Genomic DNA, 72,089 nt, shown 5'->3' on the forward strand with positions numbered 1-72,089 from the left:
CACATTTCCCTTATTACTTTGACTTGAAGTGGATTTTTCTTCTTATTTATCAGATAGTTTTCAAATTGCGCTACAATTATCATTAGTTTCTAAGCAATTATAAATGAACTTAGGAAACACAATGCACATGGCAGCTTAAAATGTGAAGAGGAATTTTTTAAGTCTGCAAAATAACAGAAACAAAAACAAAACCTCTGGATAAGAGAGAATTTTAAAACTGTAAACAATTAAGAAATGCCAGAGGAAAAGATCGACATATTTAGCTCATGCATAAAATGGATTATGTATGTCAGTGTCCAATATAAATTTAAAAGACAAACAAGAAACTAGAAAAATTTTAATCATAAAACAAAGAAAACTATGAAAGTTAATATTCTTAACATCATTTAAAAACACACACAAATTGATAAAACTGAAAGACATTAAATTAAAGGGAAAAATACAGTATCTTAACAAAACAATAAATACAAATAGTTAATATAAATATGAAAAAACAGTCAGCATATTAACAATCAAACATGCAAATAAAATTAATACAATACCATTGTTGTATCAGACTATTAAAGGCTAAGTACTTAAGCCTTATTACTGTCAGGCGCCACATGACGACGTTTCTGTCGACAGCGAATCACATATACTATGGTGGTCCCACATGGCTATGCCATCTAGGTTTGTGTAATACACTCCACGATGTTTGCACAATGACAAAATCACCTAACGACACGGTTCTCAGAATGTATCCCCTTTGTTAAGTGATGCACACCTGTACTAACACTGAGAATGCTACAAAAATGTCAGTTTTACTCTCCTGGTGTTATTGTGAAATGGTGGAATGGCATCAGTCACATCTTCAGCATGTCTTCCCAGATAACAATCTTTCCCTCCTTGTCTACAAATGCCTGAACGCTTCCAGCGCAAAGCACCCCATTCATAAGTGTGGAGACGGGGAACCGTGCTGTGCTTCTGGAACACAGCGAAAGCCATGGCCAATCAGAATGTTTCTCTCATAAATGTAGACTGAGAAACAGCAAGGTAACCTCTTTGTCTGGCTAAAAGCTTAGGGCTTGCTCTGGAGATCTGTGAGGCGGCCATAGATGGAGGATCAACCTAGGCTGTTGTAGAGAGTGAAAGTGAGAAAGTGAGAGAGACAGAGACAAGGAGATAGGGGAGTCAGAGAGAGGGGGCATGTGGTTTTCCATCTCGTATTTAGTCGCTTCTTATGGCCTGACTTCCTTCAATCCTATGAGTTCCAAGAAACCCCTCCGTCTCCTAATATAAACAACTATTTTTTCTCAACTTGTTCCTTATAGTTGAAACCAAATCATAATGAAACAAATTATTTGAAAAAGCAATTGGGAAGGTAAGCCATAGACTGGGAGAAAATATTTGCAAAAGATATCTGATAATGGATTGTTATCCAAAATATACAAAGTACTGTTAAAACTCAACCATAAGAAAACTAACAACCCAATTTAAAAATGGGCAAATGATATGAACAGACACCTCTCTAAAGAAGGCATACACATAGCAAACAAGCATATGACAAGATGCCCAACATAACAAATTAAAACAACAATGAGATGCCACTGCACACATACTAGAATGGCTAAAATCCAAAATGCTGACAGCATCAAATGCCGGTCGGAATGTGGAACAAGTCTCGGGCAATGCTGACGTGAATGCAAAATGGCACAGCCATTTGGAAGACAGTTTGGCAGTTTCTTACAAAACTAAACATACTCTCACCATATGATCCAGCAATCATGCACCTTGGCGTTTACCCCAAGGAGTTGAAAACATGTCTACACAAAACCCTGCACATGGATGTTTATAGCAATCTTATTGATAATTGCCAAAACTTGGAAACAAGAAGATGTCCTTCAGTAGGTGAATGAATTAATACACAGTGGTACATCCAGACAATGGAATATTATTCAGAGCTAAAAAGAAAGGAACTCTCAAGCCATAAAGAGATAGAGAGGAAGCTTAAATACATATTACTAAGTGAAAGGAGCCAACCTGAAAAGGCTACATACAGTAAGATTCCAACTATACGATATTCTGGAAAAGGCAAAACTATAGAGACAGTAAAAAGAGCAGTGGTCGCAGGAGTTAGGAGGGAGGGAAGAATGAATAGGCAAAGCACAGAGGATTTTTAGGACAGTGAAACTCTTCTGTAGGACACGATGTATACAAGTCGTTATACATTTGTCAAAACCTGTAGAATGTTCAAGGGTGAACTCATAAACTGTGGACTTTGGGTGATAATGATGTATCATTGTAGGCTCATCAACTGTAACACATGAGCCACTGTGGTGGACAGTGACAGCGGGGAGGACTGTGGCTGTGGCAGGGTGGCAGGAGGGTGTACATGGGAACTCTCAGTACTCTCTGCTTTATTTTTCTGTTCACCTATAACTGCTATTAAAAAAGGCCTTTTGCTTTTTAAAACTATTTGGGAATGTTTTCAAGAATTTTAAAGATCTCATAAGGCAAACTCAATAATCTCACTTCTAAGAATCTATCCTAAGGGGAGATATTCAAAACAATCCTGTGGATAAATTGTAAAAATGCATGGTGTAAAAAAACCCATTTTGGACAAAAAGGTTAACTGCATTGTTATTTATAAAAAAGAAAAGCAAAAAGCAATACAAACACCCAAAAATAAAGAAATAGTTAAATTGTAATAGAGCTATATAATTCAATATTGTGAAAAATTAAAACTGTTTACAAAAAGTTGATTTTAAAAACTGATAAATGAATAGTTTACAGTACTAAGTGAGAAGACTATATATAACAGGGTCATATATATCCTGGCCTTACACAATTTTAACTGTAAAATTTTCGTTTACATTTCACAACGCACATATTTAAAAATTTTAAAACCATTATTAAGGAAATTATATCTAAGATTGCAGTTTTAGATAGCATGGCAAACTCCTGGGAAAGTTTTCTGTTGTTCAAGGCAAGTTTTACAGCATTGCTCACGATCTATGACTTGGCTGATACACTTTACCAGCACATTCCAGTGACTCCAAGTAACAATAGCAAAATTCTTAGGGGCAATTTTTAAGTGCTATTGTCTCTAAATATCATTTAGCTTCATGTTTAAGAAATTCAATGCCAGTAAACTTTTTATTTAATTTTCCTAGCAAATTCTCTTTATAAACACATTGAAAGGCCACTTTTTTGTATATAAGTCTGAAAATTACAAGAATTCTCCAAAAGTGAAATAAATACTTTCGATTGCGTATAACCTTCTGCTCTCATTAGAGAAGACTAATAGATCTTCAAACATGTAGAATTCAGAATGGAAAATAAGTCATTTTTAGAATAAATACTTTTCAGGCAATATCTAATGATTTCAACAACCTTATAAAATCTTTTTCTACAAAATATCAACTGGTTACAAAGAAAGTGTTCAAGTTTTTGAAAATTTATTCTCATCAATATTTTTAACATTAAATTTATCACAAAGCGCCGATTCCAAGTTATCTTGAAACATTCTATCACATAAAATTTCAAAATATCTACTGAAGCAGGCCCTTGCTTATGTCAGTAATATCTGTGGCTGTCAGGCTATTTCTGTTTGCTATGTTACCCCTAGGACACATTCTGAAGACAGTATTGCATTCGTTCACTTATATGTAGAAATCCTGATCACTGTAAAATCATGATACTGATATTTACCTTTGAATCAATTGCTGGTAGTATATTATCTTTTTCATCCTCACATATTGTCAATGTATTTCGGTGGAAGATTTGCACTCAGTGCAGGCTCTGGAGTGGAACGGCTAAGATCAGAGGCTCTGGCACAGTCGAGTTTAGTGAGGATGGCACGGAACTCACAGGGCTGGTCTGAGATTGCTGACACAACCGGAGGAAGCGCCTAGAACAGTGTCGACGTCTAGAGAGAGCTGACTAAATAATGTTCATTCTCGATGAGTAAACTGAAATCAACGTAGAAGTTCACAGTTTCTTAAGATTATGTAGTGAGTACTTGTTTGACATTATTTTGCAGATTTAATGAGAAGTTCCCGGAAGAAATCTCATATATATAAATTTGTCATTGTGTTAGTAGCAGAAAGACACCTAGTACTTTTCAATCCATCGTAGCATGATTTCTTTGGGGGACACTTTAGTGAAGTTCTTCATTCCTTCCTAAAACACCTGAATTACTGAAGTTGTCACATAAAGTTTCAGATTTCTCCTTTCCCCTCAGTCTGTACAAGAACCAGCTTTCCTCTTGGGCATGAATTACGTTTGGTTGAGAGGAAGAAGGTTCAGATTGATACGGCAATACCCCTGGGAACAGATGATTAACATGTATAAAGGGATTTCCCTGCAGTATAAGCGCCAGCACGCGCCCGCCCGCGCCCCAGAGCCTCCCTGATGTATGTATGCAGGAGTGAGATTTGAAACGGCCCTTGGAGACGATAATAGAATAACGCCCTGATTTGGGGAGCAGCAGTTCTCCTCATTTTTCTACTCTCTTGTGGGAATGAGTTGCCAACCTTTTACTTCGGCTGATAGCTTTATGCCTCTGAATTCCGAGTCTTCAGCAGCTCTGCCCCTGATCATGCATCACAGCGCTGCCGAGTGCCTACCGGTCTCCAACCACGCCACCAACGTGATGTCCACAGGTACCGACTCCGCTCGCGGTCCGCGCGAGGCCGGGCCTCAAGACTGCAGAATGGAGGCTTGGAAGCTTGTTAGTTTAGAATCTCTTTGCTCCTTTTATTTTCTCCTTCATTTTAAATATGTTTTGAGTTAAATATTAAGGATGTTTGAAAAGCCAAAATGCCTAAGAAATTTTTCAGGAAGTGTTAGTAAGTGTAGTAATTTAAATTACTGTTGGTTTTATTATAATGATCTGTTTTCTACATAAGTAAACAGTGACTTTGGCTCTTTTTAATCTTAAAACTATTTTAATGGAAATTTTTATAGATAAGGAACAAAACTAAAGAGTCTAAAATAATTTAAGGTTTAAAAGGCGTTACTTCTTTATCTTAAAGATTTATTTGGTTTTTAGATTACATTTGCTACCATGTCTAAAAAAGCCATATAAACACAACTAAATGATTCCCAATACCAACAACAATGGATTTCAAAGAATAAATTAATTAAATAATTTTAACAATCGTAACTTTTTAGCATAATTCAAAGCTCGAAAATCAACGTTGGAAGCAGTACATAACATTTAGAGCCCACTGAGTTAAATTTTCTCAAGATTGAGTTCTGAAGAGACTTCAATCTCTAACCAAGTTTTATTTTTTTCTTATGTAACTTTCTTAAATAAAAATTAAACTTGGGAATTTAAATATATTGTCTTAAATACAACCAATCAAATAAGTATGCTTGCTAATGCATCCCTTCTCTATACAGGAACAAATAAAGCGTTTTAAAGCGGATTTATAAATGGACACAGTCTTGAATTGAGTAAATTTCTTTCGCTAAATAACAATATACCATTCACTTTCTACTTGTTTTAAAAACAATTTAAATATGAACTAAATCTTATACGTTTAAAAATCAAAATTTGAGTTGATACATTTATATTCTGAGTTAGAGGATGTGAGCTTTATCTTTTATTATGCAGTTTCCAAACATATATATAAATTTGACATTAATCTTCAACTGACTTTTAAAGAATCTAGAGATTTTGTACCTGGACTTTGGTAAAATCACTAATGGGAAGATTTTTTTTCATCTACCAAAGATTCTTATAATTTAATTAAAAAGATAATAATGAAAATATCCTCAAACATATTTTTTGGAAGATATAAAGTTTTTTTTACCAAAAAAAGTGCTATAAATACATTTAAACAATTATCACTTAGCTAACTGTATATTTTAAATAAAAGATCTCTCTACAGATTGGGGATGAGGAGAACAATACATTACTTGTTTAATCTACTGTGCATGAATAGTATTTGGCCAGAATGAAAATAACATTTAGAATTGAGGTTATGATTTAACAAGTTTAGGCTCAAAATCCTACTTATTTATTTAAAAATAAATTAATAATGCATTTAGTAAATCAACCTACCCTTTATACAACTTCCCCCAAATCAGAGAAACAAAAAGTATTTAAACCTTGGAAGTAAAACAATTAATAATCAGTTAAAATGACCTAAATATGTTTTAAATGATAATAGCATTGATTTTATAATTTTTCCATCAAACTATAATCATATACATCTAATTGCCTAAGGAATTAGAAATACTGGTTATAATGGGAAAAGCACTTGGGTATTAAATGTGCTTCAAGTTTTTTTAATTTTGGAATGCACAGTAAGATTTTTATGTGTCACATTCTAATGTAAAATAGCTCCAGTTCATCCTACATGTCAGTTGTTCCATAAAAATTCGTGCAGATATTTTTAAATATTAAAGATTGATCTATAGTTAGAGAAAATTCTGGAGAGACTTCATCTTTATTCACTAGATTATATCTCAGTATTTTCAGAGGATCCTAATTCTACACTTTATATCTTTTCTTTTTATTCAAGAAGATATAAGTATGTTATATTCCTAAAAATTCACCATTATATTCAGGACATGAAGGAAAAATGAGAAAATAAAACACATAAGGAAACATTGGCTGGTGATTTTATTACCAATAGTCTATGCTTTTGGTCAACTTGGTGAGTCATGTTTAAAGCTTGATGAAAGCTTAGTAATTCAAATTTACTTTCAAAATACACATTGATTCCACAAGGCATAGAACTATTCAAGAATGAGCTTATATTAATATAATAGATTCAATCTTTATAGACCATAAGCCTCTCAATAATGAGTGAATTTATTTTTTGACCAGCTTTATCATTAGAATTGTTGAATTGATTGCATGCATTCAGAAAACCTACAACCTCATAGTTTCGACCTCAACATAAATACATTGTCACAAGTTTTTCATAAACCTCTGAATTTAGTGGAACTTTTGTGATTGTATCGAATAGGAGGCTAGTTGCTCTGCCATTTCTCCTTTGATGGAAGAAATTTGTTAGGAAAATAAAAGTAAAGCATGTTCAATAGTAGATTTCTCTGTTCATTCTTCCAGAAAGACCACTCTATAATACTATGTTATACAAGAATTTTAAGAGGCTATTCTTTAGTAGGTTTGTTGCAATGTTTATATTAGATGGAATCTACAATAATTCAGAAACTTTCGATTAGCCAAGGTCCAAACTGGTCAGTCAGCTGTTCATAGAGCACAGGATAATTAATGAAGGCTATAGTTCACTTTGATGATTTACGATCTCATTACTTGAGACAAATTGACCCCTAGTTTCAACTTACTCATCAGAGAATTTCCCCAAATAAGAAACGTTATTGGCATATAACTTGAAGAATTGCATAAATGTGTATTCTTGAAATGAAACGAATGTGTCTTGAATCCTCATACATTTTCTTACCAGTCCCGTCTATTTTGTCTTTGATCCAAACTCCTAAATGTTTGTGCACGTATTTCTCGGTGACAACGTTGGGAAACACAGCAACAGGACTTCATTACTCTGTTCCTTCCTGTCACTATGGAAACCAGTCATCAACCTATGGCGTGATGGCAGGTAAGAAAAATTGTCTTTACATATGAAATTGAATTTGGGAACACTTCGATGGATTTCCTGGTTCTGAGGGAATCTTGACCAGAGTGTATTGTGAAATTCTAATCTCCTAACCTAGGAAATTGCTGGTAAAACCACCACTTATTGAAATGTTCCCTGCTCTGTGATGCCTTCAGAGACCATGGCGGTTACGCCCGCTTGTTCCTATTCCACACACTCCTCAGCCGTTGCGCTTCTCAACTCCTGTGCTTTGTCTTGTACGATTTTCATTCTAATTCACTACTGTCAAACTGCTGATGGTTACTTGTTGAGGCTATTGGTGGGCTTGCCTCCAGTAATAATAAGGTAGCCACTAGCCTCATGTAGCTGTTTAAATTTAAATGTAAATTAGCTAAAATAAGGTCAAATTTAAAATTTAGTTCCTCAGTGGCACTGGCCACATTTTAAGCGCTCATGTGGCTACCAAAGCAGACAGCACGGCTTTATAGAACATGTCCCTCAACCAACGTTTCTTCTGGACATTTGGTCCATAAAGATTCGCAAGTCATTGAAGGGTAAGGGTGGTTTGTAGTGGCTTTAGTGATGGTTGTTTGAGGCTGTGGCAGCCCTCTGTGAGCTGCCTCTGAGTCTCAAATGAGATTGAAATAGGTGAACTTACATCTGTTTCTCCTTTGGATAAGTAGAGCGTCATGAAATCAGGATGAACTTCTTATTCATTTACGTGTGTCTGAAGGCATCAATAGCACGTTTCTTAAGAAGAAAATTCGGCTGAAGAGATCCACTCATCACAAAATTTCTGACTTAATTTTAGGATCTGGCCAGAGAAAGGGTTTTAATGGTTTAATAAAGCGCACAATTTTGTTCTGAACAGATTGTCTTTTTTAGATATTCTTTGATCTTTTATATTTATTACTGTAGCAGGGAGAAAAATATTATGGCTCAGTGAGAACATGAGTGCATCTGTGTGCGTGTGCGCATGTGTGTGTGTGCATGCTTGTGTGATGCAGGAGCGAAACTTTGCATAAAGGAATCACATATTAGGGCAATCTTTTCTTGTGTTTTGTCATCATCTAGAGTAAGTAATAAAACAATCGAATATGGACATACGCCTATAAATTTGAATAAAATTGAACAAAGAATTTAGCTCACCAAACTTTAATTTCTGAAATTTTTTTCAGTTTAAGACTAAATAAAACTTTAAAATAAAATATTCCAGAGTAAATTAGCTTCTCTTACATTCTATCAAGCGGTAGTCTGAATAAGCTCATATCCTCACCTTTATGGTAAAAGGAAAACTGATGTTCTTAATGATCACCTGTAAGTCCTGACATCTCTTTTTAATAATTAAGAAATAAGGAAAGCTGTATTTTTTCCCTCCCCTTTGAAAACTGATCATTCATGATTCATAGAGTTCGTAATCGGCATTCACAGTTATGAGAACAGCCCCTCCTGATGATGAACTACTTTCATTGTAAAGTAGTAAAATGATGTGCATTTGGCCACTGGAGGTGCAGGCAGAATCCTTTGTGTGGCGCTGCCCCATTTTGACTGTGGAAGAGGAATGACAAGCACATGGCCGCGTGCTGCTCTCTCTTGAAGGAGCAGCCTTGCTATTCGCTCACAGTGACTCCCATGAGCCCGGGTGCAGCTTTAGACAGCTGCTCAATGCAGCAAGAGGCAGCCATGGAGAGAAGTTAGCACCAAGACGGAATCAGCGACAGACCAGTCTTTAAGATGGGTTTGGCACCACCTCCCTCCCCCCAGATCAAGGCCCACAGCTGCTGGCCTAGTGAGTTCGCAACTGGCTTGAGAATTCTGACATCCTTCCAGCTTCCAGGATGGCCGTGAACAGGCCCAGGTTCCCCCGGGGAGTCCACGGGCACCTCAGATTGTGCTTCCTCCAATAAGCACTCCGCAAACCCTCTTCCTCATCGCAGTTAAAAAGGAGAGGTCCCCGGAAAAGCCCCTTAAAATTACTCAAAGCCTGGGTTAGCGACATCAGGAGCAAAGTGGTTATCCTAAGATTTGGAGGGATAACTGTCGTCTTAGAAAGTAAATTGAATATACTTTGTCACTGAAAGAAAAACCCACCATGGAAAGCATAGAGATTATATTTGAATATTTTTGAGAGGGATATCATTAAAATGTGATATGCTTTACACTCTGTTAGAATGTCACCATTTTGACATATATTAAGTATTAGCATTTGCATCATGGAAGATTAAATCTCAGAGAATGTGAATTCTCCTGCTTTCATCCCCAGAGAAGGTAGACAAATTGAGTTATAAAACACATGAATTAAGAAATAAGAGAGCAAAGGTACAAAATACACAAGAGAAACCTGGTTATGTCATTTGAATTTTCTGAGATATCTCAAGGCGTTCATCAAATCAGCCACTTCCACACAACCCAGGGAAGCGTCTTAGCAGCATCAACAAAGACAGGCTCATTGTCACGTCTGCCATAGAAAAGAGAAGCAACACAAAGAACTATGTTCTGAAGGATGTGACATTGCTTTATTTTATGTGGTTATTCTATTACTCATACTCTGATGCTTACATTTGTTTGAGCATTTCATTAACTTAATAACGCTCTGGAAGGGAAGGGCTCCAGCTAAAGTCTTGTTAAGGTTGGTGGGGGGACTTTAATCCTCAGATGAGCCCACTGTGCCTCATAGTCCAGGTGGGGGCATACCAAAGAGAAGGACTAATTGGGAGCAATGAATTAGCCACACCATGAACTAACTATGAACTTGGTTCAAGCCACTTAACGTCTCTGAGTTTCAATCTCTTTATATCCAAGTGGAGGTGGGTACCACAGCTCTATAAAGTTGTGGCAAATTTGTCCCAGCTCAACCTGGCTTCCTCCCTGATCTTCTCTTTACTATACAGCTGCAGCTAAATTCCTTCTGCCCCTTCACTCATGAGAATTTAGATAATTCAACAGTCTGCAGTATGGGTAACAGGAAACAGGGAATTAGAAATGCCATTCATAATCTCTTCTAGATAAACACAAACAAAACAAAAACCTCTTGACACTCTGAGTCCTGGATATCTGAGACTATTTCTGTCCTCCAGTGTCTAAAGCGGGGTGAGGCTTAGGAGCAAGCTCGACGGGCTGTCCACCCTTCCACCATCCTGTGGAACCTGAGCAAATGAGCCCACGGCCATGACTGTTGAACCCAGCAAGTTAGATGGTATGGTGGCCACCCAAGATGTGGTAGAAGAGTCCTTATTCAAAACTTAATTTTAAGAAGAAAGCAAAATAGCTGATGTTTGCAGGTTAACCAAGAAGATGAAGGTCTGTTCTCTTTTATGAGAAGCGGACAGTAAGAGAAAAGACTATTCTGGCTGAGAGGACACTCTCCAGCTGGGCTAACGCAAACGGCTACAGAAACCAGGCTGACAGTTGACGCACAGGCCTGCTTTGGAGTCCATCTCTTTATCCTTAAGTTGTCTTCCTTTTTCTTTCTTTTCTTTTCATCTCTTTTATTTATTCTTTTTCCCTAACTTGTTCTGCTTGTGCCGACTCTGAAGGAAGGAGTAATTCTGACGATCCTTTGCCTCTGGATCATGAAAGCCCTTTCAGCAGCATTAACGTGATATATTTTCCCTGAGTTTTATAATCTCTGTCTCACCTACTCCACTCAGTCAAGGTCGCAGGAAAGCAGCCACAGGCAATTCGTACACAAGTGGGCATGGCTGTGTTCCAAATAAAGTTACTTTACCACACCAGGCAGAAGACCCCTGTTGTACATGGATAGGGTTTACCAGTGCACAAAGGAGAAAAGATCAAGATTCAAATCTATGATGAGCTTCACATGGTCGTGCACGAGGGAGAAGAAAAGGGAGATGTTCCGACACTTGTTCCTGTGCATATCTACAGCGGGGCGGTGGACTTTACTGTGTTCCTCTGTTTCCCTGTTCCGTTCAGGCTTCAAGCCAGTAACCTCAGAGATGTTGTCGGTTAGTATCTGGCAGAGCCACGTGCTGCGGAAGAGCAATTTGCCCCACGCCGTGGTTGACTGAGCCAGGGCCCTGCAAGGCAAGCTGGACGTCTGCCTCCCGACTGCCTGCTGTAAAAGATGTTCCTCTGTTCCTCTCCCGCTCTGCCACGCAGAGATACATACCGAGCAATTCAGAAAGGCTGTGGTGGATTACTCTGCCATGCAAAAATACACTGTGGGTTGTAAAAAAAAGTGTGCCAAACTTCAAGCTCCTTAGGCATAAGCTTGTCTAAGCTATAGACAATTTTGGTTTATCAATGTTTTGGAAATTGTTTAGGAGGCTTCTGCTGCACATGACTCACCACATCTTTTATCTTCCTCCCTTCTTTCCCCCTTTTTTAATAATCCGGGCTTTAGAAAGATTTAGAAAATATCTTCCCATATTAACCATACCAGTCACTCTCCACTCACCTCCAAATCCAGGACCATGTGATGGAAACTGCAGCTTGTCTGGCTGGGCTGTGACTGTCCTTGTCCATTTCTGTCTAAAGTTAGTTCCGGGGAAACTGTCCCCGCCGTAACTGTGGATACTTGCACTTAATGAAAAATGAAAACGCATCACATGTCATGTATTTTCCTCTTTGTCTCTGGATGCCAAACCTTTGAACATGGTATATTCTGTGTGCTGTTCATGGGCTTATGTTCAAATTCATTTTCTAAATATTTATTTATCCAGAGTATTTATAATGTGTAAACTACCTTTAAAATTTTCCAAAACTAGGGATGGCACACTTCTAATACTTCAATAAATAATGATATTTTTGTCTGAAAGCATGTGTTTAATGTAGCCACACGTGTTTAATCTGCAGGAAAAGCCTTTAAAGGAAAGTCAGTTTCCTTGAGTACACCCCGCCTGGGAATGAACGAGGCGGTGGTTTCGATGTGGTTTGTCGCCGCGCTCGTTGAACTTCACTTCTAGTTTCCACCATATGGTTAATTCGTTGTGGCACCCGAGGAAAGTTATGTAACTTTTCACTTAAATGTCCTAAATTTTAAACTATGGGTAAAAAATACATATCCTTGCTACCGAACTTGTTTATGTAAAGGTCAGAAGATGACAAATGTGCAATGAACACAGTGCAAAGTATCATATGGAGGATTCATAGCAGTGCCTGGTTATGATCGGCAAGAAAAGTCGAAAATCATGGTCAAGATCGCGAACGGATTCGGCCCTCATGGGATGCTCACGTGAAAGATATGCAACGAATTACTTACATGAAATAAAAATAATTAGACAGAGGTTAAATGAGTTGTCTAAAGTCTCTTAAACTACAGTAAATGTGCAAAATCAAATAGCAGTCTGATTTTCTTCTCTGTTTTTATTGTTTCTCAGACTATTTCATCATTAAGTGCATTAAGTGATGTTTGATATTCTTGAATGATGAAAGAAGTGATTTTACCATATCTATAAGAACCAACTCTGAAAGCATAAGTGAAAGAAAAGTCTTGAGCTAAACATTAAGCAGATACTGAAATCAACGTAATCAGTTTTCTTTTTACATATATTAGTCTTTTCTTTTATTTCAACTAGCAGAAGTCTAAAATTAATAGCAAGCTAAAAAATGAACACCAAAAGCAATAAACATCTTCAAAAATGAGCTTGCAATAAGTTGAAAATTGATAAAATTGCTCTTTTAATATTTTGTGTGGTCTGACCAATATACCACACACTAAAGTAAAAAGTGGATGATTGACTGACTTTTACAAAGGAAAACAGTAATTTTGGTTTGCAGAAGTAGCATGAATTCTCTAACAGGAATAGTTTCTCTTTAAATATATTTTTGGCTGTGAGCCTACCAAATTTATTTTATGTCATTTTGTTTAATCTTTCACTTGCATGTTTATTTTGCTTCACAAAAATAATATATATAGTTTGTCGGATAAGGGTACACTTTATAATTACATATTCTCATATAAATAATAGAAGCCAACAATTTGCTGACTTATGCTATTGTTTGCTCATTACATATTGATATATAATGTAAGATTTATACATTTTGGCAAAATACATTATTACTAATGTCTTTGATTTGTGAATGTATTTATGGAGAAATTATAAGTAGCATAAACTCTTGATGTTTTTTCAGCAAGTTTCCAAGAATGATTACTGTGCATATGTAGTAATTTATTTTTAGTTTAAATATTTATTTATACTCATAAGAAAAATGATTAATTAATCAATATTTCATTTATATCAAAATGTCTTGGTTATACATGTGTCATTTAATATCAGTTAAAGTGAAATCTCTATCAATAAACATTTTAATGTATTGATGAAGAAAACAGAAACAAAATGGGGGGGAATCTGGCTTATGTACCATCCTCTCACCTCACTCCCCAACTGAGATATACTCTTCTTTCCTAATGAAGAATGAAATCTGGAAGCAATTTAAAAAGATTAGATCTTTTAGCTTTTTTGTGATTTATCATTTAACCCACTTCATCAAACTCAATGCTTCATCAACTGTGAGTGCTGACGTATCATATCGAGAATTGAACACTTCTTTGCCATTTATTTTTAAATTATTTTTGCTGAGACAGATTGGCCCTGAGCTGACATCTGTGCCAGTTTTCCTGTATTTTGTGTATGGGTCCCCATCAGAGCATGGCTGATGAGAGGTGTAGGTTCTGAACCTGTGAACCTGGGCTGCCGAAGTGGATCGCGCCAAACTTAACCACTACACCACGGGGCTGGCCCTCTATGCCATTTATTTTTGCTTCTAAAAAAACTTATCAGAAAAGATTCCATTATATCGTATAGTTTTTAAGAAATCTTCTTGATGACTTTTTAATAGAACTTTTAAAGTTACCTTTTGTTAATGTCTGTTCATTCTTTCAATCTATTTAACCATATTAACCTGTTTTATGTTCTCATAATTCTCTTTTACCTGCCTTTGTTAAATTAAAAAAAGATATGATTATTTCCCAGTGCAATTAAGTATGTACTGATAAAACAGTGAGGCCTTTTAATATTGTAAAATCAATTTCCCGATCATAAGAAAACTTCCCAGCATAATACTTAGCCCTGCGCCTTGATTGTAACAAACATCACAGATTATTTGTTCAATGATCAAAACATACATTCTGGTTAGAGTTGAACCTCAGATTCCCGAGAATAGGTGTCTTTTAAGAGGAAAAACTTACACTTCTAAGAGATTTTTTTAATTTCTATTTTAATTATTTGCAATTCCCAGCTTGTTTCCTTTGGCATTATCTTTGTTTTTGCTGCTCTGGGGAAGGTGAAAAATAAGTAATCGCATTTATACTAAGCTACTCTGACTTCTGCTTCAGAAGACTGAATGTCTGGTAACCTTTAAGAATCGAGACTGGCTGTAGCTGAAAAATGGGCTCTATTGGGCAAAACCCCCTCTTGGTTAGAAATGGGAGACAATTAAATGGCCTTTTCCTTGTCTTTGCTTCTTCACAGGTAGCTTAACCCCTTGTCTTTATAAGTTTCCTGACCACACCTTGGGGCATGGCTTTCCTCCCATGCACCAGCCTCTCCTGGCAGAGGACCCCGCAGCTGCTGACTTCAAGCAGGAACTCAGGCGGAAAAGTAAATTGGTTGAAGAGCCCATAGACATGGATTCTCCTGAAATCCGAGAACTTGAAAAGTTTGCCAATGAATTTAAAGTGAGAAGAATTAAGTTAGGTATGTGCTTTTTAAGATTGCTCTTATGGGGTACACAGCTTGGTCTGTGAATCTTTACTCTGTGACTGTTCACTCTCTTATTCTCTGCTCAGAATCCAAGCCAGTTCTCATTCTACGTTTCTACTGTGGACTTAAGTTAGTCCAATTATGAATATCTGCAAAACTTTCATTTCCTTGTAAGTTCTTAACAGCCTGAATACATAGATTTTTAAATTAATGGCACTCTTTTTCAACTTACCCACCTCAAGATAAGTTTTGAAATGCCCATTTTAATCTACATTTTATTTGAACTTTTGAATAGATGATAGATTCGTATGGTTCAAAAGCATAAAAGAGCACCAGGGCAATGTATCCCTTTTGCTTGTCTTTCCTGTTGATCAGTGTTGCTAGTTTCCTGTGTATCCTTCCAAAGATATCTTATGCATACCCGAAGAAATATATCTCTTTCTTCACACAGATTTTTTTTTATTTAACTATTTATTTTGGAGAGCTTTTAGAGTATTAGGTTTTAGAGAGCTTTTTTGTTTTTTTAAAAGAGATCTGTCAAATTCCATTGTATAAATGTACTACAATTTATTTAACCAGTCCTCTACTGATGGTAAATTTAGGGGGTCTCCAATCTTATGCCACAAAGCCACAATGATTAACTGCTTAGATGTCATTTTGCAGCTATATAAATATCTGAATAGGAAAAGTGTTAAAAGCAAAATTGCTTGATTAAAGAGTCTGTGTATTTGTAATTTAGATAGATGTTGTCAAATGGGTCTGCATAGAAGTTGTACCAAATTTTACTGCCACCATGAGTCTCTTTTGCTGCCCCTCACAACATAATCTCCATGAAGGCAGGAGTGTTTTGTTTTTCATTTATTTATTCATTTTTGTTTTCTCCTTAATGCTATATCTTCAGCACTTAGAATAGTGACTGGTACATAGACTAAATAAATAGCTGTTGAAGGAAAAATGTGCTTTTAATCTTTTGGATCTTTGAAAATCAGATAGGTCAAAGTGGTACCTCCTGGTAGTTTCGTTTTCAATTTCTCTTACGAGTCACGTTTGAAATGTGTCCTTTCCGTGTTTGGCTGTCATTTGCAGTTCCTTTTCTGTGAACTGTCTGTTCGGGTAGCCTTTGCTCATTTTCTATTGAAAGGTGTTTTTAACACAAAATAACTATGACAATTAACTTTGATTTAAATTCATGAAATAGCGTATTCTTTTTAATGGATTGATAACGTTAGTTCAAACCTCTGCACTTGTGGAATGAACCCCAGGTAATTTTGTAATGATACTTATTGATAGGCACCATGTGGAATCACGTTGTACATACAGGCATCTAGCCTTAGGCCCTGAATTAATATGGAGTCACAATAAACACAGAAGTAGGCATTTCTATAACATTCATTTTCAGTTTGCTATTTCTCTTGCTGTGAATATTTCAAATTCTATATTGATGGTTTACATCAGCTTGTACTCTAAAAACGTTTGCGACAATCAATGAATATCTTTTGCCTGGAGATAGAAGCATCAACAAATAATATAATGAATGTGTTCAGAGGTATACCTAAAATGTGTGAGCATACTCTCATAATAAACATGCTTTTAGGGAAAGTAAGAACAATTCTCAGTTTTATTTGGTACCTTTCAAAAATATAGTTGAATTTTTCATTCTTACAGTTAAGATAAAAATATTTATGATCTATCATCATATATTTTATGCGTTATATTTAATACACGATAGATTTTTGAGCATATATCATCAGATATTTTTAATAAGAATGATAAATAGGGCAAGAATTTTTAAGTGTTTATAAGGTGTTTATGACTTATCTGTCCAATATGACTAAATGTTATGAATGGCAGATGTTCCTATCTGAATTTTTTGACTTCTAGAAAAAAAATAATTTAACTGGAAGGAATACGTTTTGAAGTACAGGACAGTTTACACTGAATCTTACTAAACAACTTTAAATTGCCAACAAATATATTTCTTAAAAGCAGTATTCAATAGCTGACAAAGGAAGATGCACAGATTTGTGCAATGATGGACCACAATGAACGCTTCATGAAAAGCGGAAGCTGACGGTCTTTGTTGTCCTTTCCCAGGATACACCCAAACGAACGTCGGGGAAGCGCTGGCGGCCGTGCACGGCTCTGAGTTCAGCCAAACAACGATCTGCCGATTTGAAAACCTGCAGCTCAGCTTTAAAAATGCGTGCAAACTGAAAGCAATCCTATCCAAATGGCTGGAGGAGGCTGAGCAAGTAGGAGGTAGCCAAGCGCTATTTCTGAGGGCTGTGTGATGTTTTAACCTAAAAGATGATGGCTTCAACTGGGAGGAGGACACTACAGTGAGAGCTTTGGGGTTTGGTTTTGGTTTGGTTTTCTCTCTGAGATCAAAGATAAATATCTCATTTTAGCACACTATAAAAAAGGAAGGCCAATGCAAGCATAGAAATCAATTTACGGAGAAGGTGAACAGAGAGAATAAGATATCGAAGGAGAGCCTTCTTGGTGATGTGGCATGGGTGTGAAGTGGGGAGATGATTTTTTTTTTTAAATACATCCCGATTTTTTTGCCTCTGTGCTACACTGTAGTAATTGCACATGAATTACTCTTGTAACCTAAGTTTAGTGTAACCAGAGCATTTCATACACCACTCTTCCTAGTGAAATAACATAAACTAGATGAGTAATTTAATGTGATAAAGTTATCTAGCCCTACTAATGTCAAGGCTGGATAAAGAGTAGGTCTGAGAGCATTTAGAGCAAGTGTTCCAATAAAAGTAATGTAAGGATACAATTTATAGACAACTGTCTTTGCAAAGTTAATATTTATTTCTGCGTTAACATTTTTCTCTGGGGCTTGTAATATAAAATGACGTAGACTGCAAAAATTTGAAACAAAAACGTGTAGTAATTTTATTTTAGATTGTTTTATAAAGAAAACTTGAAATCCAAATCTAACAGTTTAAAAAAAACTGCCTACTTTGTTTTTGTAATTATCCCTCTTTTCTCCATTGCAGCTTTGTACAACGAAAAAGTGGGAGTAAACGAAAGGAAAAGGAAACGGAGAACAACGATAAGGTACTAGAGCAAGGAACATAATTTACAGATGGAATGAGCATGGGTGCACCATGACGTGTAAATGTAAGGTGAACAGTCCATTGACAAAACAGGTGAAAAAGCATCATTTAATAACTTAATCGTGAGAAATGGAGGGCTAGTAATTTTAAACATTTAATGTAAAGTATGTACCGTTTGATTCAAGAATACTTCTGCTCCGCACAGTTTGGGATAAAGCAGAGCCTGAGCAGCCACTTCTGAGAAGAGCGACTGTTTCCGCTCTTCTGTTAGATACAAGTCTCGTTAGATACAAGTCTTGCTCTGGCAACATGGTGTCCATGTTATGAAGAATAACACCACTAGTGATCAGTACTTCAGTCCCTGCACGTCCAAGGGGACCCTTTGCATTTCAAACCGGAGAGACTGTTCGTTGGTCTTTTTGTAATTTCTGTGAGGCTCACAGAGGAAACGCGAAAATATTGGAGGTTTTGTTTTGGTCGGTTAGTTGTTCACTAACTATATCGTCTATTGTAAACACCCTACTTGATTTCTGGGGACATTTAGAAATGCCTGCAGAAGCGTTCCATTCCTTCTCAGAATGTCAGTGCCCTCTTGTGGCACAAAGTGGATAAACACAAGGCCTGGTTTCCCCTACTTGTTCCTGTGACTCTGGAAACAGTACCCTGCGCAAGACAAGCATCGAAATGTTCCATAGATTCTACGTTTATCTTTGTTGAAGAGCTTTGAAAGTGTTTTGAGTCTTTAAGTTTCTTTTTCATGTTAACGTTTAGGAAATTCAACCTAACTTAATTTTGATCTGCCAAAAACATCACTCAAAACATATTCTTACTCTTTATTCCCCCTCTCGCCCCACCTCCCAGTATTGCTGCTAAAGACGCTCTGGAGAGACACTTTGGAGAACAGAATAAACCTTCCTCTCAGGAGATCATGCGGATGGCTGAAGAACTGAATCTGGAGAAAGAAGTAGTAAGAGTTTGGTTTTGCAACCGAAGGCAAAGAGAAAAACGGGTGAAAACAAGTCTGAACCAGAGTTTATTCACTATTTCTAAGGAGCATCTTGAATGCAGATAAGATCTCCTATTGTGTAATAGCCAACTGATTCATTTTCATTCCTTTCTCTTCTCCAACAAAAATAGAAATTAGTTATTTGGTTGCCTTCAAAACTCATTTTATATCAATAACTTTCGCAGAAGACTTGCTTTTCTACTTTAATACAATTTAAATTATGTTGATGAATTATTTTCTTTAAAATAATTATTCTCAGAAGCCACATTGTACGTTTTAAGCCAAAGTTACTAATAGGAATAAAACAATGATTGTCTCTCTCTCTCCACACACACATGTGAGTGTGCACATGGGTCTTTTAGTTTAAAGGTTCATTCCTCAAAGGCTGTATATTAGCTTTTTAATATTTCAGTCACTAACGTCACCTAGTTAACAAATATCACCAGAGAAGATCCAATTAGAAAATTCCTTCACCAGGGTCCTACTTACCATCAGCTCTAATGGTTTGTTTGAACTAAAACTTTTGCACTTAAGAGCCAGAGGTACCTTAGAATTGTATTATTGCATTTAGGAATAGATCTTAATCAGAAGTGACACCTTTGAAGCTAATATTTAGGGCATAGCGCCTAGAGTGTTTCAAAAGAGGCTTTTCTGATGTTTAGCTATAGAAAATATCCGTTATGAATTCTTGAGCCCCACACTGCTCTGCTGTCAGCTCTGACAGAGCCAGGAATTGTCTGGCTAGTTTGTTGATGCTTCTCCAGTGTCTGGAAAGCAGTTGCTCATACAGGGCATGCAGCATTTGTTAAATGAATGAAGGCGTGTGGCCTCAAACTTGAAGGGTGCCTAATTTAATTACGCAATTTATTTTTGAAACCTCACAACCCAGAAAGTCATCTAGGATCCTATGAAAAAAGACTATCACTTTTGGTTGAATTGGTTAGAATATGAGTTATTATTAACAGGAAAGTCTCATATATTGAGCTTTTCAATTCAGGGAATCGTATCTCAAGGGAGAGATCTAATTTATAAGAATGCACTTCTTGGAAACTCGCAGGTAGAAGCAAACCGTAATGTGATATCAATATCAAAAACCGGCCTTATCTTGCACTTTGAATGTAAATCTGCTGGCAATGTTTATCTAACTTATTTTATACACCAAAAATGGGAACAATTAGACCAAATTTTATTGTTGATTTAGAATGTTCACTAAATAAATTATACTGTCTAGTCGCCTGCTTTTTGTGATATTAATAAAGACTAAGCATTATACAGGCCACAGTCTCCGTAGATCATACATGTTTGTGCACACATAATCACCATTAACTGGATGGCTAGAAACTGACATATTAACAAAAAAAACAGTTTTCAGTGGCCTGATCATCCATGCTTAAGCACACGTGTAACACCCAGGAGGTGTTAAATACAATATACTTATAATGGCTTTTCTTATTCAAGAGTAAATTCCAAATTATTCAGCAATGTGGGTGTATAAGTGCCTTCTCTGGATAATTCCCCTGCTTAACACACACATTAACTGGGGAAGTGATTCTCTAGTTTGCAAGAGGCAGGGTAGGATGCACACACCCATCTACACACAAAAATACACACATGCACATCTTCGAAACTTGCAAATAGAAGGAAAATGTAATGCAATATAAATCTAGAATAGTGACTTTGTTGCACTTTAAATATGAATCTGCTGGGGATGTTTAACCTGCCTTACTTTCTGTAACAAAAACAGCCATGTATATATCACATCACCACCACAAATTTATGTTTAGACCAAAATATTATCAGACATTCATCCATTAAGGTCATTCTTTTCAAGTTTAGATACAACTAGCATTGGGAACCCATGTTTCTCCCTAAAAGGAATTATTTTGAATCAATACTTACACTTGACATAGCAGTTCTTTAGTTATTGCTATTTTTTATTCACAAATTAGTTGCAAATGCACTGGTATTTACTATTAACTCATTTGTATTAATGAGTCTTGAGACTATTTTCTAACTACATTGAGATTAATATTTCAATAGATATTGACCTTTCTAAAAACAGAAAATGGTTAATGTTTAGAATTTTAAACAAATGACAAATGTAACTTACTGTGCCGTGTCTATGTTCATACTTTTGGGAATAAACATCAAAAGGTGACTTTAGCCATACAGCCGTCCATCGTGATGGTCTTGTGAGCTCCTCTGTGATCAATCTTCAGGAATTCAGTAGAGTTGTCCATTAAAATGGAAAGACCTGTTGTCGCTTACACCAACTGGCACATTTAATTTTACCTGGTAGAGGTGGTTGAGAAACTACTTCATAGTTTACCTTTCCATCTCTAATGGTGGTAAGAGTCATCTAAAGAAATATTTTCAGTGTTTGGGGATGGGAGGTGTACATATGTGTGTGGTATTTTTTTTGTGAGGAAGATTGGTCCTGAGCTAACATCCATTGCCAATCTTCCACTTTTTTTGTTTGAGGAAGATTGTTGTTGAACTAACATCTGTGCCAATCTTCCTCTATTTTATGTAGGATGCTGCCACAGTGTGGCTTGATGAATGGTGTTAGGTCCACGCCCAGAATCTGAACCTGCAAACCCTGGGCCACCAAAGTGGAACGCACCAACCCAACCACCACACCACTGGGCCGCTCCCATGTTTCCAGTTCCTGGGAGGATGGCGGGGAGTGGGGGTGAAATGTGTGATGTCCAACAGTAGGGTACCTGAAGTCAGCCTTCACAATCCTCAGGCTTCCCCTAAGACAGATTTAATCCAGTTGTCTCTGGAAGGAACTAAGATTCAAAGAATGGTCTTAAATCCCTTCATGAGACTCGCTTATAAGAGGGGAAATTGGAAAGCTGATCTGTTTGTCTGTAGCTGCAAACACCTATTTGTGCAGAGTAATGGCATCAAGGGAGACGGTCACCACAGGTCTCTTTTCAGACCTGGACACAGTTTTAACATAGAAGTGTATGAAGAGAAGTACATATTTAAATTACACACACAGAGATCAGATTCAAGCGTGGCTACTGGGCTAGTAAGGAATGTACATGTGGCTGAGGGGGGAGTGCAGGCTTCTCCTAAAGGCATTTAAATGCAAATGATAAAATACACATCACTGTGCAGTCAAATAGTGCAAGGCTCACAGGCTGCCAGATTCCCCGCTCCGGTCTACAGGGTCAGGCTTGAGGCCGCCCACTAGCCCCGGCCCTAACTAGGCCCTCTCTTCAGAGCAGAGCACAGTCTGCACCGCATCAGCACCTGACAGATGGCCACTTTGTGTTTTCTAAGACCAGGTGTTATCACTGCTAGCATCGACATCTTTGTACCACATTCTGCTTCTCTGAAGCCTCTTCCATCCGCAACTTTTACATCCAGTACAGAATACGATGTTGGGCTGCATCCTTTTCGGTAACAGAGAAATTGCTTTATTCTTCTGCTTTCTATTGGCAACCTCTTGTTTGAATATAGTTGCTACAGAAATCCTTTTGCCAAAAACGGGAAGTTAGGGAAAGCAAGTTTAAAAAAACCCAATATTTTCATTAAACTCAATGTGTAAGAATCCTTGTTTCCTAATCTTAACGGTCCAAAAGGAAGTCTTATTTTTAGCAAAGGACAGCATAACATTACAAATTTATAGTGATTGTGAAAACTGCCACCACAGCATTTTATAAATGTAGCCAAATCAGAATGACTCCTCTCTCCTCTGGGTCCCAAAGTCCTCTGTGGCATCCGCGTTCGACTGAAATGAAAGAAATCACTAAGACTTATCTGTTCAAAAATATTTAAAAATGTTTATCCCATGGAAGTTCTAGGAGAAGAATTATCGGATCAGTTTCACGTGAAACCACCAAGTCATAGGCTTACTCCATTCACAAACATCAGTCCTGTACCAATTACTAGTTTATTTATTTATCTTTGCTGAGGAAGATTCGTCCTGAGCGAACACCTGTGCCAGTCATCCTCTATTTTGTGTGGGTCACAGCCGCAGCATGGCCACTGACACGTGGTGCAGGTGCGTGCCAGGAACCGAGCCTGGGCTGCTGAAGTGGAGCATGCTGAACTTAACCACCAGGCCACGGGCCGGCCCAAGAAATTACTAATTTTTAAAGGACAATTTTTGTTAAAATGTAAGTAGCAGAGTTACCTAATTTCCCTTCCAAGAAAATAATAAAAATAATTCTTTTGAAAAATTTCTAGATATGCATAAACATTTTAACTTTAGCAGAAGTCAAAAATAGAGTCAAAGAGATAAGGAAAAGAAAAGCATAACAGCAATAACTCTTTATTGAATTTTTTTTAACAAAATAATTTTTAAAACCAAAAGCCCCCACATGTAAACAAGAAAGTAAACAAAGTTAGCTGGCATTATTATGTACATCCAAGAATCAAAACAAGTTCTGGGTTAACATTCCATAATCCAGTAAAATGTTTTGACCCATCAATGTCCAGGGTAACTGTGTTTAAGAGTATCAGTAATGGAACCTCATCTTTGAACATTATAAAATGGTTTATGGATTACAAACTATATAGTTTAACTTCTCCTTCCCACCAATCCATTTGTCACATGTACATGTGGATTTACACTGAAATGGATTTGCATTGTCAATATTAGTCCAAAATGCCCACCATCCTAAATTAACCCGGTTACACCTATCTGATCTCCTCTGGAGTGTTTATGCTGGGATGTCCTAGAACCCATATATTACAGCATCATTTTTCAAAACTAACCTAACTCTAAATCCTATCTCTAACTAATCTGCCACTTCGTTTCTTCTCACTTTCTATACATACATTAAATACCATAGCAACTTTACCTTAAAAAATACTAACACATTAATACACATTTAAGCAGTAATTTCTGACACAGTTGATTTTCATTTACCAAAAAAAATGCTAACTTTTATTTTAAAACTTAGGTCTCAAGTATTGTTATGGTAGTGTTACTCAGTTGAGAATGATGGCTTCAATTTAGAGTGTTCAATGTGCACATTAACACAGCTCAAAATTAAATGGAGATTAAAATTATAGCACATATAGAGAAATTCCCTCAGTTCTTAGAAGAAAGACCAAAATATATTGTTTTATTACTATCAAATGTTATCAATTCAGTGTTTTTACTAATTATATCCAACTTACTCTTATAAGCTTTACAAAAGAGAGCCTGGATAATTTTTGTCAGAGCACTCAATTTTAGTTTAAAATTTAATTCTTTTCTGTCAGTTAAAATAATTCAAAGATGTGGACAATATGCTTGTGCTGTTTAAGGCAGGTGCCAAGTACATTTTGGAAGGAAATAAACTTACCAGCTAGAATGTTCCCCCAAAGGAAAAAAAAAGAAGAAAAGCTGGTGACAGTTTTCATGTTAAGACAGATGTTTAAGTAGCACTCTTCCTCAAGATCATTTAAAATTAATTTGGCAGCTGAACCACCTATGGTCATAACACATATCGCTTACAAAGGACAAGCAACAGATACAGAATTAATGATACACTTTTAATATTTTTACAAGTCTCTTTAAAGTTGGTGCCTAGCGGCTTTAACAAGATTTTGTATTCACTGTAAAAAGATTTAGAACATAAACTACACGAAGTAATGAATATAATTTCTCTATGCCATGCAGAAAAGAAGTCAACCTTTACACATCATCACTCCTAAATAATTCTAATTAACATCCAAACTGTTCTCATTTTTGGATCATTGTCATTCTTTGGCAAAAGATTCAAAATAGCCATGGGTTAGGAAACGACTGTCTATTCATGGTCTTCATTTTTACAAAATAAATGTGTTTTGTCAAAGGAATTTGCACTGTGCCTGGTTTATACTAAATTATACGTAAGCAAAATACTGTGGCTCTTTTGACTAATCTACTCCTAAAGCTTTGAGCTGCCGTTCAATCTCTTCATCGGAGATTGTGGCCTTCGACGTCGAGGCGGACGGTAGGCTTCGGGCAGCTGATGGAGCTTTGGCCATCTACAGTACAGAGAGGGGAAGAGAAAAATGCGCACTATTAAACATTTGGCCTAGGACATAAAAGATGAGCTGCAAAGAGGTTTCCTTTACCTTTCAAAAAATATAAAAACACGCACCTCACAGTAAAGGACAACTTAAAGTGACAAAAGTGGTAGAAACTATTTTCAACTGAGCAAAAAAGACGTTTATACCTTTCCAGAGATTTCAATTCCAATTTCATCGAGAACTTGATTCACAATATCTTGGCTTTCTTCCTCCTCATCAGAACCATCGAAGATGTCATCAAGTGTGTCATTGACTTGGGGCACAGGGAGAAACACAGCAGTTACTCTCAAACAGACTTCAGGTCACATCTGCATTTTTAGCAGGCAGCCCGACTACGTGTACACATTTTGCACATGACACAAGGGTAAACTCAGGTGAACCAACAAACTACAAAAGTCACTCAAATGTCAGTGAAGTTCAATGTCAAACACATTTTTGAGGCACTAAATCTGGAATAATTTTCATTTCAACACAAATTATCCTATAATAAAACAAGTCAGCTCTAGATTTTTAGAAAATTCTCTCTTTAATAAACAAGAACTCTATGATATTCACAGCTCCAGGCTTCAAGTTTTTAAATAGGCTTCCACAAACTGCATCCATGGAGCTGGTGGCTGTAAAGCAGAGCCTGGAAGAACATACAGAATCAACACCCTGGACGCGGCTGGGAGACAACTTATCCTTTGTGCACTGTATTGCAGCTTCCTTACTTTACACTCAAGATGCAGGGAGAACATTCTAACAAAGTCTAGGGTTCAATATTTTACTAAACTTGTCCCAAGAATGATGTCCAATTTAACCCTGCAATGATTATTACTGCTACAGCCCTCCCTCCCTCCCTCCCTCCTTCCTTCTTCCCAAAATGTGTAGAGAAAGCCTTCTGGATACAAGGCAGCATTTTTGGAGCTGTGGGAGGAATTTCTGAAGGCCTGGAATTGTGTCTTATTTGTCTTTGAAACTAAGTGCTTGGCCCACAGTAGCAAGAGAACTGATGGATACATGGAGACGATGAAGACCTTAGGTAGTTTACAATTAAGTAGACAAGAAAAAAATTAACAGATTGTGTAAATGAAAAGATAAATGATTATAAAGCTTCACAGGGAAGAGATTACATCCAACATGTGAGGTAGCCCTTGAAGGACGCACAGGATTTGACCAAACAGAGGCAGAAGGAAGAGAATGAGCAAAGACATGGTGAAAGGCAACAGGGCCACATACAAGGAAGACTAAGTTCTGTGTGGTCATTATTTAAGGTGTGTGGATGGAAAATGGCTGGGAGGGAAAGCATTAGGCAGGTGGCCTGTGATCATTCTCCTGATTGCTGGGGGACGCCCCCAAAGCAAGAAAGACAGGTAACTCACTCTGATCTCCTCATAAGCACGCTACTAATCGTGCTCCTGATAAACAGATCAATATTTGCCAGCGAAAGAGTCCTAGTCTATGGGATGCTCTCAGCAGGATGTCCTTGGTTTAGGACTGCCATAGCAAACGAACCTACAATCTATGCGTTTATGAGCCATGACTCCCTAGAAAATGTTACCTTAGGTAGATGTAGAAATCTACATCTGAGGTAGAAATTTAAGGTGTTTCATAACCTAAAGGCCCCCTTCCACATGAGAGGATGAGCAAATCTCATTGGACACATTGTCTGTTAATCTGGATCAAAGAGCTGTTTCTGATAAGGGAAGAAAAGTTTGGGGGAGTCATTTGGGATGTCCCAGCCCTCTCTCTGTTTTGCATGTACATCTTAACTGCTTGTAGCTTTGACATTATTAATAAAACTTGGTCTCTGGTTTGTATGAGCATGATTTGACAATGTGATTTTTTGTGTGAGCTTGATAGTATAAAATAAATATAGAAAAGACAAGAGCTTAAGAACAAAAAAATGGAATAGCATCTCTGAAGAAATAAAGTGAATGTTGAGCCTTCGATTAGAGTCTCATTCTGCCATTTGGCACCTACACAACTTCTGGGGAAAGAAAACAGATGTTAGTTCAGGGACGATCTTCCTCAAGCAGAAAGAGGAAGATTGGCAAGAGATGTCAGCTCAGGGACAATTTTCCTCACCAAAAAAAAACAAACTTCAGAGAACATTTTAGGTCATGAGTACATGCTTATGTTATACTATTATGCTTTTTAAAAGCAGCATGAGGCTCAAAATTGTACATGTAATACGATCTAACTATTTTAAGATAAGGGAAAATAGAGGAAAGAAACATACAACATTAACAGTAATTATACCTGAGTGGTGTGATGATAGATTTTTTTAATATGCTTTGTTCCTTTCTATTCTCCATATTCCACCACAGCATGCAATCAGTTTACACTCAAAAAGAAGAAAACTAAATATTAAATAACTTTGGGAGGGAAAAACAAACAAGAATGAAAGAGCTCCACTATGTCTCTACCTCCAATACAAAGAGATCTTCCACAGAACAAAAGAATCAACACAACTCTGAAACTGCCTAATCCATCCCAGCAAGACTCATTGTACTCACAAGCTGGTGTGGGTCCACTACTCAATAAAGTACAACTGCTGGGGCCAACAGGGCAGAGAAATACAGCATAATATATTTTACATTTTTCCTCCAATTAAACATAAATAGAATTTTAAATACATTGCCAGTTTAAAAACACACTGGAGTTACAATATAGACTCTCTGTCTAGAAGGCTGACATACCATTTCTTTTTTCAACATTTGTGCTTTCACGGATGAGGATATGAGGTTGCTGGTAAATAAACTTGGCTAATTCAAAGATGAGAAAGTTGTAAATATCATTACAAGCTACTAAACTTACTCATTTCCTCAGTCATCTCCATTTTCATGTTCTCCTTCTGGAAATTCTGCATTGTCTGTAACGTCTTTTGCGGGTCCACCTTCTTGTTAACTGCCTGCATTGTCTTGAAACATATGAAAGATTCATGTTAGCTAGAGACTACGCGAGTTTTACTATGGCATCAGTCCAAAGGGAGCATATCAAATAGAGACGGGCTTTTAAAGACATACATCCTGCCATAAGCAAACTAAGAGTGCTAAGTATTCTGGGAGGAAAAGACATACTCGTTTGGAAACCATCTGCTTAACATCTATATAATAAAGACCTGTGTGAAAAACCTCATCTGAACAGTAGGCAAAAAATTATGCAATAAAAAACAGTGCCAACATAAAACCCACTGCTATTCAAATGGAAAAACTACATCTGCCTATTATGTGGCAAGACTGTCTAAATTAAAAGGAATTTTAATTTAATTTTTACAAAATTTTTCATTAAACATTTAATGTCTAAACTAAAAAGGATACCCTAGCATACACACTTACAAAAACGTGAAAAGAATTGTCTTACATTTTATATTCACAACTTATTTCATTATAAGAGATTAATGCTATCTAGTATGGCCAAAACATTTTATATATATAAAATAAATAAATGTATTATAAAAGTTCAGTAGTAAAAGACACTATACAATATAAAACATATGGGTTTCAAAGCTATGAAGCAAACACAGTCTTTTCTCAGATAACCCGTATGCAATGCTGTAACCAGTCTTTTCAGTATGACACTACACTCCCCCCAATCCCCACGAGCTCACACATACCTCTCTCTCCAGTGGATTTCCATTGCCCTTAGCATTAAAAGCCAAATTCCATAATTGGCCCATGAGACCAAACATCAACTGAACTCTGCTTAACAAGCTGGTCTCATTTTGCACCACTGCACTCTAGCCACACTGCCCTTTCATTTCCTTCAATGTGCCATGCTTTCTCCGGTACCAGGACCTTTGCATATGCTGGCCCTCACCTGGAATGCTCTTCTCCATTTGCTTTCACTATCAGCACTTCAGATTTCAGTTTATATAACACTTTCTTAGGGAAGCGGAGTCCCTGACACTCCAGATTAGATCAGGTACCCCTATTATTATTGTCCTACTCACTATAGATGAAATTTCGTATTTATTGGTGTAAATTATATCACTTTACTTGCAACTTATATTATTACTGTAAATAAGGCTAACAACAATGATGATGACAATGATAATAAAAGAACAGTTAGTGCCTCCATAACCTCACTGCATGTCAGACACTGTTCTAAGCACTTTATATATAATAAAGTTAAATGACATTTAAATCTGACCAATCTTCATGTGGTAGATACTACCATTTTCCCTATATTACAAATGGAGAATGAAGGCACAGAAACATGAAATAACTTGTCAAAGGTCACACAGCTACTAAGTGGAGTGAGATGTGAACCCAAGTGGTCTGGCTCCAGAACTTACTTTCCTAATCAGTGCAGACCACTCCCTCTCAAACGGGCTGCTTTTTAAATAGACTATAATCTACTACAGGTTAAGCCCTTGCCTGGTTTTGCTTTCCACTTCATCCCCATCACTTATAGTTCCTACCTTTAGGATCTAAACAAATATTTGCTGAATTAACACAGTTCTAAGAAATTTAAGTGAAAATTCCAATTCAGCTATCTCTATATGGAGGACCACATTAGGCCTTTTCCTAGCCGACAACTTGCAGAAAACTGCAAAATGAGTAGTCTCCTCTCTCAGCAGAACTGAAAGGTTATCCAACCCAGGTGTGTGATCAAAACACAAGATCTTTTCCCCAAATTAGATAAAGGTTTATTTCTGTCCATATGTAAAACAAAAAAGGAAAACAAAAGGTTTTTCCCTTAACTATGTATTTTCCACTCAGATCCATTAAGGCTAAGCTAACTGACAGAATAAAACTTATATTGAAACTGTCTCTGTTTTTTTAAAGAACATAACATGTCACTCTTCTTACTGTACCTAAGATGGACAAATTCTATTTTCCCGTGACCTATGGTCTAAGAAACAAGTAGAACTGCTCTCACTGTTTTGGACTCCCTCTCCGTGAATCTGCCCACTCCCTGGCTTATCTGCACCCTCCATCAGCTCCTGCAGTGCTCCCGCAGTGCTCCTGCAGTGCTCCTGCTCATTCGGGCTCAGGCGCAGAGCAGCCAAGAGTTCATGTCACCCCACGTACACATGTCCAGCTGAGATCAAGCGAGGCCACACTCTGCCTTCTTGCCTCGGCTCCCATACTGTAAACAAGCGTCCTTCCCATGGTCTATTTAGTGCCACGTTTTTGTGCCTTTATTGGTGATTTTGCTAGTGAAAACGGCCCCGGGGCATGGCACTAAAGTGTTGTCTAGTGTCCTGAGTGCAAGAAGGCTGTGATGCGCTCATGAAGAAAACACACCTGTTAGATGAGCTCTGCTCAGGCAGAAGTCACAGTCTGCTGACCATGAGTTCAATGTTAACACATCACCGGCATATATTAAATACGGAGTCTTTCAACAGAAATGCACATAAAACAAAGTTAGGGACAGATCAGTCAACAAATGTTGTGAGCAGAGGCTCAGAGGAACCTAAGCCCGACCCTGCATCTCCCCTGGGAGCAATGGTTCGATATTCACTGACAGCATTCTCAACTTGACAGAACATTAACTACTGCAAACAACCAGAACTGACCGTATACACCATCTTCCTAAAATAAACCTTGTACTTTCTCTGCTCTGTGGCTTTGTTTCCTTTTGCTCTTCACGTTCATACTCCTCTTTCCCTATGTTTAACACTTAGTGATATTTTTAACACCTAGGTCTTCTGCCAAGTCTCTCAGATCATTCTACTCGAAGATCCGTGCAGTTCACCAAGGCTCGCACAGCCTCACGTGTGTGGGGAGCTTCCCTTTCAGACATATCTTAAGCTACCCCCCGCCCAAGGAAATTATACGAACTACGAGAGGAGAGCCTTCGTCTCAAACTGCTTACAGTTCATGGTACTTCATATACATCAAGGAGCTCATTTGATATTAAAAGATCAAAAGACTTAGAGTTTTTTAAACTCTATAGTAAAAACATTTAATTCTTATATAAAGACTAAGCGAAACATAGTTCCTAATAAAATTAACTGATAAATTCTTCTCACAGTATTCATGTGTCCTTCTGATATATATATGAAAATGAATCAAAAGGAAATAATTACTCAAAAGTAATCAAAACTTAGAGCTTAATGAAATACGAAGCTCAAAAATCTTCTGAAAGTTTAAGGAAAAAAGCAAACACTGTTTTAGCTCAAATTAAATAATTCAGATGCTACATGTGACCCTGGAACAATCAAAATGTCCTAAAACAGTAAATTTTATATTAAAAGAAATCAATAAAGAATCTAGAAGTAGTTATCTGAATTATCTAGTAGTATAACTCATTTTACTAAATATTACACAGATTCTGTATCACCTATATTTAGGAGGTGCTTTTAAATCCACCTTGAACACTGACATTTGAACATCTTAGATAAAATTATAAATCCAGGGAAATCAAGGCTCCCACTTACTTTTGCTGTAGTAGACATTGCTCCGGCCATCTTCATCTGGGAATTCATCACTTTTGTTTGTGTGGACATAGAAGTGACTTTTGAACTTACAGCAAAAGTTCTTGTTTTCTGTTTCCGTAGATGTACAAGCTGTTTGGCTAAAACTCTGCAAGCTTCTTTATTACCAATCTTGGCCATTTTCTTAATTTCTAATTCCTAAGAAAGGAAATAAAAACAGGGAAATAAAATCATTGAGAGGTAGTCCTCAATAACTTATTTCAGAGGAACGGATCGAACATACCTAGTAAATCCTTTCTCCCGATCACGATAGAGGAAGAGTGTGACATAAAGTCAGAGAGAAAAACGGTAACTGGAGAGGGCAATTTCTCCCACGTGTACACAGGAAAGAGAGAACCAGGAACTTTATCCACAAATACAAAGCAAATCTACAAAACAGCACTCACATAAAGCCCGGAAGAAAATAAAAAAACTCGACCCAAAAGTAGGTAGAAAGAAGGGAAAAACAAAGAGTTGGTGGGACATAAAAATGGAGCACAGAGGTGGATTTAAAGCTAATAATCTGGGCAATCATATTAGGTGAAAAGGTCCACTTTATACCTCAATGAAAGGCAGGTAGTCAGACTGGAGAAGAACATAAACTCAAGAAACTATTCTATCTCCAGAAACGAAGCTAAGCAAAAGGACAGAAAATATATTCTGCATAAATACTTATTAAAATCTGGAAAGCTGGAGTGGCTACATTAACATCAGATTAAAAAACTTGAGAACAGAAATATTATCAGAAATAAACAGGGGCATTTCATAATAATAAAGGCATCAATACACGAAGATGCTGAAACAATCCTGAATGTGTATGCACCTGGTAACAGTGCATCAAAACATACGAATCACAACAGAGAGAACTCAAAGGAAAAACAGATAAATTCACAATTAGCATGAGTGCTATCAACTCCTCTCTCAAGTATACTGCTATAATTGTTAGAACAAGTAGACATGAAATCTATGACACAGATTGACAAAAAACATAATCACCAACTTGACCTAACCAACACTTATAAAAAAACTCCATCACTAACAGCAGAATACTCATTCTTTACAAGTGCATACCAAAAAATAACCAAAAAACACACCAAAATATACCATATTCTGTATCAGAAAACAAGGCTCAATAAATTTAAGACGACTGAAATTATACAAAGCATGTTCTCTAATCACAACGAAATTAAACTAGAAATCAGTAAAGGAAGGAAAATCACGACTAAACAGAAATTAAACAACATAGTTCTAAATAAGTCATGGGTTAAAGAAAAAAAATTCCCAGGAGAAATCAGATAATATTTGGAACTTAATAAAATGAAAAGGTAACATATCAAAATGTGTGGGCTGCAGTTAAAACAGTTCTTAGAGGGAAATTTATAGCATTAAAGCTTGTATTTAAAAAATGAGCATCTCATAAGCTTCAAATAAAGTAGAAAAAAGAAAAGCACATAAAACCCAAAGTAAACAAAAGGAAGAAAATAATACAAACAAGAAATCTATAAAGTAGGAAAGAAAAAACAATACAAAAAGTTAATGAAATCAAAAGCTGGTTTTTTACAAGAGATTGATCAAACTGATAAACCATCAGCCAGACAGATGAGGGAAAAAACCCAGACAGACAGACAGATAGAACACACAAACTAAAAATACTGAGAATGCCAAGTGTGGCATCATTTCATATCCTAAAGGTTTTTAAAGAAGAATAAGGGAATATTATGAACAATAACAGGTCATTATATTTTAAAACTTAGTAGAAATGGAAAAATTACTTGGCAGATGCTAACCACCAAAGCTCACTCAACAAGGCAGATAACCTGATCCATTTACATGCATTTTTTTTAGTGAACTTGTAGTTTAAAAACCTATCCACAAAGAAAACTTCACTCCCAATGGCTTTACAGATGAATCCTATGAAAAAAAAATACATAAACCCATCCAGTAAAGGAAAGAGTAAGGGACACTTGCCAAATCATGCTTTAAGGTCAGCATTACTTGACATTAAAACCAAATAAAGACCCCACACAAAAAGATAACTACAAATCAATATGTTTCACGAACAGAGATGCAAATATTCTTAACAAAATTTCAGCATATTAAAACAAAAATATAAAAAAAAATACATCATTACCAACAGAGTGTATCCCAGGAGCAAAAGCTTGATTCAACTTTGGAAAATCAATGTAATTTACTACATTAACAGACTAAAGAAGAAAAGCTACATGATCATCTTAATAGATGCAAAAATAAGTATTTGACAAAATTTATTCCTGATAAAAACTCTCAGAAAACTAGATAAAAAGGAACTTCCTCAACCTGAGAAAGAGCATCTACAAAAAGCTACAGTTAATATCATACTTAACAGTAAAAGACTGAATCTTTTCCCCAAAGATCAGTAAAAAGATGAAGATGTCTGCTATCACCACTTCTATTTAACATTAGATGTTCTAGCCAGTGAAATAAGGTAAGAAAAAGAAAAAAAAGGCATCAAGATTGGAAAGAAAGATGAAAAGTTTTATTTATTCACAGATGACATGAATGTTGATGTAGAAATCTAACAGAATCTACAAAAAGGCTACTAGAATAAGTGAGTTTAAGAAGATTACAGGATTCAAGATCAATATACAAAAATGCAATATATTTCTATATACCAGCAAGAAAAATATCAGAAGTCAAATTTGTTTTTAAAATATCATCTAGCATCAAAACATAAAATAGTCAGGGATAAATGTGACCAAAAAAAAAGTGCAGGACCTATATACGATTACAAGAATAAACACTGCTGAGAAAAAATTAAAGATCTAAATAAATGGAGACACAGTGTGTTCATGGATTGTCAGACTTAATATTAAGATGTCAATTCTTCCCAAATTGGTTTAGATAGTCAATGTCATCACAATCAAAATCTGATCCTTTTTGTAAAAATTGACAAGTTTATTATAAAGTTCATAAAGAAATGCAGAGTACCTAAAATAGCCAAAACAACTTTGAAAAAAGGAAGTACAAGGTTGAAGGGTTAGCACCATATAACTTTAAGACTTACGATAAAGTTATGGTAATAAAAACAGTGTGGTAATGGCTTAAGAACAGTCATATAGTCCAAAGGAAGAGCTGGGGGAAAATGTCACCAACAAATGATGTTGGAACAACTGAATTTCCATATGTAGAAAGTGAACCTCTATCTCCAACTGGCAATACAGTGAAATAATTCAATATGATTCACAGTCCTAAATGTGAGAACTAAAACTATAATATTTCTAGAAGAAAAAATAAGAGAAGATATTAGTGACTTTGGGTTAGGTAAGGATTTCTTAGATATGACACTAAGAGTACTAATCATAGAAGAAAATCATAAATTACACTTGATCAAAGTAAAACTCTATTCCAAAGACACTACCAGGAAAATAAAAGACAAAACCAAGAACTGGAGAGAATATTTGCAAAACATACATTTAGTAAAGTACTTGTATCTAAAATATATAAAGAACTCTTAGAAATAAATAAAAAGAAAATAACGATGAAAAATGAGTAAAATATTTCAATAGACACTGGCAAAGCAGATATCTAAGTGGCAAAGAGGCACATGAAAAGATGCTGAATGATTTAGCAATTAGGAAAACACAATTTTAAAATGACAAGCTACTACACACCCACTAGAACGGCTAAAAGGTTTAAAAAGACTGTCAACTCCGAATATTGGTCAGGATGTGGAACAACTTTACTTTCATATATAGCTGGTGAGAAAAGAAAACTAACAGCCACTTGGCAAAATTGTTTAGCAGTTTCATATACAGTTAAAAACACATTCACCCTTTGACCTAGAAATCCCACTTCTGGGAATATAACCAAGAGAAATGAAAACAGATGTTTACACAAAGACTTCAATTGAATGTTTATAGCAACTTTATTCAAAATAGCCAAAACCTAGAAATAGCCCAAATGTCCAATGGCTGGTAAATAAACAAACTGTGGAACATCCATACGATGGAGTAACATTCATTAATAAAAAGGAATTAATACTGATACACGTAACAACACTGACTAATCTCTAATTGTGATGAATGAAAGTACCCCTATAAAAAGAGTTCATATTACGAGATTCCATTTATATAAAATTCTAGAAAATGTAAACTAATCTACAGTGACAGACCAGTGTTTGCCTAACTGGGGAGGGGGGATTATGAAGGGAATAAGGAAACCTTTCCAGATGATGGGTGTGCTCATTACCACGACTGCAGAAACGGTTTCTCGACTGTAAAGTAGTAATGTGGCAGGCTAGCCCACCTAGGTTTGTGAGCTTATACGTACGTCAAAATCTATCAAACTGTATACTTTAAATATGTACAGTTTATTGCATATCAATTATACCTCAATCACGCTTTTCTTCAAAAGACTGTAGGCAACATACATTTAAAAACAGAGCATAAAAATATTTAAAGATGAGCAAGATAGTCTATTAAAAAAAGCACATTCATATCACAGACACAACTGTTAAAATATCAAGTAAGCCAACTACGAGTCAACATCATTATGTTCTGGAACTCAGCCTTGTTTTCCAGGACTATTTCACCTTTGTTGTTAACTGAGAAGAAGGTGGCTCTGCTTTGAACAATATTTCTGTCTAGGCATTCATCACTTCCAGAAACTGAAGGATAATCTGATTTTATAACCAGCAGAATACACAGAATCCTGATAAAGTCGGCAGAATGACACAATAAACAAAGGTAAGCAGGAAATGCAGAAAGCGTTAAATGCCATGTCCTAGTAAAGTAAATCACTTACCACCTGCCATGTGTCTTTTTCCCAGTTAGTTAATTATTCCAACATTAATTTCCAAATCTGTACGAAAAGTTAAACTGAAATGTAATGTTCTACTTACCAGCTGTTTTTCCTGTTTCTCTAAAGCTGCTCGATCTCTGATTATAGCTCTCTGTGTCCCTCGTAACTCTCGATTCTGCTCCTTTATTACATCTAAGAGAACCACAAAAGAAACCTAAATGTATGGATTGTAAAATTTTCTTCAATATCATTTAAAATATTGGACTCAGAAACCTCAACAGAAGAAAACCCCCTACATTTACCAGAAGTTAACATTTTTTCTTTCAATTCAATATACTAAAAAATTAATCAAACATTAAAACTTGGATTATAAATATTGATTATATAAAGAATTACAGAAGACGAGAGCAAATATGCCATAGTCTGAGGTTTAGCCAAAAGTATATAAATCACAATAAAATATTCCCTTAGAGAATTGATAGTATACAATGTTTTATGTGGCACATATATATGTCTCACACACACACACACACACACACACACACACACACACCCCTCTTCATCTCTCCTTACTCCAGTATTATGTGAAATTCCAGGAAGGAAGACAGATCATGTGTTCATTCAATCTTTTTTTCCCTCTACTAAGCCATCATAGCAGAATGAAGCAGCAGACCTCCCAGTGAAGCAGATGTGGGTTTGAATCCCACCTCGGCCACTGGATCATTATCTGATGGTATCTTGGAAGAGTTACTTAACACTCTAAACCTCAGGTTTCTTCTTCATAAAATAGGGTTGTTGTGAAGGAGTAAATACCCTCCACAATGCCCTGATATCCTGTTAAATGTCCACTCTATCCTAATATCTAATTTATCTCAATTCATTTGGATCCATCAGTCCTACCTTTTGAAGAGTTAAAGTATTAGTCTAGGTCTGATGGACTGTAACTTGGGTTAGTTGTCACTAAATAATGATTTCTTCAAAACATCACAGACATGGAGGCCGGCCTGGTAGTGCAGCGGTTAAGCTTGCACGTTCCGCTTCGGCACTGCAGGGTTTGCTGGTTCAGATCCTGGGTGTGGACCTACACACCACTTGTCAAGCCATGCTGTGGCAGGCGTCCCACATATAAAGTACAGGAAGATGGGCACAGATGTTAGCTCAGGGCTAATCTTCCTCAAAATAAAAAAATCACAGACATGAATGGTAATTCTTGCCAAAACTGATCTCTCATTGTCAAGTGCTTTATATCTGACACAAATGAGTGCTTTACATATATTATACAATATAATTTTCATAATAATGTTATGGAGTGGATTTTTCAATTATTTTACATATAAGAAAATAGAGTGCCGGGAAGTTTCAGTAACTTGCCCAAGGTCACAAGGTAGTAAGCAGTAATGCCAGATTTAGATCCAAGCATTCTGTCTCCTGAATCTTAAGCATTTCGCTAGATTATTATTTTTTTTTACTAAGGGGTGATTTAAAAAAACAGCAGCAACAGAAAGAATAATCTCTTCACCAAATGGCACTGGGACAAGGGGACATACACATAAAAAGAAGGAAACTGGACCCCTACCTCACACTGCATTATAAAAATTAACTCAAAACAGATTAATGACCCAAATATAAGAGCTAAAATCATAAAATTTTTAGAAGACCACATAAGTAAATCTGCATGACCTGGGATTTGGCAATAAATTCTTAGATATGACACTAAAAGCAAGAGCAACTAAAGAGAAGAATAGATAAATTGGACCGTGAAAATTAACAACTGTGCATCAAAGGACATTATCAAGTGAAAAGAAGACAACCTACAGAATGGGAGAAAATATATGCAAATTATATATATGATAAGAGTCTAGTATCCAAAACATATAAAGAACTCTTAAAACTCAAAAACAGAAACATGTAACCCAATTAAAAAATGGGTGAAGGACTTGAACAGACATTTCTCCCAAGAAAATACAGTCATGTGCTACATAACGACATTTTGGTCAACGACAGACTGCACATACAATGGTGGTCCCACAAGATTAGCACCATATAGTCTAGGTGTGTAGCAGGCTATACCATGCAGATCTGTGCAAATACACTCTATGATGTTTGCACTTTAATGAAATTGCCTAACATCGCGTTTCTCAAAACGTAGCCCCATTGTTAATCCACACATGACTGCATATAAATGGCTGATAAACACATGGAAAAGATACTCAACATAGTCATTAGGGAAAGGAGATATCACTTCACATCCACCAGAATGGCTACAATCAAAAACAAAAAAGGAAAACAAGTGTCAATGAGAATGTGGAGATTGGTACCCTGTATATTGCTGGCAGTAATGTAAATCGTTTCGGTCGCTGTGGATAACAGTGTGGTGGTTCCTCAAAAAGTTAAACATAAAATTACCCTGTGACCCAGCAATCCCACTCCTAGGTCTACACCCAAAAGGACTAAAACAGACTCAAACAAATACATCTACACAAAAGTTCACAGCAGCACTATGTACAATAGCCATAAGGTAGAAACCACCCAAATGTCTATGAACAAACATAAACAAATTGTGATATATACATATAATGGAAAGAAATGAAATACTGAGACATACTACAACATAGATAAACCTCAAAAATATTATGCTAAGTGAAAGAAGCCAGACACACGGTCACATTTTATGATTACATTCATATGAAATATCCAGAATAGGTAAATCCGTTAAGACAGAAAGCAGACTGGTAGTTGCCAGGGGTGGAGGAGTGGGGGGAGCGAATGGTGAGTCACTGCTTAATGGGTACAGGGTTTTACTTTGAGGTGATGAAAATGTTTGGATCTAGACATGTTGGTTATACACCATTGTGAATGTAGTAACGCCACAGAACTGTTCACTTTAAAATGGTTAATGTTATGTGAAATTTCACCTCAATTAAAACAACAAAGCCAGTATCCATTACCCATTTAGTGACAGAGCACCACAACTTTATACATTTCTGTGTATAATGTAAATTTACTCAGAATAAAAATAACTAATTATACTGAGAAACAGGCGCTATACTAAGTGTTATACAACAACTCCAAAAGGTAAATAATATTATCTCATTTTTTTCAGAGGAAGGAACTGATATTTGGCAAAGTAATCTGCCCAAGAGGAAAATAGTGCTAGGATTCATATCTAGGTGGGCTGATTCCAAGGCCTCTGATTTTAACTATTACATTATGTTCTAAAGCTTTTCAGGCAAACAAGAAAAAAGGGGAAGGAGATGTTCCATAGACAAATATATTTGGGAAATGTAGAAGTTGAAAAAATTAAACATTTCTTTGCTTCAAGGCTTCTAAGAACATTTAATATATGAATATGCACTGTCAACCCTTAAGGGGAGAATATATCATGGATTATTTCCCAAGGATCCCTTTTAAGAAATCTCCATTAACATTTTCTAGATACTAATGTTTCCTGGGGCACTGATTGGGATCCTATTAGTCTGCCAGGGCTGCCATAACAAATACCACAGACTGGGGCTTAAACCACAGAAATGCCTGTTCTCACAGTTGTGGAGCCTAGAACTCCAAGACTTAAGTGTTGGCAGGGTTGACTTCTCCCGGGTCTCTCTCATTGCCTTGCAGACCGCCACCTTCTTGCTGTGTCCTCACATGGCCTTTGCTCTCTGTGTGCACATCCCTGGTCTCTCTTCTTCTTACAAGGACACCAGTCCTACCGGATTAGAGCCACGCTCTCATGACCTCATTTAACCTCAACCACCTCTTTAAAGACCCTATCTCCAATTACAGCCACATTAGGGGGCAGGGCTTTAACACATGAATTTGGGGGGAACTCAATTCAGTCCACAACACATGGTATCTTTCCTGACATCTACAGACGGACACTAAACAAACAGCAGAGCTTTCATTATCCTACCTTTCAAAGCAATCATCACCCTCTTCATCATCTATCCTCAAACACTTCCAATTTTTTTCTTTTGGACTAAGTTTCGTGTCTTGCTAAAGCCAATGGATTGGTGTGAAAACATTCACCACTTACCTACTATTTCAATAGAAAATATGTTCTAAATTTAAAACTAAGAAATTACAAATGAACTTTTGGAGTATAAACCCTTTATGTACTAAAAACACCCTAACTCAACTAGCATAAAATGAAGTCGTTTTCAGACAGCGATGAAGGTCCTCTAAAGCTGCAAGAGCACTGAGCTGAAGGAGAAGCCACCACATGGGTAAGACAAACTGTGGCCAGATAACTGACACAGGTGCACAGCAACTGCTGAAGGCCTTGACTCACAAGATCTGGAATTCTATCAATGTACATCTTTCCTTACTAAGGTGGTACAATGAAAAATACGTATTGGGTCTTTGTCCTGAGTCCCCGGCACAGAGCTCCTAAAAGCCTTGGAATTTCCTGAGTGGCAGAAGTGTCTTTTGATTCAGGGAGGGGAACCTCTAGATGGCTTCAGGATGGGGCTGGTTCCCAGAAGGACCAAACACTTAGAGGGAGCGAGACCAAATGACTAGAAGGTGGGAACTTTCAGCTTCATCCCTGGACCTCAGAGGAGGGTAGGGAGGCTGGAGACTGGGTGATAACAACTCTTGACAAAGAGATCAGGAGAGCTGCCAGGCGGGTGGCCACCCAGAGGCTGGGAAGGCGGTGTTCCCAGAGCGGGCCAGGGAGCTCTGTGCCACGCACCCCAATACCTTGCTTTCATTTGGCTCTTCCTGAGCTGTATCCTCAAAATAAACTGGTAATAGTAAGTAAGGCATTTTCCTGAGTTCTAAGAGTTGTTCGACAAATTATCAAACCTGAGGAGGAAGTTGTGGGGACCCCAGAATGTACAGCTTGTCTGTTAGAAGTCCTGGTGACAACCTGGGACTGGTGACTGGCATCTGAAGTGAGGACAGTCCTGTGGCACTGGGCCCTTCACCTGCAAGGTCTGCGCTAACTCCACACAGTTATCGTTAGGACGATGGAATTGCTGGAGACATCCAGGTGGTACCGGAGAATCAGAGCAGAAAGCAGATACAGTGGTCTTTGTTGAAAAACAAGTAGTAGGACATGAAATTTTAACAAAACAAAATTTAATCAAAATAGTTTTATTTCACTTTTCTTAATTTCATGTAATTATATGTACCATGTCACTGTATATTAGAGAAGGAAAAATAAAGAAAATTAACTACTGCATATTCCACAGCCTCATAATTGTTAATAGACCTATTAATATTTAAACAGTTCTAAGCTATAAACTGAGAGTATCTATTGTTACATACTAAAACACAGTCATAACACTTTAAAACATATTATGCTAAGTAGGAAAAGATAGTAAAATATTTTTTCATATGAGATGATAGGCATATCCCATAAAACAAACAAATTACTCTTCAATTTTTTTTAAACAATTCCCATACTAAACCCACATTTAATGATTTGGTCTTCCAGGTAATTCAAAACAAATAACATGAGAATGGTTCTGAGAGACTTTTAATGTTTTTAAGGCCAAGTTTATTTTCCATTATATTTATTTCTTAGTAGGTCTGATTTCTTCCCAAGATTATAAACTCTTTAAGAGCAAGGAATACATGTATTTTATTTATCTATTTGGTATTTCCAGCTTACTTTATGCCAACAACTATCCCAATATAGTACATTTAGCAGTGATCTATAGGAGTACAAACATATACACTGAAATGTAAAAGGATATACTTATGGGCATAATTAACACACTTCTTTAAAAGTATAATAAAATCTATTGGTTATAAAAAAAGATGGTTGATAATTTAACAGTAAAATCTGAACTGATAAATATCTTTCTACAATGGAAAAACGGAGCCTTAAAATAATCAGATATTTCCCTTGTAATTTTCTGCTTTCCCCTGTTTCTTATTCTGAATTAAGACAATGACAGAAATATGTACAGGGTATTGCTCACATTTACGAGAGGTCGAGCGCTTGGCTCCTGTCCATCTTCTGTTTCCCTTCCACCCTCTGCTTCATTCTCTAGGCAAAAAAGGCATGCCCTGAACTTTTATACTCCAGCATTTCATCTACCTTCTGGGGTCATTGTGAAGCACTTCCTAATAGGTGGTAACAGAAACTTTCGAACTGTGAAAATGTCAAAGGTACTTTGATGTGCCTACAGCATGCTCTCTCTGTTACCCTCCAGTGAGGTAAAAGGGTCTGGAGGCTGCCCCACCCACCTCTCCTCACCCATACTCAGCACAACATTTGAGAGAAGAGAAGGCCTGCTCCCCCCTGGGCATTAAAAGCCTGTCTCAAGCCTCTTAGGCTCTTCTTACTGAACAAAATCACACCTGCGTGCATAACAGTGATCCGATCACAGATTTATTTATTCATTTTTAATTTTTTTTAAAGATTTTATTTTTTTCCTTTTTCTCCCCAAAGGCCCCAGGTACATAGTTTTGTATTCTTCGTTGTGGGTCCCTCTAGTTGTGGCATGTGGGATGCAGCTTCAGCGTGGCTTGACAAGCAGTGCCATGTCCGCGCCCAGGATTCGAACCAACGAAACAGCGGGCCGCCTGCAGCGGAGCGCACGAACTTAGCGACTTGGCCACGGGGCCAGCCCCCGATCACAGATTTAAATTTGGGACTTAAGAAGATACAGACAGGGACTGGCCCAGTGGTGCAGCAGTTAAGTGCACATGTTCCACTTCGGCGGCCTGGGGTTCACCGGTTTGGATCCCAGGTGTGGACATGGCACCGCGTGGCAAGCCATGCTGTGGCAGGCATCCCACACAAAAAGTACAGGAAGACGGGCACGATCTTAGCCCAGGGCCAGTCTTCCTCAGTGAAAAGAGGAGGATTGGCAGCAGATGTTACCTCAGGGCTAATCTTCCCCCAAAAAATAAATAAGGCACTGGTCGAGTGGGATAAGAACCGGTATTAGATAAAGCCTAATCATGACTGTGAAGAGAAGAGCCCCGCGTGTGGGTTCGGCTAAAGCAGGGGGGTGGAGCTCACCCAGGAAGAATAAAGCAGAAAGAGGTCACAGCCCTGTGAGGAGGCACCATCTTCTTGGGTAGATCAGGAGAAAAAACTGCTACAAACTCAAAGGTTAAGGGGTAAGAAAGAAACATTAAAGGTGAATACCTAGAAAATGCTGGCTCTGGGAACCAAATTTACTCAGGGTCAGAAGGCAAACGACAAGGAGGAGGAATGAGAATTTGCTAAGTAAAGCACATCTGTTTCTCAGGCTTTGGAAATGGTCTATCAGAAATCAGGGAGGGACAGGATCAGCTTGATTAACCAGTTTTGATACATGGTAAGGAAAACATTAAAACAAAAACAAACAAGAAAGAACAGAAAGTGAAAGAGAAAGGGGAGTGAAGGATCACGCTGACATTTTTACTCAACATGTGGCTCAGGCAGCCAAGGACCAAGGCAAGAACTAGGATGAAGCCGAAACCCTCACCAGGATTTGCCTGGAAGGAACAGGCAGCATACTAAAGAGCAAACAGGAGCCCTATGGCAGCACAAAAGGAAGTAAAAAGGAATGCTTTTTTATCCCTACCAGTACAGCCTCAAAAAATCACTCAAGCCCTCAGGAATTCATTGAAATGAATTCATTATTATTAAAGTATCAGTGTTTTCAAGAGCTGAAGGAAAGTTTGGGGATGGGCCACCTGTCAGCAGATTCTTGGTTCTTACTTGTTCCTCAAAGATACAGGCTTTGGTGCCACCATCAGTAACACCTTCAGTTCAGAAAACCGTCAAGACTTTCACAGCTTAGATAAGCAAGGGAGTGAGACGGAAAGCTCCTCTGAAGGACAGACTCACAGACACACAGACAGGAAAGTAGGAAATGGCAGCATGAAAGGAAATACCAATCTCTGGTGTCATGCTAGGGATGGAGAAATGCAGGGGGAAGAAATTTTCCTACAGAGATATCTGTCCTAAAAGTATAGAGAACCTTTGCTCAGAAAAACACTCAGAAGAGAGCAATGAGCTCCTGAACCCCACATTCAATGATTTGTCTTTGGTGTGCCAAGAATGAAGGGGCCAAAGAGAAAGTAACATTTGAGTTTGTAACTATTCAGAATCCTAAGCACTAAGAGAACACACGGCATCCTAGGAAAGATCCGGGTACTGTAGGCAGCACCAGGAGAATGTTGTACTTTATTCAGAAAAAAGCGAAAATGTTTCTGGAGGGGATTTGGTTTATATAGATGGTGGATTTTAATCCCTCTTAAGATAATGGAAATGTAGCATCACAACTTACCTCTCAACAGGAGATTTAACCCAATTTAGTCAAAACCTCACAGATTCTGAACTCTGGACAATTAAGCATACATGGATACTACACCAATGAAGCAAAACTCAAGAAGCTTTGTTCCTCTTCGGTCAGCAGCATTCCTCAAGTTATCTCTAAACTTGTACTAAGATTCAAGGTGGGTGGTGATAATATGTAGACTGCAGTAAGCTCTAAATACTGGAAACACTACTTTGGGTTAGTAAATACTATTATTTTGGAATTTAGTCTCTAAATTATAAAGTACTGCAAAGATATTTCCATGTATGATGAAGACTCTGCAATTTACAAACATGGAATACAGGAAAAACTTAGAATAAGCATAATCCACCTTTGGAAGTTGTTCCAGTGAATGCAATTTAGGAAGCAGATGCTAAAAACAAACAAACAAACACAAGGAGTGAGGTATTTAACATAGTTTGAGGTGGCATCAAAGAAGAATCCTAGAGAGGTAAAAAAACTGAGATCGTTCAGGTTAGCCAGAGGAAGAGAAAAAGAGAATTCTATGCATAAGGGCATCATGAGCAAAAACACATTACAGTGAGAAAGAGTATGGTAAATACGAATGAATATGAGAACAGTGCTGCTGCACAGTAAAATGTCCAGAGACACGGCCAGAAAGAAGGACGAGGCCCAGACCCAGGAGGGCCATATGTGCCTTATTAAAGAGCCCCAACCTGATCCTATTGGTACTAGAGATTCAATAAAGGGGTTTACACTGAAGAGCAGCATAGTAAGACTTGGGTTTCAGGTCTATCAATCACACAGGCGACCATGTAGATGAACGAAAGAAAAGCAGAAAAGCGATGTAGTAAAGCACAAGACAAATGGGATCTGAACTAGAGCAAGGACTTGAAGGCAAGCAGAGGAAGATCACGTGTCAAATACTTAAGAGACAAAAGGAGCAGGACTTGGTACTGAATTGAAGGTAGAGGGCAAAAGCAAGAACTGCCAACCCTGGACGAGGAGAACTCAGGAAAGGAACTCACTCAGAGGAAATGCTGATGAATTCTGTTTGGGATCTCTTTAATGTGAGGTACCTTGGGACATTTACGTAGAGGCATTCGGCAAACTATTGAGTACACTGGTCTGAAACTCAAACAAATATATCTGGAGATACAAATGTGGGATCCATCAGCACTCAGGTTATAACTAAAATAATGAGAATTTGGATAAGATCATGCAAGGAGAGAATGTACAGTTAGAATAGTGGGGGCCAAGATGGAACCAAGAAGAACACTAACATTTAAAGGGTAGGTTAAAAAAAAAGACAAAAAACAAAGGAAGAGACAAAGGGAGAAAGGGAGGGAGGGAGAGTGGGAGTAAGGAAAAAAGAAGAGAATAACCTGAAAGGAGAAAGAACAAGAGTGGTCAGAGGAACTTGAGGAAAATTAAGAGTGTTATATCAGGGAAGCTAAAAGAGAGTTCCAAGGAAGAAATTATTACCAGGATCAAATGCAAACACATAGGTCCCAGAGATGATCACTAAAAAACGGCCATTGGATTTGACAATCTAGAAGTCACTGATGATCTCAGCAAGACCTCATCACATGAGATGTAAAGCCAAGTGCTACAGAATGGGTGCATCCGAGAAGCAAAGTGGAGACACGAGACAGCACCACTCCTTCAAGAGGTTTAGAAGAAGAGCAAAAAGAGACTAGACAATATTTCCTAAGAAGTGCTGAGTCAAGGGAGAGTCAGGAAAAGGAGGATTGTTTCCAGTTCTGCCACCAGGAGAAAGTGAAGTTCTACCACTAAGTCAGAGAAGAGTCTGGTTCACAGACAAAAGGTTAACATTACACGGTACCCACCGAAAGTTGAGAATCTCACGTGCTTAGCGAGAACAGCAAAACTGAACCAATGCATAGGCTCTCTAATACGAAAAAAAGAACAATGATAATACCCAAAGGGAGGAGGTCCTGGCTCTGCCACTTAGTGGCTGTGTGATCTTGGGCAAGTTACTGCCTCTCAATTTCCTCATCTGTAAAGTGCATGTAATAAGAGTACTAACCTCACAGGTTTGGGAGAATGAAACAAGATACTGCATACAAAATGCTAACACAGGGCTGGCTTAGAGTAGGACCTCAAATATACCTATACTAAGGATAACAGAAAAAAATTATACAGTGCTTAAAGAATTTCACTTTTTAAGAGGCATATTTAGTTGTGCATTTATGACAAGCACTCATGGCATCCTGATTTACAAAAGTTCATAACTAGCTTCAATAAATAGGTCACCATTAGTGAACTTAGGGGAAAAAACACTGCGGATGAACACATTACCCTATATATATGTATACATCTTCTAAATCAGTAAAAAGAAAACCAAGTACTCAACTGCAATTTCAAATTCAAAAGAATCTTTCTCTTCTATGGCATTGAGGTACAGTTCTCATTAATTTTCTGTAACAAAGTATACACTGCAGAGACTTGTTCATCTTTGTGTCAAAAATGAATTAAACATAACTCTGAATAGTAATCAGTGCTGTAATGTTGTCTCCCTTTTTAATTTACATGTGCCGTAGTCTTTAATGATATAGTATGCAACTCTTCCAGCCAATCCAAAGAGACAAAAAGATTCAATTATTCTCCAGATCTGTAAGCAGTTACATACTTCCCTTATATATCAGAATTTCATTACTGCTGAAACAGATAAAAAGACAGCATACAGTAAAAGATCTTATGATCAATAATCAACCAGTCCAAGGATCTGTCAGAAATGCATAAAAATACATTACACTGCATAATATATAGCCTCATTACTGCTAAGAAGAATGCTGTCACCTTTTAAACAAAACACCTTCTTTTTAATAAAACAGAGTAAAAACATCAGTAAAGCTCTATGTCAAACTAATGAAAGTATAGATCTGTAACAGATGTCATTAAGTGATTTGAATTGACATGACAATTTCAGAAAACATCAGGTACCCAGTTGGGTGGTTATAATAAATGTACATGGTAGCCAAATTTACATTCAGAAATTTCATACCCAGATCTTTAAATTAGTAGCACAGTTCCTAGCAAAAGTCCTTAAAACTTTTTTTTCACAAATAAGTCTATATAGCAAAAAAAAAAAAAAGGTAATTTCTTGGATGAATTAACCCAACTGCAAATGAGCATACAGTTAAACGCCCTGCCTGCACATCCTCATTGTCTTTTTTTCTTATTTTGCTCTATACCTCAAGTCCAACAGTCACTAGATTGCCAAAAGCGCCAGGAAGTACAGCCATGAGAGTGTAAAACCGACAATTATGTCTCTGAAAATATCTGACAGATGATAAGCAATTTAAGCTAGATGCTTGCCTTAAACGCTAAAAATTTTTTAATTTAATTTGTAATAACACAGTAAGAAAGATGCAACCCTTTTCTTCTGTTCAGTAACTTCTATCTAAAACTGAAACCAAAAAATAAACCTTTCTTTTCCCCCAGAGTACCATGCAATAACTGAAAATCACAATATTAGCACTGAAACACTGAAAAAATAAAGTGCCACATTAAAGATTAAACAGCATTCTCAGGAAAAAACACACATAAAACCCATTTCACATAATTGCATCACATCCTAAACCAACTCGGTAGTTATTCTAGGTATTGTAAATGGCTAATAAAATCAATAAATTAAAAGAAAAATTTTTCACCCACTCAGGGTAAGCAAAAATGTGTTAGGCTGTGTGATAAATTAGCAGTAATACGACATTATGTGCTCAGGTGAAGGGGACAGCGGTAAAGATGATGTTTTTGTTATCCTCCCCAAAATAATTCTGCTGGCTCTGAGAGAGTCAACAGGAAGGAAGGAAGGAAGGAGTTGGCCAGGTCTGGACTGAAGAGCTCCCTGTGGTACCAACCACCGGCTCGCCACCACTGCTCCTCCTGCGGCTGTCAGACCCTCACAAAGAAGCGATTCTTTGGTTGAACCAGCAGCAACCTAGACTCAACATGCCATGGGAAACACGATTTTTAAATAACTTGAATGAATCCGATTCCTGGTAGTTGTCAATGAAAATATCAAGACTAATTAACCGACGTTCTATAAACAGACATTACAGCCACAGTTATAAACACCAATTTGTATATTCCTGTACATTCACTTATTTCATCTTAAGATGGCCTTGAGCTAAACAGCTGAAATAATGCAAGTATCCTAAAATGTAAACTTCTAGGCAGATAACACACCACGTCTCTTACTACAGACAGCGGAGATAATCATAAGGGAGGAAAATCCATCATGAAAACTACACGCAGGCATTTCCCTTGGGTTTCTTTTACTTTTCTACTGGACCCAGTCAAGAAGCATCTGTCTCCCTCTATAGACGGGGTGTTCCGAGGGCAGGACGCACGCAGACCCAGGCTCACCGAGACCCTCCCCACCTCCACCCAGGTTAGGGCTCGGACGCCTGGAAGCAGGGCAGCTCCGAACCGAAGGGGCAGCAGACCCGGCCCACGAAACCAACAGGGAGTTCACCCAACGACGCGCAGGGGCAGCAGCATCCTGCGTCCTGGAAATGCCCAAGATCTCGCTCAGGAAAGAAGGGGCGCGGGGGCTCGGGCGGGAGGCCTGGGCGCGCAGGTGAGGCGGCGGGGCGGGCGCGTCGGCAGCGGCGGAAGAGGGGAAGCGACGCGCGAGGGCGGTCACCTGTGGGGCCAGCGCTCCAGCCCCGCCCCCGGGCCCGCGGCAGGGTCGCGGCCGAAGCCCCGAGGACACCGGGGAGGCGCGGACTGGCCCTGGCGCGGCCTGGCACTCACCGTCCACGGTTTTCTTCTTGAAGAGGGACGCCATGGTCGGACGGCACCGGCGGCTCGGCCCGGCCCGCCCGCAAAGGACAGAGGGGAGAACGCGCCCTTGGAGGGCCGGGGGCGAGGCAGCGACGGGCGCGAGAGTAGGGCGAGGCCCCGCGCACGACCCGCTGAGGCGGCGGCCGCGCAGCTTACGGGAGCCCGGCGCCCGGAGCTCAGGTGACCGCCAACTAAGACACTTTTTGGAGAAGTCACTTCTGGGCGGCGCCTGCGCACCGTGCGCGCGCCTGCGCAGTGCAGCGCCTGAAGCCGGCGTGGCCGCCCGCGCTCGGCCGGGGTCGCGCTGCGGGGACCACCCCGGGCGGGGTCTTCTGGGGCGGGCTCCGTGCCGACTGTGACAGACCCGAGCCGCGTGTAACGCTTTCCTCCTTGCCCAGGGGAGGCTGGCAGGAGGGGTCCCCGGAGTCCTAGGACGAGCGTGGGTCCCGGAACCAGTTGATTCATGCGACCACCTGGTTGCTGTCAGTGTCGGTACTTCCCTAGGTGCAGGCGGGTCCTGCTGGGGTCCAGCCCCGGGGCTGCCCCGGAGGTCACGCCCCCTCCTGCAGGCCTTTCCTACTGGGGTCCAGCCCCGGGGCTGTCCCGGAGGTCACGCCCCTCCCGCTTGTCTGGTTCCGCCACCTCCCCGGCGCCCCGCCGCGCTGCCGGGCCGGGCTGCGACCACCGCCGCGGGCCTCGGGATGGGCTTCTGGGCTCGGGGATGGCGGAGGAGGAAGGGGAGCAACTTCTTTAATGCAGCACTATTTATTCTTCTTGGCAGGAAACGTGAAAAAAAATCCACGCAGATTTGTATGCCGGTTTAAGTGTCTCCAAATCTATTTCTTTAAAATCTCAATTTCTTGTAATGGCTCAAGAAAAATGGATGGCTATACTGTGACCCTGTTAGAATGCTACATAGCTGTCTATTGGTGTTTAATGTGAAGAAAAAGCCCCGTATCATGTTAAAGGAAAAGCACAATGAATTATTTAAAGAATCCTGTGTGTAAGCATAAATATGGAAAATACGATCTTTGGATCAAGATCTTAAGTTCATCGTTTTACTTCAGTGTGTGTGTGTGTGTACGTACACACATATCTCAGTTTACATTATTTCGATATTTAGAATCTTAATTTTGCTTTGAACTTTTCCCTCCCTTATTAGTGCTTTAAGCAACACTGCCTTCTGCAGGATAAAAAGAATGGGAGGCGTTTTTTTCATAGATGTGATTTCTGATAGGAAAGACACTCCAATACTAGTGTCAATATTATCAGTCATCTCTGCCTTTAGGAATCATGTCTCAAGGATTTTTAAGCATTTGTGGCAGTCAGACTTCCCTTTCCCATTTTTGTCCCCTCATAAGGTATCAAAGCCCTCAGGGCCACTGATAAGCCTGCTGCTGCTCACATCTAGCTGAGTCTGCTCATGGAAACTTTCTCAGAATGACATAGGAATCTGCAAGCCATCATTGTCTTACCCTCCTCAAGTTATTCTAGATGTTATGGAAAGGTGAACAAGTAAAGAAACAGGAAAAAATGTAAACGAGGAGACCTGGTCTCTGCCCCCACGCCCGGCCTTCCCTGGAGTAAAGTCTGCAGCAGAAGGACCGTTTGCCTAGGCTGCCTGTTGTCAGGAATGGTACTGAGCTGTGCTTGAGTGCCTGAGAGGCGATGAGCTGTTATGTGTGTGGTAATCTAGTCCTGCCTGCCGCAGTCACCCTTGTTTTATTACTCCTACACAAGCCCCCCCACTGACCCAATTGGAACAGTTGGGAAAATGCCAAAATACTTAGCAGCAACCATATGGAAGACCCTTCAAAAGTGCACAGCAGGAGCTAAAGACAGGGCCTGTTCACTACAATACAGACAAAATAGAAATATGTAGTATTTCAACTCAGCTCTCTTCATAGCTTGATTCTCCCATAGTTGGAAACAGGCTGATAGTCACCAGACTAGCTAGCATCCTTTCTGATTAGTTGGTGGCCAAACTGTACCACTGCATATTTTGTATAGCCCTCCTTATTTGAAGGGTATGAAAACTTAAATGTAGCTGAGATTTAGGACACACAGAAGCCCAAAATTAGAATACAATGGTATTCATTTGTTTAAAACCACCGTCATCATGTACAAACTCGCTGAATCAACAAAACATAAAAGCATACTGGATAGAGAAAACATTTTAATTTTATTCTTTTTTAAATCTCATTAAGAAATAATGAACTACTATCCTCTGGTCACATCATTATGACCCAATGCTCTTTTGCCAAATTGCTCAGACAGTGAAAAATATTTATTACATACCTAATGACACATACTGCGCTCTGTGCTGGGGAGGTACCAGTAAAGAAACACATACAGTTCCTCCCCCCTTTCCTCTTACCCACCCTCCTCCCAGGTTTGTCATCTTTTCTCATTCACTTGTTACAATCCGGACACCAATTCAAATGTCTGGGTTTTTTCTCCCACACCAAGCAATTCTCAGACACCAGCTGGGTGTTCTAGAATTCAACTCAAGTCTGACAGTATTACGTGGAGATAGTGTCAGATCCACAGGTCACAAGGCTCAGGGATCCAAGGCTCAGTGTCACAAGGCCGCCCCCAATGCAGATGCCAGTCGCAGGTCCAGGGCATCACCTGTGCTTCTGACTGACCAGCTATAAATCAGAGGTTCCCCCAGCCTCCTCTTTGGGTTTAATTCATTTGTTAGATGGACTCACAGAGCTCAGGAAATCTGTTTACTCACTAGATTGCTTCACTAGATTGGTTTATTACAAAAGATATTAAAAAATAAAAATCAACAGCCAGAAGAAGAGATACATAGGGCAAGGTTCTGAATGCAGGAACTTCTGTTCCCTTGGAGTTTGGGGTCCAGGCATGGCAGCCCGTGGATGCGTTCTAGTTCACCCACCGGGAGCTCCCCGAGCCCCATCATTTGGGGGTTTTGTGGAGGCTTCATTTCGTTGGCATGATTGATTACATCATTGGCCAGTGGTGACTGAACTTGATCCCCAACCCCTGTCCCCTCCACAGAGGTTGGGGGGATGAAACTGAAAGTTCCAGCCTTCTAATCACATGATTGGTATCCAGCCCCCACCATCAGATGCTTTCCAAAAGTCACCTCATTAACGTAAACTCAGGTGTGCTTGAAAGGGGTTTGTTATGAATTTTAAGACACCTGAATGACTCTTACCACTTAGGAAATTCCAAGGGTTTTAGGAGTTCTGTGCCAGAAACAGGGACAAAGACCAAATATATATTCCTTATAAATCACAATATCACTCTTGTCCATCACACAGAAGCAGGCTTTGGCTCAGTATAAGAAAAAGAGCTCTTCAAACCAGAGCTCTCCTAAAGTGGGGTGAGTGCTGTGGGAGACAGTGAGGTCCTCGTCAAGGAAGTGCTCAAGCAGGAGCAGCTTGTTGTAGGCAGAACTCCTTTAAAGGATCAAAGGCTTGTTTAGAAGGTTTCCGAGGTTCCTTTAAAATCCGGACTTTTATTATGAATAAAAAGATCAGGCCAAATACCTTGGTTATGCTGTTTCACATCCTGCAGATAACACTACCAGACCTTGTTGGCTTCACCTTGAAACACACAGTAAAGCCAAAAAGATATAACATTTCCCCACTTTGAATCATTCTGATTCAGGTAACCTTCATTGATCCTCTGGGTCTTTACCACCTCTCTTATTTCCCTGCTTCCTTCTTCCCTCCCTCCACTCTTATCTCAACAGAGCAGACAGCGTGGTCTTGTTGAAACATAAATCAGATCAGGCTATTCTGTTTCTCAAAAAGAGATCAAATACAGTGTATTCTCAATACTTATGTCTGGACCACACACACGTGCACACGCATGCACACACACACATCTGTTCTACAGATTAAACTTCTGTTGTTCATCCATTAAGTGTCCAAATTTTTACCATCCAGGTTGCCTTCCTAATTATTTCCCTTCATTATGTGTCACTCAGGTGGAACATGACTGTTTCAATGAGATCTTAGCAGTCTGCCATCTATCACCTCCCTTGTCCATACACTGTATTTCTGGTAGCACTCTCTTTGATTGTACTGGCATTTTTTACTATCATAGGCTTTGAATCGCCTCAAACTTTTAGTCAAGTGAACTTTTAGCACAATTTTTTAAATATAAATTCCTACTCAGTCCCATCCAGTACTTGATTGATGGATAGTTTTAACCTAAATACAGAACTTTTTGTGCATCACTAGAGACATCCATTCATCTTTGCATTGACTCACTTATAAGCACTTGCGAGGCATTGTAGCTATGAATCCATTCACACTAAATGATCAAGACTTTATTTAACTTTCATTTTTAAGACCATTTTGAAGATTTTTGTAATCTTTAATAAGACAGAAAGACTTCTCTGCTGAAATCAAGGTACATTATGCCTACCTTATATTCATATTTTATCATTTATAGGAATCATAAAGAAATGGAATATTCAACTCACATTTTATAAGAGATGAATTGAATTTGGCATAATTCATTCCTGAGGAAACAATATTCACTCCACATGATCAACAATTTCTTTTCCAAGCATTAATAAAACATAGTTTAATAATCTGTTTAAGATTGTTTTCCAGAGTATTTCATAAAATGGTTTCCTCCTCTTTGAAAACCAGAATATTTGCCATTCTTCAGTCTTTTGTATCTTAAGCTATAATTTGAAGGGAACCCCTCTTCTACTCCATTGGCTCAGGCAGGTGTTGACTCTGGACAAAGACTGCCTGGGTCATAACCAACTCTGCCACCTTCTAGCTCTTAGATCTTGGGCCAGTCACTGAACCCACCTCTCCATGTCCATTTCATTGCATGTAAAATAGGGACAATGTTAGTACTACCTTCACATGGCTGTTGAAAGAATTAAATGAGCTAATATATGTCAAACTCCCAGAGTAGTTCCTGATGTGATGCGAACTGACAAGATATTATCTATCTGTATTATTGCTCCCAGCGAACTTACCTTTTTATGTTTTGTCAAGAGTAATCTCTTCACTTTGAAATTCACTCCATCCTAGCTACACCCCCATTAGTCCATTTCTTTCTCTTTAATTAAAAAAAAATCTGATTTTCTGGCCCTTGATTCTACTATTTTTATAGGAATTGACTTGTTAAAGTCTAACATTGGTATTTATTTTTTAGAAGGATTCAGTATGTTTCCTTGTGTTGGTTTCCTCTCCCCAGCATTGGATCCTAAGCCCCTTGGGTTCAGAGAGAATACCTTGTCATAGTCTTCAATCATTTCCCTATATTTATTTAAATATATTTATTTAAAATGTCACAGTGCAATGGCATCTTTATATTACTTATGTTTTAATATTTTTAATCACAAAAAAATATATTTGGTACATTTGCAATGACTTGACATACTCTATTTCAAATCTCCTATATCTGAAGGGCACCTAACATTATGCATCTCTATAAACAATTTAGGTCTAGAAAGCCTGGTTCAGAGTCAATAAATAATTCTTTCTTAGCTCTAGGTAAGGATTTAGTGTGGATATCCCCTTTTGTGTTTCCTGTTATACTTTGGTTTAAATTTGGGCATACTCAAGATATTTTGCTATTTCACCAACTACCTTACACTATAATCTGCTTGATATTTAATAATGCTACAGTACAAAATATGACTATTTATAAAAAATTATGACTAATTTGTTGACATATAGCATTTAAAACATTTTAGAGACATAAGCTTAGGACGGAAAGAATCATTAGCAAAGTCTAAAAATCTCTTATTTCTTATAAGAATTAAACAATCAAAAGAGAAATGAAACAGGTTCTCGAAGTCCTATAGCTAGTAAGGTGTTGAGCTGGAATATGTGAGGACAGACCCCTTTCACGTGTTTACACTTCATAGCCAGCCAGTTAGACTCTGTTTGTCAATCACCTTGGGACCCTGACTGGGTAGGTTGTATGTGCTCAGAAGGCAGGGTAGCGAAGAGCGTGGACTGTGTAAGGTGATCCTTCCAACATTCACTCCCAGAGGAATACGTGGTTTGATTTCAGGGAAGGTAAGCTAGAAAGGATCTTCTGTCGTTCCTTCCCTCCCGGGCTTCCAGCTCTTCTCAGTGCTCATCATCTACACACAGATCCACCTCTCTCAACTCCTCCAAATCAGAGCAGACAGGCAGCACTTATTCTATGTGACCAAAGGGCAACTCTCAAATGAGATTATCTCAAACACATGGATAATTTTTGTACATTTCCAGTCAAATATTTTATGCAACATTTTCCCACGTTTCAGCACATTCACCATGTTTTAGCGTTAAAATTTGGAATTTTTTTCTATAATTTCTGCATTTCATGCTTTCATAGTTCCAGAAATTCACCTCATTTCTCTCTTTGTCAATTCTTGCTTTTAAAAATATATGCCATAAAGAATGAGTCAGACTAGTCAGACATTTAGTCAATGAGAAAGCTAAATGAGTACTAAATGTGTGTGGTTGCACATCATTGGTTTTATAGTCTAAAAGAGTTCATGTGTTATTTGGAATACATAACAACATGATCCTTTTTGAAAAATAAACTAAACTTTGCCCTGAATTCCTACAGTGTTAATAGTAGTTGCACATGAGTAAATCAAGACAGAATTTGTGCCCCCTGGCACAACAGAGCATGTGTACATATTTGCTCTTCAACCCAATAAGGACTCTGAGTGCAGAACTACTACCACACAAAATAGAAATGAACTTCAATGTAGGCGTAATGGATTCGGTTCTTCAATAAAATAAACCTTAATAGCTATCTCACTTTCTATTTCAAATGAATAGAAATTAAGAGAAGCTCTGGATGTTAGATCTTGGTAAATTAGGAAGTATGAATAATTTACTAAAACAATGGCAGTGCATTTTCTATACAAATAGGTGGCCTTTTCACAATGATACCCATTCAAGCTACGTTTAAGTGGTCTTCTCTTCATTGATTTGTTCAGTCGTGTAACAAATACTTACAGCACACCTACTGTATGAAATATGTGATGCTAGTAAGTAACTCTAAGGGATTAAAAATGAACTAGACATGGATTTTGTTCTAAAGAAGGTAAAAGTCCAGAAGGATGTTGGAGGTACATTAAGAATTAAGTGAAAAGGCTGTGAAACTTGGGGCCACTACCAACACTACATAATTAATTGAATTTATGACTGTAAATTTGATGTTTGGAAATCTTTCAGAGACTTAGACTATACTTAAAGTATGATATTAAAAATATATACTTGTTTGTTAAAATGTCTTCTCTTAAATTTGTTTCTCTTAAATGCAAGGAAGTGATTCAGAAGCTCAAAAATGCCTAAGAGCAGATGAAAACTTAAAACAGCTATGAAAATAATTTTAGATATTTTTGATGCAAAGAAAGATAAGAACATCTAAAATGCATAGGCCTGAACTTACTGATAGATACAATAGTAATGATAAGTAATATCTAAATGTATGTATGGTTCAGATTCTGGGAAAATACTACATCATATTTTCACAGTTTAATATGAGAATTGCTTATCTTCATTCTCTCTATTTCTACTTTATTTGTGAGAATTACAATTTAGGATACAAGCCACCAATTCAAAATAGAAAATAGAAAAATTAAAATTTTAACCTTACTGTCTACCTGAGACTAGCTTTTATAAGGTTCTTACCATAACACAATCAATAATCGTATTTAATAATGGGGTATTCTACGTATGGCATAAAGAGATACACTGAAGTATTAAGATAGGGTCTCTGCCTAATTAAGAATAATCTATTTTGGGTGATGACAGCTAACTCCACAAGCAAATTAACTTTTATTAAGAGGGTTAAATTTGTAGTTCAGAATAGCAAGTATATTTGTCATGTCAGAATAGACTTTACAGGTTAAAACTGTTTTTAATGACAACAGCTGCTGCCTTTGGAGACATGGAGAGTCTCAAGAACAATTCTGAGATTACTTGGCACAGGATATTGATTATAAGGGAGCCTACTCAGAAGAGTTTTCTCCCGATCTCATTCTTGGATGTTTGCCCCTGGTTTTACGACCAGAGGATGCTCTATGAGTTTCCTATTGCTGCTGTAACAAACTAGCACAAACTTAGTGCCTTAAAACAACGCAAATGCATCATTTTACAGTTATGGAGGCCAGAACTCTAAAAGAGTCTCATTGGACTAGGTTCCATCAGGGCTGTGTTCCTCTGCAAGCTGAAGGGAGAATGTGCTTCCCACCTTTCCAGTTTCTAGAGGCTGCCTGAATTCTTTGGCCCCTTGCCCCTTCCTCCATCTTGAAAGCCAGTAGTGTAGCATCTTCACATCTGTCTTTGTCTCTGGTTCTTCTGCCCTTCTTCCACATTTAAGGTCACTTGTGATTACATTGGGCCCATCCAGATATTCCAAGATTACCTCCTTATTTTGAAATCAACTGATTAGCAACCTTAATTCCATCTGTAATCTTAATTCCTCTTTGTCCTGTGATATAACATAATCACAGGCTCCAGGCATTGGGATGCGGATATCTTTGAGGGATAGCATTCTGCTTATCACAGGTGAAACTAAGTTTTTAAATAAAGTATTGCATTGGCTCTGCCTAACATTCTTTGGGCTACTCCTGTCTTAGATTGTTTTCCCTATGGTACCTAACATATATGTTATGGTTATAAAAAATACTATTGCCCTTACTGTCATGACTATGCTGTTCTTCGCTTCCGTTGTCCACTGTGGTTAGATGTGTTCAGAATGTTCACCTATCTAGCCTTCATTTGGCAGGAGGATTCTTGAAGCTTTCTCACATCAGCCCTAACAGATTTCTAGGAAAGAGAGTAAACGATACATGGACAAATCCTGACATGGAATTTTTTATTGAAACAGACTTGGTTTAATATTTTGTTCCAAATTCTGCCCTATGAATATAGTGCATTAGTATTTAATCAAAATTATATTGAACTGATATTTAATTTGGACTCAAGCTGCATTCCTAGTATTGGCCATCAATATAGCTAAATGTTTAAATAACTGACAGCCTTTTTCTTTTATCTTCCACGTATATCTGGCACATAAGGGCCCCATAAGTATTTGTTATATTAAGTCAACAATATTCAATCAACATTTAGCTTATAATTTAAATGCATTTCAAAAATGCATATTTGAATAATACCACTCAATTGTATTGTCAAGAAAGACAAACTAGGGGCTGGCCCGGTGGCATAGTGGTTAAATTCACACATTCTGCTTCGATGGCCTGGGGTTTGCCGGTTCGGATCCCGGGTGCAGACCTATGCACTGCTTGGCAAGCCATGCTGTGGCAGGCGTCCCACATATAAAGTAGAGAAGGATGGGTATGGATGTCAGCTCAGGGCTAATCTTCCTCAAAAAAAATAAAATAAAAAAAAAGGGGGTGAAAAAGATCTTATAGTTCATCTATTACAAGCTTTTCGTTTTACAAATAGGTATATCGGGACCCATAATGAAGAACTGCTGAACCTCACTGTTGGTCAGTGAAAGGTCTTAAACTAGGAACCCAGATGACCCAACTCTCAAGCCAAAGCTTGACAAGTCCTCTAGATCTGTCTTAATAAAGAAACAGAGGTTAAAGAAGAAGAGAAAATATCTAGAAGGCAGTAGAGAACTCTGCAGTGGTTGTTGACACATGTAAACGTTTTGGCTCATGAAGGAAGGCCGGGTGTTCCCTCCACCTTCAGCGCCCATGATGTAGCTCACATCATTTATTGAGGTTGGTTGTGTAAATATGAGAGGCCAGCCCTTTGGGCTAACTTCTCCTTCTTTTAGGTACATTTGAGCAAGGAAATTTTTCTTTCAACAAGTGATTTCTGCCATTCAATATGGAGATTCAGTAGAAGACTCAATATTTTTATAAATAAATTTTGATTTTAATGAGGAAAGAAGATTATTTTAGGTCAGAAGCATAAATGGGCAGTGCTGAGATCAGTCTCTGAAAGGGATGGCGCCAAAATGGGATTGGGATTGGGATTATGGCGACAGGATTTCTTGAAGCCCTGTCCACAATTAGCTCAGGAAATTAGAAAGTGATGAAAGCAATTGCCATGAACAAGTCAGGATGTACACATGCACCCAGAGCATCACTGACTTTCTAAGCCATCAGAAACAGCTCTTAATTCTCAGAGTTCCCTCAAACCCAGCCTGAGCTGATCCTGGTTGGGGTGGTGGGGTAGGGATTGAGAGAAAGCACTGTATTCTATGGGACACATTCTGCAGTGCAGAAGCAAAAAGCGTAAAAATAAAAAGGGAAGACATTTTAATTAAATTAAAATTGCAAAGATTCAGTATCTTCTAAGGTATGTTTTTCAACTGAAAAATAAATTACAACAGGTTTTATGTCAAAACAGTGCCTCATGGTAAGGAAGATTTTTCCAAAATAGAATCAGAAATATTGGTCAGGTAAGTTATATGAATACAGATATAAATTATGGTTAATCTTAGTCATTTTAGCAATGCCTGACATGACAAGGGAGGGCAGTTTCTTTTTCTACATTTTGCCCAGAACCCTTTACATAGTAAAGCAGGTCTAAGCACAGAGTTGAGCTACCAAGGGAGGTGGGGGACTCTCTCCTTGGGGGTCGTAAATATAGTTTTCCATCTGCTGGAAACTGTTTAGGTGAAACACGCCTGAAGTCAAGGGCTGGATCAGATGATCTCTGGGGGTCTCTTCCATCCTTTTGAGTCTTTGAGAGAAATTTCTAATCAGCATGTTAATGAGTACTTTAAATTTGTATTCTGGTTTCCTTGAAGATAATTACCAGAAACGCTAAGAGGAGAACAGCGTTTCTAAATGCCTGTTTAAAAGAAGAAGAAAGAAAGAGAGAGAGGAAAAACCAGGATTCTGTTTAAAAAGGAAAAAAGAGGTAATAAAATGTGACCCACTTGATATCAGAGGAGGCAATTACCTGAGAAGGCAGTATGGTTCAGCGGTCTTGCTAACGGCTGAGAGAGCCAAGGCTACTGCACCTTTTCCCTGTTCTCACGATGTCTTGCTGTGTGACCCAGGGCAAGTCACTTGACCTTAGTTTCCTCATCTGAAACACAAGGCCTCGGGAGTCGTGCTTGATTACCTGCCTAATATCAAGCTGCAGGAATTAAATGAAGAATGCAGTTTCATTTTGGGCTTCATCACTGCTGCATCGATGACAGATGGGAAGCACATGAACCAGGCCAGCCTGTGCGCTTCATTAACTGACAGAAACAAGTCTGAGTGAAACGGATGCTGAGCTAAACTTTGAAGACCCTTTAAGAAATCTTCATTTGGATATTATCTAGATGACAAATATAGCAAAGGTTTACTTTGATTTCTGCTTATGGAAAATCAATTGTGATATTATCCCATATGTTCAGCTAATACAGTTATTTCAAAATTGGCCTAGAAGAAAAGGAATGGGAAAAATATGTACTAGGTTAGGCTAATATCTTTTGTTCCTGTACTTAGTTTTAGAGGGAAAAAAAACCTTTTTATTGGTGTATAGCTGCTTTATAAGTAAGAACAAAAGTGCATCAGTCCAAATTACTTTTCTCTCTCTGTCCTTCCTTTCTTTACGTTCCAGTAATAAAATAAATTTAATCTGAATTTTTATATTTCTTGGCACAAAATGTGATTTTCCCTCAGGGACTAAGCTGGCAGTTTTCCAAACCTGGCACATAGGGTTAAATGCTTAGCTCCATGATGTTTTCAACAACACATTTTTCCCACCAGAGGTTACTACTTGTTTTAATAAGCATACCCTGAACGAGGAAGGAATTAAACTTGCGCATATCACAGAAGATAATGTTTTCCAAAATCAGCTAAAATTTACGTTTCTGACAAACTTTTTACAGAAGGCAAATAACAAATTAAAAAAAAAAACTAAGATGGTATGAAAATGAATTGACACTATGTTTATGACCAAGCTTAGAAAAATGAAACATCTATACCAGGTAAGATGCCTGGGTACTCCTGATAACCGTCATCTATGTTTTAATACACTATAGATTTCCATTAAGTGAAAGAACCAAATCCATTCAGAAGAAGTCATTGGCATTTTGACGAAAGATTGCGATTATACGCAGCCTTTTGTTCACCAACATTAAGGAAGGGCAGGGATAGCGCAGGAAACACTGCTCCACATGCGGTTCGGGGAACCATAAATTCTGTTTCAGACCCTGCTCTCCAGCTTTTAGACGGCATTCTACCTTCATCCCACCATCTGTACAGCACGAGCAATCATATTTTGCTAACTCACAGGTGTGTTGTAAAGAACAGACAATAAAAAGTAACCGAACGTACAACCATCCTTGGGGCTCAGACAGTAAGGAAAACAAATGGTTAAGAGACACAAAGCAAATGGACTGAACTTTCTCATAAAACTGAGAAACACATTTAATCTGATAAAAACAATTTTCATGTGACTTAATTTTATCTGCAAAACAGGCATGATTTGGACTTCAGAATTGTATTCCAAAGTCTGTGAGGGACAGCAAAGGAGAAAAGCCATCCTTACCCTACAGTGTTTTGGTTTTGTTTGCAGGGGAAGAATTACCCTGAGTTGACATCTGTTGCCAATCTTCCTCTTTTTTTCTTTTCCCTCCCCAAAGCCCCAGTGCATAGCTGTACACTCTAGCTGTAAGGCCTTCTAGTTCTTCTATGTGAGCCGCCACAGCACAGCGACTGACAGACGGGTGGTGTGGTGCCCCACCCGGGAAGCGAGCCCGGGCCGCTGAAGCGGTGAGAGCACTCACCTTTTAAGGCTAGACCGTCAGGGCTGGCTCCCTGAATTTTTTCTGTGTCTCTTACCTGAGGGGTCAGCTAATGGCAGATTCTCGCTCTAAGTCCACGCAGTATTTAATATTAAATTAAACCTTTAATTGGAGGATTGAACACTATACTTTTTCTGAGGAGCAGGGAGTAGGGCAACTGTTAGGCGCTGAAGGAATGCGTTTTTGCTCCAGGCATTGACATTTACTAACACGACACAGGTAAAATACCCAGCAAACTTTTGTGTCTTCTTCCTTTTGTGAAATTTGAGCTTCTAACAAGAAAAATGAAATAAACAATACATATAAATAAGTTGAAGAGCCCTGGTTTAGCATTTGGAAAGTCAGAGGAAAGAGAATTTCAAGGATGGGTAATCAAAATTGTTAAAATCATGCACGGTGGATGAGAATTATGGGGCAGAGAGAAAGGCCATTTTATTTTGTGATTGTCACTGGTGACCTTCAGAAATGTATTTTCATTAGTGTAGGGGCAGAAGCTCAAAATAGTTTGAGGTAGGGGCTGGCCCCGTGGCCGAGTGGTTAAGTTCGCGCGCTCCGCTGCAGGCGGCCCAGTGTTTCGTTGGTTCGAATCCTGGGCGCGGACATGGCACTGCTCATCAAGCCACGCTGGGGCGGCGTCCCACATGCCACAGCTAGAAGGACCCACAACGAAGAATATACAACTATGTACCGGGGGGGCTTTGGGGAGAAAAAGGAAAAAATAAAATCTTTAAAAAAAAAATAGTTTGAGGTAAAGAGCAAGTGATGGTGAGAAAAGTAGAGTCAGCAAGTATAGAATATACTGAAAATATTGAGAGTTAAATGGAAGTAGTTTATTTTCGAGATACTTGAAACATAACCTCACGAGATCTGGTGGTGCGTGTGTAGGACCAGGGAAAGTTTTAACTAGTGAACTCAAACATGCTTAAAAAAAAGGTGAGAATGGTCTTCATGTTCTGTACGGGGCTCCCTGCGGTCCATGCTCTATCAGCCTTGAATGGATGCCCCCAAGTACATCATCACTTTTCTCTTTTTCACCCTTCTCATTCTCCTCACCCTCAAAGGACCAAGGTCAATAGCATAACTTGCAGTCAAGGCAACTAATATTTTTGTTTTGGGGTTCATCTCATCCTCAGTTTGGAAGAGTTTAGAGCACCTGGATTCTTTTGCATGTAATATCTAAAAGGTAAACATTTCTCTATTAGTATAGACTACCTTAAAGGAAGGGCATGGCGTGCCAAAAGGAACGGGAAACTTACATTCCCCCATGAGTACATTTATAACAACCTGAGAGCTCCTAGTGGAGAATTGGAGATGAAAGATGGTGGCACCATTATTTATCAAACTGGTCTGAAGACTACCTACATCACAATCACCTGGGGTACTTAAGAGCCGAGCGGAAGACATAGGTCAAAGGGCAAAAGAGAGTTTATGCTTAGAAAGGAAAAGGAGTGTCTTTGCCTCTGAGATTTAAGCAAAGGAAAAGGGGTTGGATGAGCTTTGTGGAAAAGTGGACAAGCAAGCACACAAATAACTTATTTATTACTTACCTTGATTCTCTGAGTAATTTAGGAAGTGAAGTCACTATTGGGAACGAAGTAAATGGGTGGGATTGTGAATGGACAAAAAATAGAGAAGTTTTGTAGTGGTCACTGTGCTGAATTCCCTAGGAATCAACAATATTTTGTTGTTGATAAGGCACATTTTTTTCCCAACATTTAATAGTTGATGGCAACTTAAGATCACTGCTTGTTCAGTCTTGATGTAACTGCTATTTCCAGCACTTATGGGAACTCGGTCATGGCTATTCATATTGTCACTTAAATTGAGTTACATGCATTGCTGAAAATGTCATCAAAAAGATTACTCTGTTATTCAGCATTGAAACAGGAAGTTATTTTGTACTCAGAAAGGCATGGAAACAGAGCAGTGGGGCATGAATTTGATATTAATGAAGCACATATTCATCAGTGGGGGAATAAACACAATTCTATAATTTCTTGAAAAGAGCAACTAAAAGCTTAATGAGGTCTAAAAATATAAGATATACTTATATGTTTTACTGAGATGTTTGTAAAAAGATTGGCTATCACACACCAAGTAATACAACTGAAGAAAAGGAAAGTTGCCATATACCTCAGAATAGATGAATGAACTTTCAAACCACTGAGAAATTGGTGTGACCAATTCAATTGTAGCACAGGATAATCTTTAAGGAGTTTGACATCAATTGGTCAGAAACTTCCTGCTCCTTGAAGAGTAGCACTTTCACTTCCAGCAACACGTGATTCAGTTGAAGAAAAATGAATAAATATAGGTTTAGTCAAATAGGATCAGCTGATGAATACTGGAGCTCTTTGACATGCCACAAAATTATACCGTCAATACCAAAGCGCTGCAAGGAGGAAGATCATGAGAAGGGATGCAGAAAGGCGATGTCTCACCATGAGCTATGCGTAACTGCCAGTGGCCAAATGTTTCCTCTATATTGAATTTTAACTTCAAAATATTTCTGAACAATATAGCCTCAAAAATGTTACTCTGTATTTGTACGTACGGGCATGGGTACACGTGCCTGTGTGTACATAGACGGTGGAGGAATGGCTGAACTGATAAACTGGATACATGTTTTCTGAAAGCGACACCTAGGAGCCTTCCTTCACAAGCGTCAATATTTTCCTTCTTGATTTTAGTTAGTTAGTGGTCATGCTCTGGACTAGTTTAAAAATAAGCTTACCAAAAACCCTAACGACTTAGTTGTTGTTGCTGCCAGTGTGAGTGGACAACTGCATCCTCATGATTTTTAAATCAACCAATCATTTAAGCACCGTTTGAACAAGGGCATGAGTCCCTGTTGAAAGGAAACTATCTGTTGACACCTGCTAGTAAGACTGATAAAGTGTCAGATATCAGAAACTGCTGAATGGGAGTCAAGAGTCTAGATGAAAAACATAAACAGTGATGATGTAAGAAATAACTGTGCATCAACAACATACTTAGCAGCATAGAGGATGGTAATTGGTATGAAAACATGATCACCGATGAATGTGTCAAAAAGAGATTCAAAAGAGTGGGCTCTGAAAGTGAATATATTTTAGAAATTCCATAAACAATTGAAATTAAGACTTAGAACAGTTACGTAACCTGCCCAAAGTGGTATAGTCTGCTAATATTTTCCTTTGTATATATGCTAAAAGTACATTTAAAAACTTCTACACAACTAAATACATCTAAAAGAGCTCTTTGAATAAATATAAAATTTAAAAAAATTTAAGTTTTAAGAGGGCCAGCCCCATGGTGTAGTGGTTAAGTTCCCGTGCTCAGCTTTGATGGCCCAGGTTCGCGTGTTTGGACCCCAGGCACAGACTTAGCACTGCTCGTCAAGCCGTGCTGCGGAGGCATCCCACATAAAATAGAGGAAGATCACTACAGATGTTAACTCACGGACAATCTTCCTCACAAAAAAAAAATATGTAAGTTTTAGGAAAGCATTATGTCATAGTTTAATTGGCAGCATTTTTGTCTTCTCAATTGCACACACACAAAAATGGTACTTTTGTGAGTTGATGGCATCTTAGATTAAATAAAGTGCTGTCACAGGAGCTTTCATGATGTTATTCGCCCCTTCTCTGTCTATGCGCTCTCGTTCATCCATTCGTGCAAGCCATAATAAGTAGCAACTTTGTTCTAGAAATTCCATTAGAAGTCAGGGATAAAGAGGATAAGGATAACGAGGCATAGTCTTGTGATTAATGTGTTCACGGTTCAGTAAGGGAGAAAAATAGAAATAAATAATTATAATATAAGGTGATCAGCTCTATAGTGAAGGTATATACACAACCGCTATTCCTGGAGTGCCTATGAGGAAGTGACTAGCTCTGCCTGGGAGATTTTGAGAAAACTTAACAGAAGAGAGATTAGAGAGTAAATCATGAATAAGAGTTCATTAGACAAAGAAAAGAGCATATTTTGAGCAGAGGGAACAGCAAATGCAAAGGGGCAGTAGTGGTGAAGGTCCTAGAATATTCAACAACTAGCGTGAAGATCAGGGTGACAGAAACACATCGTAGCAGAGGAAATGACGGAGGTAAATTGGAACCGGATTTTAACATATCTTGTTTGTGATGGTGAGGAGATTGTAGTAATGAGAATCACTAAAGAGTTTTTCCCAGAATTTGATGCATTAAACTTTTAAATTTCTTTTTATTGTAGTACAACATTCATGACATAAAATTTACCATTTTAACTATTTTCTAAGTGTACAACTCAGTAATCTTAAGTATATTCATGTTGTGGAGCCAAAAGTTGATTTTTGGGAAGATAATTTTGTGGTGGATAAACTGGCCTGCCAAGCCACTAGATAAACAGTGAGTATTTCGATTGAGATATGATCTGACCAAAATTAGAATTGGAGACTAGTGAATGGAGACAATTAAGACAAAGTTTGCAGGAGGAGGATTATTTGAGGGGAACACCAGTGAGTTCCACTGTAGACATATTCTGTGTGATATGTATATGCGACATCTGTGGGAAGCCCTCCAGTACACAATCGGAAATATAGTTCAGATGTCAGGGAAGACGTGGAGTTAGAGTCATCAGCCTTGCTGAAGTGAACTCTAAGAAGCAAGAAAGTGAAGAAAATTGAATTCAGGATGGATCTTTGATGACACTCAGCATTTAAGAACTCACTAAGAACAAGGCGTCGATAAAGGACACCATAAAGAAATAGCAGAGAGAACTGAGAGGCAGACATTGTAAATATCAGATAAGAAAAGTATTTCAAATGGCAAGAGCATCTAACAGCATCAAATGTGAATACTCAAACAGGATAAAGCTTTTAAAATAGTTCATTGGATTTGACAACTGCCAGGTCACTTGTGACTCTAGAAAACGTATTTCCATAGGATTGTTGGGGATGAGGTTATGGGCAGAAGTGGATTAGAGTGGTAAGGAGGTGGGGGGAGAGTGTGAAAGGGGTAAGGGGGCACATATGTATGGTGACAGATAAAAATTAGACTATTGGGGGTGAGCAAGATGCAATCTATACAGAAAGTGATATATAATAATGTACACCTGAAATTACACAGTGTTATAAACGAATATGACCTGAGTAAAATAAACAAACAAACAAGTATCCATACTTCCTATTACTATTTTAGATAAAGTTCTGGGTTATAAGGCAAGGGATTTCTCAGTTGCACCTGGTTCACTTTTCTTGTCTTAATCAAGAATATAGCTGGGGCCGGCCCTGTGGCCAAGTGGTTAAGTCCGCACACTCCACTTCGGCAGCCCAGGATTCAGATCCTGGGCACAGACATGGCACCGCTCATTAAGCCATGTAGAGGTGGCATCCCCCATGCCACAACTAGAAGGACCCACAACTAAAATATACAACTATGTACTGGGGGGATTTGGGGAGGAAAAAACAGGGAAAAAAGAAAAAGAATATAGAAACTGCCTGAAAACTAAAATCTATATATAATCAGCTAACTTGTAATTACATATTTTATTCAAAGCTAACTCACCTATCAAAAAGACAAGAAATAACAGTGTTATAGAGGATGAGGAGAAAAGAGGACCCTTGTACACTGTTGGTGGGATTGTAAATTGGTGCAGCCACTATGGAAAACAGTATGGAGATTCCTCAAAAAATTAAGAATAGAACTACCATATCATCCTGCTATTTTACTACTAGATATTTATCTGAAGAACATGAAAACAATAATTCAAACAGATATATGCACCCTTTTGTATACTGCAGCATTGTTTACAATAGCCAAGATGTGGAAACAATCTAAGTGTCCATTGATGGATGAATGGACACAGTGGAATACTACTCAGCCATAAAAAAGATGAAATCTAGTCCTTTGCAACAACATGGATGGACCTGGAGGGTATTATGCTAAATGAAATGCCAGAAGGAGAAAGACAAATACTGTATGATTTCATTCATACTTGGAATCTAAAAACAAAACTAACGAATAAACAACAAAACAAAAACAAACTCATAGACGCAGAGAGCAGATCAGTGGTTACCAGAGGGGAAGGGGGTTGAGGGGTGGGCTAAAGGGGTGAAAGGGATCAGTTGTAGGGTGATGGATGGTAATTAGACTTTTGGAGGTGATCACTTTGTAAGGTACACAGATGTTGAATTATAATGTTGTACTTCTGAAACTTATCTAATAACAATTTTAAAAAGCTAATTTACTTCATGGTAACTAATACACAGCAATGTGGGCTCCTACCATACTTCCAGACCTAGTTCAAATGCTAATTATCACAAAATTTTTCCTGCTTCCCCGAGGCACAGTTAATTACTTCCTTGTATATGTTCTCAAAGATCTCTACTCATGTATGTCATTTATCACATTGTGTTGCCCAATCTGTTTACAAGTCTGAATCTTTAGACTTTGACCCATTTGAGGGTTGGTGCTGTCTTAATTTACGTTTGAATCCACAAAGCAATAAATGTGTGACTCATAATAGATTCTATGTGATTCAAAATAAGATTTGAAACATTTTTGTTACAATATAAACTATATAAAGAAAATTGTACAAATTGTAAGTGGGCAATGTGGTGAATCATAAAGTGTGTCCAACTTTGGTCATAAAATGGCCCCCCAGAGTCACTTCCAGTCACTTCTCACTTAGAGGGAACCCTCAGACCTACCTCCATGACCTCTCAGAGACACTATCCCTTTCCCTTGTCCAAAAGTAACCATATCCAGACTTTTGACATCGTAATTATTTTTGTAATAAATAGTAAGAAACTATTTTACATAGTTTTTGTGATCCTATGTAATTTTTGGGTAAATGAATGTGCACTTTCTTTATTTTTTCTCTTTATTTTATGTACATATAAATAAAACACAAAAAGGTGACAAATTCAAGACCCAGAATAATTCAAATTTAACTATACCAATAAAAGTGTCAAGTAGTGTTAATAATGCTTATCTAATTTGAACACACAATAAATATATGTACAATATACTAAAAGTAAGTGACAATTATTTCTTTTTGTTCATCTTTTCCCCAGTTTTGTTGAGAAATCATTCACATACATCATTGTATAATTTTAACATCTACAGCATGATGGTTTGATTTGCACGTATTGTGAAATGATTACAATAGGTTCAGCGGACATGCATCTTCTCAAACAGATATAATAAAAAGAAAAGAAAGAAGAAAAGAAAATAGGAAAAATATCTCAGAATGCTTAGGATTTACTCTCTTAACAATAATTTCTCTTGCCTTCCAGGAACCGAGAAACAGATATTTTTACCTCTAATCTCAACCAATTCGCAACTTCTAAGCTAGAAATGTAATGGTTGTTATGGTCTGAATGCTTGTGTTCCCCTACATTCCTGTGTTGAAACTCCAACCCCCCAGTGCGATGGTGTTTGGAGTTGGCGCCTTTGCAAGGTGGTTAGGTTCAGACGAGGTAGTGAAGACTGGGTCCTTTTGATGGGATTAGTGCCCTCATAGGAAGAGACACCAGAGAGCTTGCTCTCTCTCTCGCTGTCTCTCTCTCTCACTTTGCACACACAAAGAAGAGGTCGCTTGAGCACACGGTGAGAAGGCGGCCAACTGCACGCCAGGAAGAGAGCTCTTCCCAGAACCCCTTCGTGCTGGCACCCTGCTCTCAGACGTCCAGCTTCCACGACTACGAGAAACACGTTTCTGTTGTTTAAGCCACCTCACCTACAGTATTTTGTTGTGGCGGTCTAAGACAATGGTATTTAGAAATTTTCATGGTATTTGGACCAAAAGCTTCTCATAGATTTGTAATAATATTTCAATTTCCTTGAGTGTGCACATGAAGCCCAGCTGTCTTGTCACAGATAGTATGTGTGTTATTTTTTAAAAAAATCAAATTTTGCAACTCAGAATTTACTGATTGCTCCTTTTTGCAATGTTACTAATATAATTAAACATTGTCAAATTCAGATTAGGTCTTCCACTTAAAGCAATAGTTCTCAATGAGGGTGATTTTGCCCCCAAGGATTTCTGGTTGTCACAACTCAGGGTGTGCGGGTGGGGGCCGCACTAATGAAATCTAGTGAGTAGAAGCCAGGGATGCTTCTCAACATCCTACGATGGGCAGAACAGTCCCTACAGCAGAGAATCACACTGCTCCAAATGTCAATAGTGCCGAGGTCACAACACCTGACGTAAAAGGAATTTCCATAGAAAAATAAATTGCATCTTATGTTAACTTGCTATATTCTGTTGTTATTTGTTGGATTTTGTGATGCCTACGCTTTAACAAATGTTGAATGACATGTGTCCTTATTTTTTGCTTTGCATTTTTAATTTAATATCAATTTGTGGGAAATGAAACTGGAAACAGCTGGAGAAATTCAGGAATACTCAAAAATCACTTCTGGTACATTCTGTCCTGTGTTTCAAGGAAAGGGTTGCCTTGATTTCAATGTGCTTTGGACCATTCTCTGTTCCAGGCAGATATTATTATTTACAATAACAATTTTGGATTTTCTAAATCAACCAGATACGTTCTTCAATTCTTATTAACACTACTGCATTTTATTTCATGAACTATGATGTCATGTTTTAAACAATTATTTTCTTAAACTTCAGTTTGACTATATTTGCACTCCCTTGCTGTGCAAATTAAAGAAATGTGAAAACAACTTTTCTATCAGAAAGGATACCAGACATAGTTTACCTTCTAGAGTATGAGTCATGGAATACTCCCATACTTGAATGCTGTGTTTGACCTTTTGAAAATGGTTAAATATAAGCAATGATTCTTTATATGACTTTGCCAAAGGTAAAACTCCAACCAGTGGTGTCACTTTGTAGAAAAATGCTCCTGTTTACTTCTTATCATGCTTTACAATAAGGCATGTCTGTTAGTAAAGAAGGAGAGGAGGAGGGAGGCAAAGAAAGAGCAGTGGAAGAGACAGATTACATGGGGCTGTATGTATTATCGCCCTGGAGTCAGGAGGGAAGGCTGCTAAATGCTCTTACAGCTGTGATAGCCTGCCTCATGTTAATTCTAGCCTGAAGCTTCCTGATACTCCTTGTTCAGAGATAATGGGAACAAAACTACTCTTTTTTTTTCTCTCGTTGAACAGCAGATTTTTTTCTCAAGGACGTCAAATAAATTAAGCAGTCTTACAAACAGCAATACAAAAGGCTTTTGCTTTGTAGGAATTCCCAGTAATAACATGCAAGAGTTATTACCCTTGATACTTAGTAGATTTTTTAATGGCTAGCAATAATCGTTTTGATTGAATATTGGTTTATAATAGGCTTGTAAAGGAATTCAAGCACCCTTAACTGCTTTCAACCTTAGCTTCATGTGCCTCGGGAAAATCCTTGACACAATAGATCTTGGAGTCATTAACACAGGCATATTTTATCAAAATGAAAGTTAATGCCTATTAACCTCAACAGTGAAGCCAATTAAACTTGACTCTATATATTAATTTTTAATACTTCAATATATTGTTGATCTTCTTCTTTGGGAGAGGAAATTATTTTATGGCAAGTTGCAGTTTAATTTCCTTGGACATTCAACTCTCTTTTAAGCAAAGAAATTTCATAATTTTCATAATTCCTGGTAAATCAACTGGGATTTTATGTACTGAATGCCTAATCTAAATATTCCAGATTTCTTCAACCAGTTGGGAAAAAATTGGGATGTTTATTAAAAGAAAATATGTTGTTTGAAATATTGGAAAGGAAGGTTATTTTAATATTTTGTTTGATATTTATGTCTCCTTGGTGAGAATGCTTATAGGCTATACTCTGCTTTACTAGACTTTGAGAATAT

At 38.0% G+C, this 72,089-nt stretch overlaps 2 protein-coding genes across 3 annotated transcripts; one reads left to right on the forward strand and one right to left on the reverse strand.

Moving 5' to 3' along the window:
• The first annotated feature begins 4,377 nt into the window (after window positions 1-4,377).
• On the forward strand, window positions 4,378-23,838 carry POU1F1 (POU class 1 homeobox 1). The gene is made up of 6 exons (XM_014828852.3): window positions 4,378-4,643; window positions 7,500-7,571; window positions 15,002-15,226; window positions 17,327-17,491; window positions 18,247-18,307; window positions 19,168-23,838. The coding sequence occupies exons 1-6, from the start codon at window positions 4,502-4,504 to the stop codon at window positions 19,376-19,378; spliced, it is 876 nt and encodes a 291-aa protein (XP_014684338.1). The 5' UTR covers window positions 4,378-4,501; the 3' UTR covers window positions 19,379-23,838.
• CHMP2B (charged multivesicular body protein 2B) lies at window positions 23,565-50,198 on the reverse strand. Of its 2 annotated transcripts, XM_014828851.3 has the most exons (7): window positions 42,443-42,505; window positions 41,319-41,545; window positions 36,616-36,707; window positions 31,701-31,895; window positions 28,130-28,232; window positions 25,477-25,583; window positions 23,565-25,285 (listed from the first exon to the last, which is right to left on the reverse strand). In XM_014828851.3, the coding sequence occupies exons 4-7, from the start codon at window positions 31,875-31,877 to the stop codon at window positions 25,175-25,177; spliced, it is 498 nt and encodes a 165-aa protein (XP_014684337.1). In that variant the 5' UTR covers window positions 31,878-31,895; window positions 36,616-36,707; window positions 41,319-41,545; window positions 42,443-42,505; the 3' UTR covers window positions 23,565-25,174. The 2 variants fall into 2 exon arrangements, with proteins under 2 accessions (XP_014684337.1, XP_014684336.1); XM_014828850.3 differs by lacking the exons at window positions 41,319-41,545; window positions 42,443-42,505 and adding an exon at window positions 49,523-50,198.
• Between the last annotated feature and the right edge of the window lie 21,891 nt (window positions 50,199-72,089).

The sequence above is a fragment of the Equus asinus genome, chromosome 18 (genome assembly GCF_041296235.1).
Source record: "Equus asinus isolate D_3611 breed Donkey chromosome 18, EquAss-T2T_v2, whole genome shotgun sequence".
NCBI classification, from domain to species: domain Eukaryota; kingdom Metazoa; phylum Chordata; class Mammalia; order Perissodactyla; family Equidae; genus Equus; species Equus asinus.

Coding starts and splice junctions, on each gene's coding strand:
- POU1F1 (XM_014828852.3), top strand. CDS start 4,502: ATGAGTTGCCAACCTTTTACTTCGGCTGATAGCTTTATGCCTCTGAAT. Junction 4,644..7,499: donor CACCAACGTGATGTCCACAG/GTACCGACTCCG, acceptor TGGGAAACACAG/CAACAGGACTTCATTACTCT. Junction 15,227..17,326: donor AGTGAGAAGAATTAAGTTAG/GTATGTGCTTTT, acceptor GTCCTTTCCCAG/GATACACCCAAACGAACGTC.
- CHMP2B (XM_014828850.3), bottom strand. CDS start 49,556: ATGGCGTCCCTCTTCAAGAAGAAAACCGTGGACG. Junction 36,708..49,522: donor CAAGAAGAAAACCGTGGACG/GTGAGTGCCAGG, acceptor TGGTTCTCTTAG/ATGTAATAAAGGAGCAGAAT. Junction 28,233..31,700: donor CAATGTCTACTACAGCAAAA/GTAAGTGGGAGC, acceptor ATATGTTTCAAG/ACAATGCAGGCAGTTAACAA.